The sequence below is a fragment of the Catharus ustulatus genome, chromosome 1, assembly GCF_009819885.2.
Source record: "Catharus ustulatus isolate bCatUst1 chromosome 1, bCatUst1.pri.v2, whole genome shotgun sequence".
Classification (NCBI taxonomy): Eukaryota; Metazoa; Chordata; class Aves; order Passeriformes; family Turdidae; genus Catharus; species Catharus ustulatus.
The window spans coordinates 127,420,464-127,492,552 of record NC_046221.1 but is presented as its reverse complement, the minus strand read 5'-3'; the positions used below and the strand labels follow the sequence as shown (position 1 = coordinate 127,492,552).

Below are 72,089 nucleotides of genomic sequence, written 5' to 3'. Positions count from 1 at the left end.
TTAAAGGGTGGCATCTTTTCACTGTGTTCCTTCCCCTACTAATGAAAGCTCTCTCTTGTTTCCACTCAAACTTGGATGAAGCAGTAGATCTCCTGCAAATGGGCTATGTCAAAACAGCTTAAAGTAAAAGGAGCAAAGGAACATTTACTGCCTTTCTTCTTCCACCTTAGCCAATTAGTGCATCATACCTGGCAGTAATGTAAATACTATAGTCTCACTGTATTTAAACAGACATTTAAAATGCAAATATAAGAAGAGAGAAAATACGTGAAGAGATGTTTAGAAACGTGACATCTTTCTCATTTAGAGGCTGACTATTAAACAACAGGTGTTTTCTTGTTTAGTTTTTTTGTTTGTTTTTGCTTTTGAGATATGTTGAAAACTCTCCAAATATATTAGGTTGCTAAGAAAATAACAGAGATTTTCTGAGCACTGGACTGAAATATAATACTGCAGTGAAACACTGTTTTTCCTTCCATGACCCTACTCAAGTTGTTTGACCTCTCTGCCCAGTCTAACAGGCAATCTGTAAAGCCAGCAGGAAGAATAACAGCTCCCTACCTCAGTATGATACTAAAGATCAGTCAAGCACGAATATAGCTCCCCATCAGGGGCAGAAGATAGTAGCCCTGCACTGCTGTAACGTCTGGTGGAACCTTTGTCCTGCTCCCATCTTGCCTATAACATAGTGATCGTTTTCTCTTTTCATCTGATCACGCCTGATTTTTTTTTGTTCAAGAAACAGTAACATTTCCTACAAATTTTTGTGTATCATCACCAAGGGAATGATGCATTCAGCTAGTTCAAACAAATTTTTTTCCAGTTCCATAAGGATTCTAGGATATTTTCTCTTTCCAGTTTGAAACAAAGAAGAAAAGGTAATAATTTTTGTGAACAGGTAGTTCAAGCCCAATTTTAATCTTACAATAGAAACTTTTTTTTTAACATTTTGCCCTCTACATTTACTGGGTTTTTTTTAATAATTAGAAATTTTAAAAAGCTGTATACAATGGCAAAATCTGGGAAATTTTTTTGGAAGATGAACATGGGATATTTTCCATTTTGAGGTGGGAGTGCTCTCCGCACTTGAATTGATTATTTCCTGGATTTCAACACTGATATGACATGGACTGAAGGAACTGAAGTATTCAAGGAGTGTTTTATTTGCTGAGTGAAAACCACAGCACCAGAGAGTTCTCCAATATCCTTGCTGGTTTTATATTTCCTGATGCAAATTTTCTCTGTAAGTACTGACATGAATTCTTGTGACCATAGAACAAACACTTCTGAGACTGAGGCGTGTCTTTGGAGGGCAACTGTTAGAAAACCAGGGACCAGAAGTTCTCTGCAGGCTGCTCAAGTGCCTGCAGCTACAATAGTACAGTGTCTTTCCCACAGAGGAGAAGAAGGTCAGGGTGTGATGATCTAGAGCTCCTCATACCTATGAAATTCCCTGCCAGTCAGTTATCCTCATGACAGGGCTTTGGTGCTGCTAACAGGGCTGCAGAGATAGCAAACCAGAGGAAACACTCCGGCTGTGTCAGTCACTGTGGAGTATATCAAAGCCAGAAAGCTTATCTGTTAGCTAGGTACATCACACCCTGTGATGGCAATGTCTGTATCACCAGACACTCTGACAAAGAGAAGAGAAGGACCCATGTGCAATCAGAACAAGACCAACTCCTCAGGAAACTCTACTGTCACTCAAAAGAGTCTGTCCCAGTACCAGACTGTTTTTTTCCCTCAACATCATGAATGTACAGTAATTTCACAATTATAAGCTGCATCATTTTGACTAAAATTTTGGTCTGAACCCAAAGTGCGGCTTATAATCAGACGCGGCTTATATATGGACAAAGAACAAAAAGTTGCTGTTTTAGTTTGGAGGACAGGTGTCTGCTGAGAGAGGCAGGAGCTTCTCTTTGAAATGGAGAACATAAACCCCCTCCCTCCAAATTATTATAGTTTTGAAATCAAGGGGCTTTCAGGCAAAGATATGGGAATTAGGAATAACAGTTCTTTTCTAGGGAAATTAAAATAGAAATACAGTACTACAAAGAAACAAACTCCAAACCCTGACAAAGTCAGAGTACAACCTGACACCCCGTCAGGCAGGGTGTTGGTAGCAGTCCCATTCAATGGTGGCTGCAGTCCTCCTGCAGTGACAGATGTGTTTCAGTTGAAGCAGTGCTCCTTTAGAAGGTGCAGTTTCCCTCCAGAGGTCCAGTGGTGATGTGGAGAAATACAGTTTCCCTCTGGAGTCCAGTGGAGAAAGTGTCCCTTAGTGTCCCAAAACCTCTGTTTTTATCTTGGTAAGAAGGGTTGGGCTCTTCCCCTTGGCTGGAGCAACTTCCAATGGGATGCAGTAATTTTATCAGTCACACAGTGGGACTCAATGGGCCATTAGCAGAAAATGACTCGCTGGAGGAAGGATGGGTTGTGAAAAGGTAAAGAACAATTCCCTGCCTGGTTTCAATGGATGGCCCATTAGCAGAATATCTCCCGTGGAGATAAGGATCACTGCCCCCACCCTCAACAGATGGTGATAGAATAGATACCTTTTACCACACTCTGTATTGTAACCCAAGACAGTTGCTGACACCCAGACGTGCGGCTTATAATCAGGTGCGGCTTATAATTGTGAAATTACTGTACTTATATATTTCTAGTGCCATGTGTTGAGTACCAACCTACTGTTGCCCAAATATGTATTTTTCATTAATTTTGATTCCTTTTAAACCTCAATTTTCCAAAAGGCTTAACTCTGCTTTTAGTTTGCACTTTGTTTATCCTGGGTCATAATATTGAACATCGAAGTATTTGTTACTTTTTGCTTTACATTAGAAAGTCAAATTCAGGGGGAAAAAAACCCCAAAATACTTTTTCAGAATATATAGAGAAAAAAACAGCACAGGCATGTTATTTCTAATATGACTCTATAAGAAATGCATGTAAGTATTTTCAGCCCAAATCATAAGACACCAGACAGTTTTGTGATGGTGGGTAAGGGGATAGTTGGTGACCATGGGGAACTTCAAGATTTCATAGTCATTGCCACTAAAACCTTTTCAGTTGCATTAATGTAGTTGTTCATGACAGTTACTTAAACATGGCAGCAGATTGCACAAATCCCTGGCCATCCTGGTTCCAAATTATGTTTGGTGTTTTTCCATCCAAAGTTTACATGAGTTCAGTCTCAACAATCACAGAGTAGCAGGATGAATAAGGTTAGAAGGGACCACAGAGGGTCACCTGGCCCAGCCTCCCTGCTCAAGCAGAGTCATCCTAGAGCACAGGGCACAGGATTGCATCCAGATGGTTCTTGAGTATCTCCAGTGAGAGTTCTGGATAAGGACATTCTGTTCTAAATCATAGAACATGCAGAAAAGATAACAAGCCACGGCATCCTATGTTGTGTTCAAATTTTCAATTATACAAGACTTAGTGGCTGGAGCTACTTCCAAGTCACTGCAGAGAGTATAATGAAAGTTACTTTTGCCCACATCAATGCCTCAGAATCAACATTCAAATTGCCAAAATTACTTAGTCTACCTCATGGGAAAAACATTGTAACATTGAACTAAATTCTCAACTATTTTGAAATGCAGAATAAAAAACCTGGAAGAAAAAGAACTAAGAATCTGTTCTGAATATGTGTTTCAAATGTTCCTTTCCAGACAATACACAAAAATTATTAAGAAAAGTTAATAGCTAAAGTTCTGTGGTTTATTCTTTATTATGTTGACTGAATAATGTATGAGACAAAGACCTAGCTGTACCAAATATTGGAAATCTAAATCCATTCCTAATTTCATTTCACTTTGAAGCCAGTGTGATGCTAATTACAAAGTGTCTTCATGGATTTGAGCTTCAAACTTTATGCTGCTTTTAAGTCATAAGCTGAATTTTTCAAGGGATGCAAAAAATAATGAAGCTTCCTATTGGTACATTGACCAGAAAATGAAGATTAAAGAAAACAAGACAGAAATTATGATGACCAACACGGAGGAATCTAACAAACTCAGCAATTTTTTTGCCTGTTTTTAATGGTAATCTTTCTTCCTGCTTGTTTCAAGACCCTGAACCTTAAGGCAGCAGCAGGGACAGCAAAGTCCCTCCTATTTTAGGATGAGACTGGCTTCAAGACCACCTGATGAACCTAAACATATATCACACCATGGGACCTGATGACTTGCATCCCAGAGACCTGAGATAATTGGTTGATGTTGCCAAACCACTCCCAAGGATATTTGAAAAGTCATGGCAGTCAGGTAAAGTCCTCAGTGACTGGGAAAAGGGAAACAGCAATCCCATTTTTAAAAAGGGTAGAAAGGTGACCCTGGAAACTACCCAGTAGTGAGTGACAGCTCAGTGCCTGGTAAGAGCATGGAATGGATCCCCCTGGGCATGTGAACAAGCATGTGTGATGGGGAACACCTATCAGATGAATAAGTGACTCCAGAGATGCCATGGATTTTAATGAATCCTTACATGGATTACATGAATCCTTACATGGATTACAGTAATTTCACGACCATAAGGCGCACCGGACTATAAGGCACACCTCCGGGAGTCGGCAAATTTAGCAACTTTGTACATTATATAAGGCGCACCGGGCTATAAGGTACACTTTTGGGTTCGGACCAAAATGTTAGTCAAAAGGGTGCACCTTATAGTCGTGAAATTACTGTACACGAATCCTTACATGAATCCTTTCTCATGGAGGCAGTGGTAATTACTCGCAGGCCAGCATGGCACAGTCAAAAAAAGTAGGGAAAGAAAAAAATGCTTGCAAAGTCTTCTGAAATCACTTGTTTTTGGTAAAAATGGCTGTCTGTCTATTTGACAGACTTATGTACTCAAGGGTGTTAATATTCCTCATCAAAATAACTACCAACCAAAATCATTATGTATCCAAGAGTCCCAACACACCCTCAGAAAAAGTATGCAGAAATATCAGCCAGCTGGGGACTTCAAACACAGATGAAAGATGTTTATAACTCCCTTGGGGTCAAGGATTTCAGGTCCAGGTGTCTTGGTGGATCTGGGCACACACCAGTGTCAGAGCCAGAGAAAATGTGAACAGTCTTAAAAGCCTTAATGGCTTGGAGACACTGATGACTTGTGTTTGTCACCCTAGGGAGTCACTGAAAGAGCAGATGACTAAATTTGAATCCTGTCAATGGCAGTCAGGTGTCCAAACCAACAGATCTATTTTGCTATCTTGAGTATTTTTGATTAAAGTTCTGATATTTAGAAGAGTTTAGGTTTTAATACACTGTCCAGGACACCCATGGAAAAGTTGGATACCTTTTGCTTTTTTGGGTTGGGGAAAAGTTGGAAACACAGGACTTTCATCAGCCTAAACCAACCACAGGTATGTAATACCCTGTGCAAAAATGTACTGTGGCTTTAGCTTGAAAACAAAAATACAACAATTTTAGATAGAAAAATTGGTTTATGGTGTAGCTAGAAGAAACACTTTTAGATAGAATAAGCTAGTAAAACCTTGCCTATTTTCCATTGCTATACTGCACACAGTGCACAAACTGAGTAAGGAATTTTCTGTTACTGCTGTAATTAGTGACTTTTAAAATTTCTATTAAAAGCCATTATACCTTAAAAATCTGTTTTTAGATTGTAATCTGAAAATACTGCTATGAGAAAGCAGTAAAAATCACTAACCCATAAAGACTCAGATTAACTATATTCTCTCTTTACTCCTACTGCCTGGTATATCCTACTTTGACCTGGATTGTAAGGCAGGTGAAGTGAGATCCCTGGGTTTGTACTGTGCATAGGGCCAGGAAACCATGATTATAACACCTGGATTCTGCCTCTGAACAAAGAGCAATTGCTTGTGGAATCTGCTTGCACATTAATTGAATATTGACTACAATGGATTGTGCTGTACTTGAATTGTCTGGTTTCAGGTTTCCCTGTGATCAAACATCAACTCTCCAATAGCCTAACCCAGTCAATTCACAATTCAGCAAGAATTACAGTAATTTCATGCCTATAAGGCGCACCCTTTTGACTAAATTTTGGCCCGAACCCAGAAGTGTGCCTTACAGACCAGTGCGCCTTATATATCGGCAAAAGTTCAGAAATTTGCCGATGCCCGGAAGTGCCCTTTATAATCCGGTGCGCCTTATGGTAGTGAAATTACTGTACTGCATTTTGTCTTGGTGGGTTTTTTTATGTTTGTTTGGTTGGTTTGGGGGTTTTTTAGGGTTTTTGTTGTTGTTGTTGTTGGGGGTTTTTTTGGGTTTTTTTTCTCACATATTGTGCTACCATCTTCCCTAATGCACAGCAACATCACTGATACGAAATTTCTCAGTGCAGTCCTTTCTGCAGCCACAGGCGTTGGTCAGCTGTTGGGCTATCAAGTCATAGCAATGTTTTAGCTGCAGTTTTCTGCTGCTTTCTTCTTACAAAATTAAATATTTGTCCATCTGGCTCATGTATTTGGCTTGTCTTACTAAGATTTTCTTCTGCCATTCTGAAGAACTTTAGGAATAACTTCTTTTTTCATGGAAGATTTCATCACACAGTTTGGAGTTGGTTACTGTCGGATATATACATCTGTAAAACATACTACACATCTTGACCCTATTTTTTAAAGCAACATATGTAGATAAATATAAATTTGTAAATGCATATATATATAAATATTTTCGTTTTGGTGCTAAATCTTGGGACATTTTAATCTCTGGTCAAAACACATATGTAAATACATTTTTTAAAAATACAATGGTGAATATAGTTCACATTATCTGCTGAGAATTTCAGCCACCAATTGTGAAAGTTTTGTTTCTCTTCTGAACAAGTAACAGCCACAAAATTCACATATTGAGTTCGTATTGTACAAAATCAAGATGTTTAAGATGGATTTAAAATGGAAACACTGAGTCCATTAGTACCGTGAGAGAATTTATTTGATCCACTTGGTTGTGGACAAGGGACAGTCATATGTGTTGGTCTTTCTAAGTGGATATTCCCCAACAATCAAGGTTTTACTCTTGAAACTGGACTGTATAACTGAGAGTTTTTACTTCTATTACTGCTATTACTTTCTAATTACATTGCTCTATTTCCTCTTTTCCCTTCAGTTTGTCAAATCCTGAAACACAGTCTATAATGATTATGCCGCTTTCACTAATAAGACATTCCACTGAACTGAGGTTCATTGCCTTTATTACCCCAAAGTTGATAATTGTTTTACATCAGTTCAGTGTAAGTGGCATAAGCAGGCTGATGGCTTTGTGCAATTGTATGTCAGGTTTTCTTTTCTGTCATTAGGGAAGTGCAGAAAGAAACTGTGTGTATATATTGAACACTTCATCAGCTGGGATTTGTTTCCTATTGTATTGTTTCCAACAATACAATTTTTAATTTAGACTGAATAAGGAAGTAAACAAAGTCAGTTTACTGTGTTTGTAAGACTACTATTAATATCCAAGCTAATATTTACAGTCCTGACACAATCCACGTAATAAAGTTTCTACTAACATTATAAACATTAACAGGGACCCAGTGTAAATATTTAAATCACAGAGATCCTCATTCAGCTTCAGATAGGGTATATGGAGGTGACAGATGCAGACAGTATTTCAAGTCTGATAGCCAGCTTCTGACAGAGGCAGAGCTAAGTGTGATGGAGAAGTCATAGAACCCATTTTTCCATCATCTGAAAACTCAGTTACTATGAGCCAGTTGAAAGACATGCAGCATTTGCAGACTTTCAGGTTGTATATCTGAAACTCTTTTAGACACAAACATCTTACAAATCTAACACATTCTTATTTTTTCATCAACTCTCACTTGTATTTTCCTTTTTTCATGGCAAGACATTCTCAACTGGAGTGACCAATTATCTTGGTGTAGTTTTAACATTACTTTCAGGGTAAAAAATAGTTTTAAAATGACTTATGACCTTCACTAAACAGAATGAGTCACACTAACAGATGTGGTAATGCCTGTAACCAGATGTAAACACGCTGGTGCCTTGTGACTTCCCGTGCAACCCAATTGACTGGCATATGGCTGTTGCCCTGTTTGTTGCTCTATTTATGCAATCACTATGGCCACTCCAAACACACGTCTGGGAGCTCAGTGCAGTGGGCAAAGCTGACAAGTAAAGCATCTCAGAGTGTCTAAAACAGTTGCAAACCTGATTTTAATGGAGTATTTATGATGCTTTGAGCAACCTGCTACAGTGGAAGGTGTCCCTGCCCATGGCAGGGGAGTTGGAACTGGGTGATCTTTAAGGCCCTTTCAATTCAAACCATTCTACCATTTACTCATGTGGGGATCTGGGGATCCATTAAATAAAGTAAATTGGCTCCTGTCATGGATACAAAAATACCATAAGAGTCTGGATTGCTGGGCTATTTATAACTGATAAGTAGATACCAATCATTTAATTAATTGCTAAAGAGGAAGAGACAGTGTAGAAGAAGTAGTGGCCAAGAATTCTCCTTTTCTTCCCCCTGACCTGCCTCCCTCTCCTTCCTGCCTTCTGCCAGCCTCACTCTCCCTTGGCCTTCCAGCTCTTCCTCCCTCTCTTTCTTTTCTTCCCGTCTTCCCTGATATAAGGTTTGGATTTTTCTTCACATTTTAGAAATATCTGCTATTATAACATACAACCTGAGGTTCTCTGTGTATGTATGAAAGACAGAAACTTAACATTCCACTAATTTTCTGTAATTCACGTGTCATTCCAAAGGGTTTCTGACAAAAAGAGAGATTTTTGCAGTTATTTCAGTACCTAAAAATCCAGCATCATTTCAGTGAAAATGACTGCTAGGATGCACAAGTATATAACAGTGCATATAGGATATAACAGCATCTACCATTTTCCAGCAACTAAAGAGTGACTGCTGGCAAAATCTGCAGTTTTAATACATAATTACTAAATAATTACTTAATACATGTTTTAACCATTATAAATACTCCCATAAAATCTACAGGTTTTGAAAACAGCAAATATTGGAACAATATTGGAAACAGTTAATTAACTGCTTTCTTGGTCCTGAGACAAAGTATAACTGAAGCTTTTCTGAAAGTCTGCTTCACATCATATTTTGTACAGATTAATGCAAACATATTTTGATGTAAGTTTCTTACATGAAATTGAGCAAATTTGGAAAGAAGACGTATAAACTATGCTGATTGCTACTTTTATTTCCTAAATAAAAATACAGAATCTCTCTGAGGGTCAATATAATATACTCAGGGAAATCATACAAGCTGATTAGGCATAAGAGGAGAAGAAATTCATAACAGTTCACACTTTTTAGCACTGAATGTAGACTTTCAGAAAAAAAGTCCAAGTATTTGTCAAGTACTAATAGCTACAGAATTGAAGAATGAGTCCCAGTTGCTTTGATCTCTGCAGTTTTGAAATCAAAGATTCAGTTTCCATTTCCATTGAAGGGATCTGTTTATGTTTTTCTGGGTTGGTGAAACTGCAAAAATTCAGTGGACAGAGGTTTGATGTGCCCAGTATTTGAGAATCCTGTGCTAGGAAAGGAGTGGCTTGATGCCATCCTGCTTTCCCAAGGCAGTTGCAGAGCATGCTAATGTTCTTGGTGCTGAATCAGTAACTCAAACACTGAAACAGCCATTACATTACTGGAACAATTTTGATGTTCTGATAAATGTCAGGAATCAAGAAGAAATGAAGGATTTTGATTTTTTTTTTTTAAATATATCTTCTGGTTTGTCAATAACAGATGGTGTGATTCACAATGATCTGTTATGAAGGAGTTCTGTCAAAATGTTAGAATTCTTTAAAATATGTGCTAATGCCTTAAATACACTGGATAACATATTTCACACTGCCATGCCATTGAAGTCACCTGCATTCACAGTTATTAGAATTTTCCCTAATTAAAAATAAATATGTATCCAAGAAGCAAGGGTATAAAACACTGTTTACAATGTGACATCAACTATTATAGTTTAATAAAATGAAGTGATAATTAACTTCTATATTTAAAAAATATGTCTTTTCATGAAAGTCACATATTCATTGAGAAGACAGGACAGTTCAAACAATTAGCTTCAACTTAATATGGGTTTTATCTGCATATACATTCTATGCAATTTTAGTAATAATTTTCTTTATTCTTCCTTTGAAATCTAGTACACTATCTCCATTCCAGAGAGCAGAAATGAAATCATTAGGAGAGCAAAAACATTGAAAATAAATGAGAAAATTTGCTAGGGTTTATTCAAATTGATTTACACAACATTTCTGATTAAAATCTTCTCATTGTGAACCTTCCAAATTGTTTCACCTTTTACGGTGCTAGTACCTAATGTGTTTTGTCATTGAGCATGACCTGTGAATAGGTTTCCTCATCTTCAGTTTATAATTAATCTCATTAAAGCAAAACTTGCCTTCAAGAAAGAAAACACTTGAATAGTATTTTATAACTTTCTTAACTCCTCTCAGCACCGCCTTCCTCACAGCACCACCATATGAAGACAGCCTCATAGCTCCCTTCATCCTGTTATTCACTTTTTAAAATGTTTATGTCATGAATCTATGAATCTCAGCTCCATACTCACTAGATGACATGTAAAATCTTTCCTTTGACTTTACCACTGCTAATCTGCTTTTGTTTCTGTAATAATACCCTGTAGTTTTGTCTGATCCAGAGTACCTTGCTGTGGTTTTCTGCTTCTCTCTGTATACGTTATCACCAGCTGACACATGACTTACAGAGCACTGCTGGCTCCATCCCAACCTCTTCCTTAACTCGTGTCACTTCTGCACCAAGCAAGTAAACTTTTCACAGGGACCCTTCCTTATCCTTTAGAGTCAGTTTTAAAAACTGAATTCTTAAAAGTGGTTAAAAAATATTTAAGCACATAATAACTGTTTATTTGAACAGGGCTTATCTTTAATGTAGCACTTATTGGCTTTTAAATTTGAAAGAATGCTTTTGATATTCATATGACAAAGTATATAAAAGATGTTGCAATATTTATTTCCACATGTGTGCAGCCTAGGTACTCCTCTAGCTGACACAGTTGCATCCTGGAGGTCTTCCCTCCTTAAGAGTGGTATCTAGGAATTAAGGGCCTAAATATCCTTGAAGTATGGGTCCCAGTTGTTCTCAGCACTCATGCCTGATTTGTAAAACCCTACCTCCAGAGGCACATGAGAACAACTGACCATCCATTTTACCCTAAGGAAAAGAGATGGGAGACCAGGGAGGCACCTTTGAAACACTCCTAGTCTGTGTCTGAGTAGTCAGAAGCATGACTACGCTCTTAGGACAGCAGAAAGGGTGCAATGAGTTCATTAGTCCCATTAAATGTCCTGACATTGTCCTAATGTACACTTGGAATTCTTGAACATGCTGTTACTAGTGTAGCTGCCTGTTTTAATACTCACAGAAGATAAACCCTACAAACTGCCAATTTGGAAACTGTAAGAACAAACAGGAGCAGCTCTCAAGAGGTCATTGGAATTTTTGAGAAGAAAATTAATGGTTTGAGTTGAGTCTGAAAAAATCATGGCTGTAAAGGATTGTATTTTCCTTTTCCAAGTAAATCAGAACATAGAGAGAGATATCAGAGTGAGGGAATGATAACTTAAAACAGCAGACCAAGAGGAAATTACCATCCCTAGATCATGAATAAATTTAATTTGGAAGTTACAGAAACATCCCTAACTATGAAAGAAGTAAGGTATTAGAGAAAAAATAGAAGCAAGAAACTTAACAGGTTTCAAGGTAGAAACTGTTCATCTGGTGAATGATATAGTGGGAACACTTGGGCTATCAGATGACTGAATTAAGTGAAAATGCCTTTTAAAATTTTTCATTTTGAAATTTTCTCAAAGAAAATGTAATGGTGATTTGGTTTTTTTATTTTGAGAAAATAAAGTTTTTCTGTGACAACCACTATTCAATATCCACAAAATTTCAACCATGTCCACATTAATAAAACTGTGCACTGTAATAGCTAGTTATCTGCTGTAACAACAGCCCATGAACGCAACAAATTTCGTGCTTCAAGCACTGGACAGCAGCACTGGAAAACAACTCAAACTGCACTGGTAAGTTCACAAAGTCTGTCAAAACCATTCTTTCTTGGTTCCATGTATTTGAAGATAATCATGTGGTTCTGTAAAGCTTCAACTAGCACTTAGACTATTTTTGTGTTCATATCTACTTTCTATTTACTGAGACAGAGACTTCATCTCCAAAGAGACACATAAATAGAATTACATAGTGATGCTAGACAACTTTTGTTGGGAGAAATGTCCATGTTGCTTGACTGGTGAGAAGTTAGCTTCATCTGTCTCCTCAAGTCACTAAGCAATCTGGTCAAAGCCAGTGCTAGCATGACTGAGTGACAATGCTGGGTGGGCTTCAGCAGGCTGGGCAAAGATGTGCAGCAGAATGAAGAGCTCCAGTCATCCTTTTCCAACGTCAATTTAGAAGACTTTTCTAAATTTATTTATCTAAAAATAAATTTAAATCAATCTTTATTTAAGTTTAGAGTATCTTATTCTAAAGATTTTGTTTCTTTCCAGTTTCTATGTTATCAAAATTATATAAAAGCTTGAAAATGTCACTTTCTGAACCACAACTCAATCCCTTGTTTGAGAATCAGCAAGGTTTATGGATTCTGAAAGAATATGAAATCACACAGAACTTAAATTTTTGATACTGCTTGAAGAATATGAGCTATTTTCCCCCGACTGCACAATTTTGCATTCTATGGGACAAGACAATGTAATTGATAGGTGCTAGTACAAGGAAACTTTGTTCTTTATCAAAATGCTGACCACTGTAACTATTCCAGCTTCAGGGAACTGTGCAATCTTGCTTTCAGTCTAATGTAGATGGGGCAAAGGAGTCTTCTGAGAATTAGTTCAAATGAACTGAGCAACATCGTGGCACTTTGAAAATAAAGTGCAGCAGACTAAGTAAGATTTATATTTCAAAGAGAAAGCATATGCAATTCTTACACTGTTCCATATTACATTAGGAATCGATCGCAGTCTGCTACTTTTTATAAGGTAATTCTAATTTTTGAAACATTTATTAGTAAAGAGAATTTCATAAGCAGGCAGTTTTCCTCTTCAGTGATGTTTGGATTTTCCATTAAAGGCAATTAGTTCACTGCAAATAGGTAAACAAGTACCCTCCAGTGACCACCTGACGCACTGAAACTACTCTGAGATACTGCATTAGAAAAATACTTCTTGTATGGAAGGTACATTTGTAGCCAGAATTGAAATGGGGTTGGATTAGAGGAATTAAAAAAAGAGAGCACCAAGGATCCCTTGATGAGCACCAACGCTCCTCCCACCCTGAGCAATGCACACCTGCCTCTTTTAAATAAGCATCTCCTCACACAAAGTGAGCCACCAGATGACACAAGTGGTGGCTTCACCTGCCACAAGAACTTGCTGACATAAACATCAGATAAGGATTCAAACAGTTATATCTTTGTGTTCTTTATATATGTGTTGCTTCAGAGAGAAACCATCTGCAAACTTCTTGAATGGTAAGCGTAACATAGTTTTCGCTCAAATTCTGTCACAATTTTTGTTGGGCCTATTATTCTTTTGCTTTTAGGGAGATTTTTTTTTTTGTTAAAAATACAGCAGATTTTTTTAAAATTCATATTGAAATGTATATTTGACATAATTTCAGCTAATTGGAAAAATGTATATACATATTTTAGTTGATTTTCATAAAATCTATTTTTACAGGCAGGAAAATACAAGTAATATACAAACAATATTGCATCCTTTCATTTTCAGTATGGACTTTACATTTCTTTTTATTGTCAAAAGTTTTTCACAATCTGTTTTCTCTTTTTGGCCACCAGACATTGTTTATTTTCCCTCGTATATCCATATGAAAAAGAACATTCTAAGTATTGTACCTACCTTAGTGGCAGATATTAGCTCTATTTCCAAGTGATGCTTGCAAAAAATGAAGTATTTAATTAGATATGCTTTAAATAGAATAAAATAGACTATTACTGATGGGAGTCCGGCCATAGTTTCATATCTACCAAATATGAAATAGAAAATATATTTCAAATAGCCATACCTACTCCATCTAATAAGCCTACATAACTTCATCTTAGGCACTGAGACACAATTTGTGACTGATTTTGACTCAGGTACCATCCCTCATTTAGGACAGAAATGGTCAGGGCTTGTAGAAACCAAGTTGATAGTCAACAAGTCTTAAAGAAGAGCTAAAATACTCAGTACCGTACTTATAGTAGTTTCATTGGTTTTGTCTATTTCTTCTTTCCTGAATTAAATTTGTTTAAACTGACTAATTTAAAAAAAGACTATATATTTTCAGTTTTTTTAGGCTCAGGCATGTGAGCATCATTTTTGCTTTATTATGTGTGTAACCATTTTCAAGATAATGTTTTCTCTTATTATAAAATTATATATATATATGTATATATATATATATAGCTTATGTGCACTATACAACATAACTTTTAATGAAGTTGATTTTCAACAAGTTTTTTTTCCTAACCTGATAGACATATAGTTTAATATACCAAAAGTCATCCTTCATGATTGCACAAATAAAAGTGATACAGAAAACTTGCAAAACATATTATTGATATTTGAAAGAAGTGAAGACCTAAGGTATAATCTGACAATGAAGTAAAAATTGCATTTTATTCTGAAGAAAGTAAGTATATATATGAATTTTGTTGCGGTTATAGCAGTCTATAATGATCCATAGAAAGCATTTACTGAAGATTTCCAGTGTTGCCTGTTTCTGCAAAATAGATTTAATTCATTATTCCCAGTCACTTAAACAAGAGGGTCAGTTTACCACTGTAAAGTTAGGATCCATACCTCTTTTGATATCAGAAACCATGGAAGTGCTTTCACTTAGTGTCCCTAAGAAAGTTAGAGAGTTAAGTGAATCCTCTTTGTTTAAAAAAGAGAAACTATGGTCAGGAGAAGTTAAGAGGAAGACAGACTTTAGATGGATAATATGTACAGAAAGAAAGTAATGTCAGGGAAGAGAAGAAAGAAGATTAAGCAGACTTGGAATATAAAGAGAGAAGCCAAGGAAAGAGAGATAGTAGGAAGGATACAGAAATGGTCAGAAAAATGAGTTTGAAATGCCAGGATGAAGACATTGGAGATCATGTGCACTAGTGCTTTACTAATGCTATTTTTCCATACTTGAGGTTGTCGCTCTTCATTTTCTGTATTTGCAAACTGGTGGCAGGGGAAACATCCATTACATTATCCAACACCAGTTCCCAACAACTGTAAGCATGAAAAGCTTTGAGCGCTCTGGTTTAACAGTGAAATGTACACTGCGCTCTGAGGAAATACACTACAAAATGGGGAAATTCCAAGTCAGTGAGCTTAAAATTTTCGTTAGAAGATAATGTATGCATGGAAAAATTCAACAGAATGATAAATAATGCAGTTTATATAATTGTGATAAGAAATTATTCCTACTTATTTTGTCCTTCCATTACTGCATATGGTAAAGACAAGTATATCCCAATGAGAGAGCTCTGAATTACTAGGACACGTTCCTTCCTACAGTAATTTTTAAGAACTCCCACCTTTAAGGATATTTATCAATAAGAACTCAGTATCAGTAACCACCAAAGACTATATCTTTGAAAGAACAAACATAATCTAAGGCTCTTGCCAGAGACAAAGAGAGAGAGAGTAGAAGTTGTGTGTTTAAAATGTCTTTGTAGAGGACAGATTTGGCTGGATAGGATGTCCACAGGAGAAAAGGATTTCTGAAAGGACAAACTAATGAATGAAAAGCACCATTGCAATGAAGATGTTGTGTTTCCTGACAGGCAGCAAATATACTAAGGAGGAAAGTTCTGTGGATGCATATTAGGACAGCAGTGCTGATGAATATTACACAGCTGCTGAGGAAAGACCAAGTAGCACTAAGAAATAAACCACTAAGAAAGAATGAATGTATTACTGGTCATCGAGAAAATGCTTTAATGAGATTGCAGGTGGGATTTGAGCTTCCAAAATCTAGGACTGTCTTGCCCCAAACAAACCCTTGTCTAACTCTCCCATGTGTAAGTGTCTTCAATCTGATCTCGTTGAAGATGTCTCTGCTCATTACAGAAGGGTTGCACTAGATGCCTTTAAAGGTCCCTTCCAATACAAACTAATATTTAGTTCTAGATATTTTATTATCAAGATTCTCCCTTTTTATTTTTCCAGATATGGCACAACTGAAGGTGTATCTACACAATCTCCAAAACCAAAATAAGATCATTCAAAATAAGCAGTGTAAAGCATACATCCCATGCCTTAGTCTCATTGGACTGAGGGATCAGGAAGTTTCTGAAGCCCGATAATTCAGCTTTTCCTAAATTTCATGGTTAGGGAAAGTCTAGGATGGAGTTCCCCAGCATCACAGATGGTTTCTGGGTCTGGTCAGTGGTAACTGAATGTGAACCCACAAAACCTGAAGGCAGGAACAAGACAAGTTTTCCAGGGTAGTGGAGAATCAAACATCAGCACTTTGTCCCAGTCTCTGGCTGTACATTGCCACAGCTCCAATAGGAGGAGGAGAGAACATCACTATCGGAAAGCAAGGTGCCCTTTGGTGACCATGATTGTTTTTATTATGAAGTAGAGAGAATGTTTCAATCTCTTTAATTTGAGGGAGACATGTCATGCCTGCCATGTATGATGCCCTTCACTTTTTTAAAAGATAGATTGCAAGAGATGGTTCAGCTCCCAGCTTCACAGGATTACTGTGGGTACTAAGTCACCCCTCACCTCTGCACATTCCACTCTGAAGCACCCATCCCTCCCAGGGACAAGGGCTTACATTCACTTTTGCTACCATAACCTTAAACTTCTTCTAGATCCAGCTTAATTTTTTTGTCTAGGAGCTAATTTGAAGCCAACAGTAGCTTCAGTTAATTGCTGGGCTGCACTGAATACCTTAGGAAGTTACCCTTACCAAGAATGTCCTCATGGAGTAACATCTGCTTATTACAATAAATATTAACCAATAAATCAATTTATACTTCCTTTCAAATCATAGATTTACTATGCAGGCCTCTTCGGACAAATTTGCTCTTGTCCAAAATAGGAAGAGTAGAACTCAAAATCTGTAAGATATTATTTCAGATCATATTTTGTCATTAGAGAAAAAAAGTCTCTGCAGTATAATAAAATGAATTATTGTTTTCTATATCCTCTTTTTGTTGTTTTTTTAATAACTAGGCATGTAATAAACCTGTCAATAACTTACTTAAATCCTTCTTATGAGCACTGCAGCATATTCCTTACAACAGCAAAATCTCAAAAATAAAAAATGCGTTGGAAAATCCATTAGACATAAGTGTGAAGTGTTAGTCAAGTTGATATTGTTTGTTTGACAATGACAGTAGCATTTTTTTCTCCATGGTAAATACAATATGTTTCAGAAAATTTTTCAGGAGACAATGCATTCTTGTTTGTTTAGGCAGTAACTCAGATTAATTTCTGAATGATTGTAATCAATATCTAAAGTAGCATCACGACTTCATTTGACTTACTGCATTAAGCTGATTCACGAAATCCTAATGATCCTTTTACACATCATAATTTATATAATACTGATGCCAAATAAATCATTTCCAGAGCAAAAAAACATACAGTACATCCTTTTCATTACTGCCACTTGCTTGAATTTATGGTTCCTGGGTCTGAAAAATTAACAAAATTGCAATACTGTGTTACTCCGGCGCCAGTATTCTAATGGCGCATATTTACTGTATATACGATTTAATTATTAAACAATCATATTTTTAATGAAATGCTGTGGTATGATTACCCTCAGTGAATTTTGCTTGTACTAATGGATCCACTTCTTCCATTAGCAAGATCATGTTTGAAATAAAATGGTATAAATGTATTTTAATCCACTCTAGGGAAAACCAGCTGTACGAAGGGTTACTCTTCGACTACTTCTGTGAATTAGCTCCTTATGTCAAATCATTATGCAGAAATAAAAGCTGTGGTCAGCCCACTTAAAATTCCATTTGAATCCTACTGGGAATGGAAAACCTTTGTACTATATTTCATACTCTGAACATTCTTCTGAACATTTACTAGAAGACTAAAATGTAACAGTAATAAAAGAAGGGAGCAGTATTATCAAATTTAAGAAAATTAGTAAAGCTATGGTTGGTCAAGGTTCATGACTTCTATTGTTTCACAGTATTTCTCTGGCTGCAATTTAGGGGATTTTAAGAAGAAATGAATGATAGGTTTACACTTCTATTTCCAGATAATGATTCCTACAGAAAATGACACTTATTTTCATTATAAAATACCCAGACGTTGAGTTTAATTTCTCATACAGAGGACTGTGAGCCACAGAAAAGTCAAGGCCAGACAGGGAATTCAAAGGGATATCACCACAGGAAGGTGAACAGTCTCACCAACTGGGGTTGTTTCTTATCGAGGCACCATGAAAACAGTGGGGAATACAGAGACCTCCTCCACCATCTTAATCCCAGGTCTCATAATTAAAATCTCTGCAGGCACTAATGACTAGCTTTCTTGAGTATAGTTTTCTTGCTATAGTATAAATATCCCTATTCCTTTCGGCCACCACAATTGATGATGATGTAGCAACAAAAACATATCTTAATGCACTGCAGTTGAACATTTTCAATACCTGTGGCTACAGCAGTGTGTGAGGGGAAGAAATTTTTTGTCCCATTTTTTAATGTTGTCTGATAATTGACAGGAATGAGGGTTTGTACCACAAGCACTTAAACCCACTCATTTAGTCTTAGAACTATTTAGCTTTATAGTCTTCATACTACTTAGATAAGGATTTGTAATTTCAGCAACTTACAACAAACAATTCTGGAGTTACAGGCTCAAAATAAAAGGATCAAAATAACAAACACAGTGTTTGCAGAGAGAAGTCTGGTGTTATGCACGCCTGTGAAACTCTCTGAAGGAAGCAGCAAGCAAAAAAGTACAAATGATGCCAGAGATAGTGGATTTGGGAAAGTTCCTCTAAAAGGTCCCTCCTTGTAGTCTTTTAATGAAACTAAACAGTCATAGGACAGGCAAGAAGGATTTTCTGAATTTGGTTAAGCATTCAAAAATATGGAGTAAGAATACAACTTTGTAAAGCAAGGAGGTTCCTTGAGACCCCTTAAAGTCAGTGATGATATAAAGGTGCAAAAAACATTCTGGTGACTTGGAAGGCACTACTGAATTTTCAGAAAGACCAAAAATGCAGATTATTGTGGCAGATCCCAAAAGATTGATGATACAGTAATGAAATGTCAGATGAAATTCAATGTTGATAAATTCTTACTAAATTCTTATCTGAGTACCCATAAGAAACATAACGCTAACTAGCTTCATGTGAGTGCGTACCTAAATGTTATTTATTGATACTATCACCAGTTAGAAAAGGGATTGTGGTGGAGAAAATTTCTGTGGAAACTTAGCTCAGTGGCATTCAAAAACCCCCAAATATATTTGTGAACATTTATGAGAGGAATGAAGAAAAAAAATCAAACAAACAATGAATACTACTGCTTGATTATACCTTGACCATGTAAGTATTCCCATTCCACTTCTGAGGGAACATGGCAAAGATTCAGAGTTGCAGAATGTGGCTATTCAGAGATAAAAACTGGCATCTGTAAGAAGGAAAACCACATCTACGAGGTCCCATCAATGAGCAAAGTGCTGGAAAAAACCTTGTAAAATAATGAGCACTAACAGGGATGAAAAGAAATGGGGGGAAATGCTCCATTTTTCAAAATAAAGACACTAGGGACCACTAAGTGAAGCCAGTGGTAAAAGAAAACTTTTTTTTCACAAATATATAATGAAATTATGGCACTTAGCGCAACAGGATGTTGTGGCACAGACAGTATAAAAAGGATTTTAAAAGGGAATGAGCAAAATAATGGAGATTTGCTTGCCGACAGCTATTAAATAAGCTATATGGGGTGTGTCACTTGGTTTTGGCAGTCCTTATGCTGCCGCTTGCCATAAACCATGAAAACACCGGCAAAAAAATCACCTCCTGTGGCTCCTACTGCTTTTCCTAGCCCTCTGCCCCTTCCACCACCTGACCTCTGGCAGGGCTACTCGTCTCACGTTAAGTAAAGTGTTTGTTCTCCGAGTTACACTTATTTCCGTAAAGACTGACTCAGTTACAGCCTCTTCAGCATTAACCCTCTGAAACAGCTCATGCTACTTCTTTCTGTACTCTTCTTACAGCTTTCCTTCACATCCCGAAATTGTCTGGTCAAACAAATTCTGCAAGAAAAACGTTACGGCTACACAGAGAAGCTAAAAGCAGGAAATTCTACTGTTAGAGCGGGGCGGGAGGGCAGTGTCGGGGTGGGTAGTAGGGGTGGTAGTAGGGGTGGCTCCCGGCGGGCACAGGCGCTGCGCTCCCGCGGGGCGCGCCCGGAGCTGCGGTGGGAGCCGCCGCCCGCCGGGATGCCCGCCCCGCCGGGATGTCCCCCGCCTGCTTTCCCTGCCTTCCCTGCCTTCCCTGCCTGCCGCGCTTTCCCCGCCCCGCCGGGGCCCGCCGTCAGTCGCTGTGTCGCCCGCAGGTCTCCGGAGCGGACGGGGCGGGCGCGGCGCGGAGCCGGGCGGGCGGGCATGAAGCGCTCTCTGCTGCGGCTCTGCCGGGCCAGGGACAAGGCGGCCGCCGCCAGCGCCTACCAGGGCGTCGTGTGCGAGGCGGATGCCGCCTCCGTGGCCTCGCAGGATGTCTTCAAGGTGCGTGGGAGACAGGGCTGAGGGTGGAGGGTGAGGGGTCTCTGGAGGCTGTGCGGGCTCGGCAGGGTTCTGTCCTGTCCCAGGGATCCATTCCTCCAGAACACCCTGTGCGCTCGCTCGGTGCGCCCGGGAGGGAGGATGGGTGCGGGATGGAGACAGGTTGGGAGCTGCCCTGGGAGGATGGGTGCGGGATGGAGACAGGCTGGGAGCTGCCCTGGGAGGATGGGTGCGGGATGGAGACAGGCTGGGAGCTGCCCTGGGAGGATGGGTGCGGGATGGAGACAGGCTGGGAGCTGCCCTGGGAGGATGGGTGCGGGATGGAGACAGGCTGGGAGCTGCCCTGGGTGTGGGGGCACAGGACACTGATGCTCTGTGGGCCAGGTAGGTGCAAGGCAGGGGAGCGGGCAAGGGAGGATGTGGGTGACAGGCTGCTGGCACAGAACTCACTCACCCCTGGGCACGTAAAGAGACTCCCTCTGAGAGGGAGGCCGAAGTCATGATAGAAATAGATGAATAGATCACCCCTTAACAAAAATGACCCGAAAGAGAAGTTTAGAAGCACTAGAACTATTAGGGAAAGGGAACCATCAGTGCAACCTACAAAAGTGATATTGTAACCACAGAAGACATAAGATCTTCCCATTTTTAATAGAGAATAGGATGAGAAATTATGTATTTGTATTGCTGCCAGGGAGACGTAGACCAAACTTTAGTGAAGCCTTTTTTAAGCATCAGAATAATTAAGCAAAGGAAGAGTTTGCTTACAGGATGGAGAACTTGGATAACTTTGGAGATTTTTAACAGTAGGCTAAACAAATTTGACAAAGTTTGTAAATGGGTTTAAATACCTCCTGAGGTCATTTCCATCCACATAAGTGTTCTGTGTGCTAGCTGTAGACCTGAGCACCACCTCTTCAGCATAATATGACTTGTCACTCTGATGGGTGATCTATCACTACAGAGCTGCTCAGGCACAGGGCAGAGGAGATGCTGTTGATTAAAATAGCTTGCTTTGCTGTTTTTAACCAACCCAAGTACTGAGAGCACCTGACTGACTTCTTTCTTCCTTATTTTTTTAGTGAAGCACTGCAGTATTGGCTGATAAATCTTACTTTTGTCAATAGAAATTATCATCATGCCACGTTTTGTCTTACACTGAGAAATAAATCCAGTGTTGAAAGTGGAAAAATGTGGTCAAGATCAATAGAAATAATAAAAGTAGAGTGTTAGAAAGAATAGAAAATACTGGCTCTCTAAAAAGCTTTTTGGTGTGTTTAAAATTTATAGATATTGTGTGTGTAATTGAACTGTTATTTTTGTGACAGCTGAATCATCTTAAATATTCTTTCCACAATTACATCACATGTTTTCAATTAGCTTTTTCTGTTTGCACTTTTGAAGCAGATACCAGCCCTGTATTTGGCCTCAGTCTTATAAATGTTTAAACACATTTGTAACATTATTGACATGAGTAACCTCGCTGAGGTCAGTGGGACTATTAAGCTGAATGAAGCTAAACAGATGCTCAAGCATCTGAATGAGCTGTCCTGTAATATATATTTACTTAAGGATGGCGAAAATTGTTGAGTCTTTGTGACCCAGGGGATCCTGGAGAGCAAAGTTTTCCTTTCCTTTTGCAGGTGTGAAGGGAGAAGTGATTTTAGGGAATTTCCTTTCTTTATTCTTTGCTTACACACCATTTGAAGGTTTGCATTACTTGATAAGCATTTTACTCCTTTTTTTCAACCAATGTAGTTGAACTGTTTTTCTTTTTTATTCTCTTTTCAGTATCTGTTTCTTAAATTCCTGCCCATTCTACCACAATCATGTTATATTCTATCACTTTTCTTTGCATAGAAATATGGATTTTGAGTAACTTTAACAAAAATATTTGGAGACTATCATAAAATAATAAACAGCAGAGTTTCCATAGTGGGCTTTGGTTGTAAAGCATGGTACCTGGAATGTATCAAGCTGTCAGTGGGCTCACTGGGAAGATACTGAGTTGTTTCAGGCTGAAATAATATTCTGATGTTCTAACCATGCTGCTGAAATTAAAAGATATATTGATTTCTCTGACACAGTGAGCATCACAGAAGCCCAATGGCTGAACTTGAAAGCCAAGGACACAGTATCAGTCCCTGTAAAAAGATCTAAAAAAATTAATTTATCAAGGTTATTTATTTTCCTCTCTGTTGGGTTCATTTTACATGGCCACTGCAAGAAAGAGTATAAAAACATAAGTGATGAATTATCTTGTTTGAGATTTTCCATGGTGAAGGAAGGATCTTGATCTCACTACAAAGAGAAAACAGTGTATTCAAGATGATTTTCAGTTTTGTTCATTTTGCACTGTTTCTCATCTGGATCTTATATTGCAGTCAGTTAAACCAATAACCAATCAGAGTTTCACTTTTGGCTCAATCTGATCAGGATTTGTGAACTTCTGTCTGAGCTCAAACAACTGGGCGGGAGTTATTGAGCAGTAACAGTCCCACAAAAACACATTATGGCATTGCTGACTTTCTGCCTTTCAGGAGAATGAGAAAATGAGAATGTTTTTACCCAACACAGGTTATTTCAGATGGAAGTGCCTGTAGGCTACGGAGCTTCATTAAGAAGAATCGTTCTGGGCTTGCAAAACTGGATGAGTTAAATGCCACCCCCCTGCATCACGCTGCGGAAGGGGGACAAATAGAACTAATGCAGTTGATCATAGATGATTCTTCCTGTGAAGGTAACATGCATTTTATGAACTACTTTATTTAGCACAATAAAAGAAATTCAAGAGTCAAGATGTCCATTACCCAACTGAAACAGGACTTTTATCTCCATTTATAGGTTCTAATATATTTCAAACTGTCTGCCACAGTTTGCACTGTCTCAGGTGTGGCTTGGGTCGCTCTTGTTGTGTAGGACTGTTTTCTCTCTACTGCAGTGAATCAATATGTCTTGCTTTGTTTGACACTCAGATATATGGTCCTCAGATGTAAAAAAGAAAACTGCAATGATTGAACAGAAGACTTGACTTTCTGTTCTTCCTTACTCATATTGTTTGTCTCTTATATAATAAGTATTGTGAACATATCAGACTGCACTGACAGACTGCATGCTACTGACTAAACCTACAATGGCCATGAAAAGCTTTTTTTTTTCACCTATTGATGGCAAATCTAATTTAGGTTATTCTGGCTGAAATTTATGGTTTTTATTTTCAGTCTTTCATTTTTGTCCTAATTTTTTAGGATAGTTGTAGAAGTTTATCTTCAATTTTCAAGCTCAAAATATATGGCTAGAAGAGACCATTTTTATAACTGGTGTGAATTTATTTATTTTTGTATTCTGAAGTGAAACAGAGTAGCTATGGTCTTTAATTTTCTTACTGTTTGCAAACACTTATTTGTTTCCTCTAATTTCCTTTCTTTGCACTCATTTTATTCCGTGCAGTCTCTAAAGAAATAGTTGCAAAGTCAAACAAAATAGGAAAAAGAAGAATCAAGGAGGGAAATCAAGTAACTCTTGGGTGAGGAAAAACATGTAAGATAATGAGCAAGAAATAGGTGTTTCACCACTCCCATTCCTCTCACCAATACTGTATATTCAGCACAATATTTAGTCAATTTAACACAATGCACTGCATCTCATGAAATCTTTTCCTTTCCTTTTTCAAGGAAATTTGGTATCACAGACCTAAACCTGACACTGAAAACACCTTTTTTTTTTACTGCAATCAGAACATTTGATAGTTTTGCTTTGTTTTTTGTTTTGTCTTGTTTTCTCTCCTTTGACCTAGTATTAAATGTGATGGATTCTTCTGGAAATACCCCACTGCATTGGGCCACAAAGAAAAACCAGGTTGAAAGCGTTCGTTTGCTTCTCAGCAGAGGAGCCAATCCAAACATTCTCAACTCCAATATGATGGCACCTTTGCATATGGCTGTTCAGTCCCTGCACAATGAAATTGTGAAGGTAAGCCTAAAGTCCATGCAAATATACACACTTGATAAGTAACTCAGGCAGCAGCCATGTGCAGAGCACCAAGGCCTTGTTGATATATTCCATATCTCCTCATATATTTCCTTTAGAGAGCTGGATGTGTAACATGATGCCTATAGAAATGTTGGTGTCCTCTCAACGCTGCCAGTAAAAAGTAACTTACTGATTTATAGAAATACAGATGTTTGTGCTATGATAGTGGTCCTTATGTTTCACAGAAAATGCTTTTTAATTTTCCAGACACAAGGAATTTTCTTTAAAAGTGTTCTTTTTAAAACAGGAACTTCACGTAGGCATTTCAAATTATAATATTCTGTTTCTTTTTTTTTTTTTTTGTGATTGTATAGGGAGTCTTAGAAGTATTAACATTCTTGAAACTAGTGTATTTTTAAAATAATGAACAGATTAAAGCTAATCAGAAAGCACAATTCTTAGAACCAACATTCTAATAAGCAATTGAATGGTAGCTGAACTAAATCTGAGATTAAAAATCACAAAAATATATTGTGAATAGATTACTAAAGTGTCCATATTGAATCTTGTAAAACAGCGATAGCTTTGAGATTTAAACAGCGTAGTTTTTAACCATTTGTCTAAGTGCAGTGAGAATGTTTTCACTTCCTATGCAGCATAGGGTTAGAAGTTTAAAATTTTTGAAGTTCTTTAATTTTTTAGATGAATACAACCTTAAAATTACAACATTTCCATTTCTCTTTAAATTTGTCTTTCTAGTTCATCCATGCAAAAGAAACATGTTATTTGTATTCAAGATTAAGAGTTCTTTAAAAATGTTTCAGTGTCCTCCAATCTTTTGCAAAATCTGTGTTTATTATAAATTAAGAACAATGAAATCTGAAATCAGTGACATTTTTAAATGGGCTTTTTATCAGTTTCTGTGCTTTGGTTCTTGACTAAATCTCATTTTTTCCCTTCACTCTGTTGTTTATTCAAACTAAATCTCTCTTGGTTTTCGTTGCCAAATTGCCTGAAAGTGATTAAATGTACCAGCTCCTCTAGTACAGAAAAAATAAATAACTGAAATTACTGAAAGACAATTAAATCAACATCTAGCTAGGGGAATAAATAAGCCAGGATGGTCATTATAATTTCCAGATCCTTTACTTCTCATAAAGTGCTGGAGGCAATGATAGAGATAATTGATGATACTGATAGTTCAGTGTCAGATGTTAAAATAGAGACTGGAGCAAGGACTGCAAGGTCCCAGTTTTCATCAAGACCCATCTCCCCTCATTTTACTGTTCAGTTGAGCAGATTCTGCAGCCTTGCCACTTGCCAGGGGATTTTCTGTTGGAAACTTCAGTTAAAAATCCCTATCTGCAATGTGCTAGAGAAAATACTTTCTTCCAGTATTGAGAAATTGTTAAATCAGACTTTAAAATACTTTGCAGCTATGAAGTTTAACTTAGTTACGTGGTTGCCTGCTGGAAAGAATTGTACTTCATATCTGTTCATATCTGCATTTCTCACCAGCATATTTTGGCATTCTGCATTTTCCCCCTCATGTCTCAATGCATTGTGGGTTTTTGGCATGCAAAATGAGTAAGTTGCAAGGGTGCTTTGGATTGTAAACAACAAAAATAATGGAATAGGCTTTTTTTTGTTGTGTTTGGCTTATGATTGACTGAATGTTTTCTTAAACATTTAGATTTTAGTCCAACATAGCAGTACAGATGTTAACTTGGAAGGTGAAGCAGGCAACACACCTATAATGGTAGCGTGTTACAAGGACAATCCTGAAGCACTGACACTCCTGGTAGGTATAATTATCCATCATCTTTTGACGTGATTCTCTCTACCCTGAGGCAGTGTTATTCTGAGTTCTGTCTTTGTGCAGTGCAGGAAGGTTAATCATGGACCTAGTGTTGAAACTGGCTTTGCATGGGTTACTAACAAACTTTAATCTTTTAAGAGGGTATATTATATCTGTAACTATCTGAGTGTCCAACTTTAGGGAAAAAACTGATTTTGAAGGTCATGACAACACAGAATGAAGCACATGCATTGAATGGCTATAACATGCAAAAGATACTTATAATGCATATGATACTAATACTGCACATGTAACGTTAAACAGAAGGAGACGGCTACCTAGGAGACTATATCTGTGATAGTACATGAGTTTTTCAGATTTTTCTGTATGTCATTAAGCTGTATTGAGACATTGTTTTTCAGATTGAAAATGGAGGAAAAATATGTAAATCAAACAAAACAGGATGTATGCCTATCCATGCAGCAGCATTTTCAGGTGCAAAAACATGTCTGGAAATTCTTTTGAAAAAAGGTAAATACAATGTCCTCAAGCAGTGAGTACCAATTTGCTGCTTTTAGTTTTCAAATAACTGTGAAAACAAGCAATTATAACTGCATTTAAACTTAAAAGAAATTATTACAGTTATTCCTATGGGTATTTAAGATAACAACGTCTGTATGATTGCAGCAGCTGCTTTGCTAAATGTATGTTCATCCATTGTTAAATGACAGGTGTGACAGGTTCATATTTTGAGAGGGGAGAATATTATTGTACACTTAACATGCTTGTTTTGAAAGCCTTTATATCTTCTGTTATCTCATTCTCCCTTAAAAGAAAATCCATTTATTTTCATCTCTCAGGTGAAGAATTGGGTCACTCTGCTAAAACCCACATCAATTTTACCAATAATGGAAAGTGCAGTCCACTTCATTTGGCAGTTCAGAGTGGCGACCTTGAAATGATTAAAATGTGCATTGAATTTGGAGCCCAAATTGATCTAAAACAGGTAAAATTCAGATTGGAGAAAAATGTATTTTTGATAAAATTATTGCTAAATAGGTATTGCTAAATGTCTGAGTGGTGTGGGAAAAAAAAAGACAAGAAGAAAATAATTGCTCATTTTCTCTTCCATCACAAAGCAGAGGGAGAAGCAAAGGAAAACAAGTCTGTGGTTCAAGTCAGGCAAAATGTGACGTTTCTTTACACAAGTTACACTGGGTCATCCCTTCCCAGAAGCAAGATCTTCAGTCTGACCCTTTCTGATCATTCTTGTCTAGCCACAGCCTTGCCTTGGCCTTTACAGTATCTTCTCTGTAAGCAAACACAAATTTGTGATACTGCTGCTGCTTCCATGATGTAGTACTGCAGGTGTAGGGGTCTGTGCCCAAATGCATTCATGAATAAACATTTTTTAAAATGTCTATCATGAATCAAAATGTTTGCAAGGATGAAATCAACTCATAAGAGCAAAACTATAGCTTTGCCTTTTCTACTGGTTTGATTCTCTGAACACACAGCTTTTGAATGAGGTGATTTATGCTGCTGATTTTGTGATGGGTAAAACTGTTTTGAGAATGCTTACGGCATTGTGGAAAAGCCCATTCCAATGCATTCACCAAAGTGGTCCTGCTCTAAAAGATGAGAAAGTCAAAACCCTCAGGCATATATCAAAGCTGCTTAGTCCCATTTAGCTAAACAAAGTCCCATTTTGGCAAATATTGTTCTATTCATCTGCATATTGCTTAATTATTTTATGAGTCTAGGTTATAATAGTTTTATAGCATAATGGACAAAGCTGTTTTATACCTGCAGAAAAACTGATTTAAAAATTACTTCTAAGGACTATTCCATTTTAGTAAGTAAGTGACATTTTAGAATAATGCATTTTCTGTATTATATACAACCATTTGTTTGCTTTTTTGTTTGTGTTGGTCTAGATATAATTTTCTGTAGGTTTCATTTGCTTCATTTCTTGTATTAAAGGGTGCTGCATGTTTCTGTTATTTAATTAAACTGCAAAAGGTTGTTAAGAGTATAATTATCTCAAATCTTAGGGACTTCGTATAGAGTGATAAGAATCTTTGTAGCAATCCTTCATCTCTTCAGTCTTTTTTGGTTTTGTCAATCTCTTTAGAATTCTACTACAGTTAAAGACTAAAGCTTTATTACTTGCATAGAAATTTAGGCATTTATGAATTACAAATCCTGGGCTGGTTCACCAGTTTGTTTAACAGATTGGAAGTTGGGTTTCTGAGGCTTAAATATTTGTATTTTGTCTTGTTTCCCCGTTTATAGAATGAAAAATGCACAGCACTTCATTTTGCTGCCACTCAAGGAGCGACAGAGATTGTAAAGTTAATGATGTCCTCCTATGCTGGTGAGGAATCCATAATTGATGCTGTAGATGGGAATAAGGAAACATTGCTTCACAGGTAGGAAGCTGCTGTGCCAGATTCCACTACAAATTGTGAACCATGATATTCTTAGTTATTCCTTGCGTTTGGAACACCATTCCACATAATTTGGAACTTCTCCATGGTATGGGAGATGGTTGTAGTGCAATATGAAAGAGTGAAAAATTTGGTCAGAATGTTAAAAATCTCGGTGCTGATACCAAAATGCAAAAAGTTCCAGTTACCTTGGAACCATGTCAAGGAATGGTCACTAACAGTTTGCACTGAAAATTTACTCCATTAAAGTTGTACAGGAACAAATTTATGGAATTCTTAATATCTTCTGACAATGTGGAAGAAATGCCCTTATATAATCACTTGATGTTCTCCAGAAAATGAATTAACAATAATATAAACTGTTTAAAAGAATATTTTCTTCTTTTTTTTTTTTTTTCCAAAAAACCCTTATACCTGATCAGGTGAAAGGAAATGGTTTTACACTTCCTTGAGACTTCAAAGTTGCAAGATGGTGTTTGTTTATGTAATAATCCTCAAGAGTTCTAGTCTTTCCCACTCCATTAAAAACTAGAGCTAGGCTGTGGAGAGGTTTCCCAAATCTTTTGTAGCAGAAAGGTACTTAGTTAAACATGCTGGCTCCCAACTCTATGGAATATAATGTATTTCCCCATCTATACATTTTTTGCAAGAAAGATACGTTTCGCTGCATGTAGCTGTAATTATTTGACAGTGTTATTCTACAAGAAATTTTACAGTATGAAATAAGTGGTAGAAGAAGTGGAGATGATTGTTCTTTGGACACAGTATAAAGTAGAATGATTCAAAGATAATTGGAGACATTAAAAGAGTTTGTTGTAAAATTAGGATAATGTTTGGGTACACTTAGAAATGTTACCATGGAAGAACATGATTGAAGATAAAGTGATGACAGAATGCCAAAGCAAATTGTGCAGACACATGTACTACTTAACAGATAACTGGCTGCCTTATCTGTGAAAATTATTGTCCTTGTAAAAAGCTTTGTAAAAAGGGCAACACTATTTTAGTCCCTGAGTTTGTGAAACAGTAAAAATTAAATTATTAAGAATCATCAGGAAGGTAGAAATACCCAAATTTCCAAATATCTCAGAATATAAAAAAACTGAGTAGGAACATTAACCTTTTGAGAAACAAAGCAGCAGATAAGCATAGTTATGACTTGATGCTTTTGCATTCCTACTGTCATGTTTCCATCTAAATATTTCATAAAATCACTGCTTTCTCTTCAGCCACCTTGAATTCATTTTAGCATTTGTGAAGCATTCAGTATTAATGTGTGGCTGGAAAGGTCTGCTATGGAGGCATCTCTATGTATTTGGAGCCATGACTTGGTTTTTAAAATGTCTTTTGAGCAATCAGTTCTAACTATAGTACACCCAATGTTTTATTACCTCTTATAATGCTAAGGCAACTGTTATCGTCTGAGATACAGTACAACCTTGGAACTGTCCTTCTGTGTTGCTTATTGAGCCAAAATATTTTGTAGAGGTCTGACTTGTGAAAACATTTGGTCTGTGTGTATTTGCTGGGCTATACTTTCATGCTTAGACCAGTTTTTTTCCTGTAATACATAATTCAATGCTTACTATGGTGTAAAACCTGAGAAGATTCCAAGTGTACAGACAGTTTTAAAATATTTTTCATAAATGACAACTTTTTATCAGTATATTTATCTAATGCTACTGACTATACTCCAAACAGTCCCAATCTACACCAATTAGTTTGTTGGGTTTTTTTTCAAGTAGACTTGCCTGCCACAGTCAGAATGCACATTTAGACATTGCCATTTTAACCTCATACTGGCATTATTGCACGAAATGCAACCAAATTATTTTTAAATAATGAAATTAATTTGAGGCTCTAGGCATGCTTGGAAAAAACTGCATATGAAATTTATGGAATCCTGTATTGACTTTGTGTGGCACAGGGAATGATCTGACATATGAAATTACTGGTTCTCATAAAAATCAGTGGTCAAAAAATCAGTGGTTCTCTTAAAAAATCAGTGCCAAGGGGGTCCTTGTTTCCTTCAGTGAGTTTTAAATGTAATAACTGAACTGAACTTAGTTTGAAAAGAGAATTCCATGCAAAAAAATAAAAACAGTTTATTAATATGAATTATGTAATAAGGGTGTATCTCTGTCTCTTTATTTTAAAATTTAGTTATTTGAAAATATTAGAAAATGGAAGACAATGCTATCCTTTGGCTTGAAATTTCTTTTTCCTTTCTAATATTGCTGTATTTTTGCATTTTTCTCCACAGAACGGCACTGTTTGATCATTACGAACTGGCGGAATATTTGATTTCAATGGTAAATATTTAATCAAGCAACATGTTTAGAGAGATTACTGCTGTCTATTGCTGCAGTTCTGCATAGAGAAATTCATAAAGTAGAATGTGTTCTCAGGTATAGGCTACTTAGATAGGTGGATATATACATTTCATAATGTATAATTGAGACTTACAGTACAGCAGTAGTTGTTGACCCATAATATCATCCCACAGTTACAGAGAATGAAGTCTTACATTTTTATTTCCATTTTACTTGCTCAGAAAAGTTTCATAAACAACTTTTACTAAATATGGTGAAGTGGTCTGGTCATCCTCTTCAAACATGAAATATAAAAAAAAATTATGAACATGCATTGAATTTTATCTGGTTTTTTTCAATAAATAAATAATTTCTTTAAAGAATGTAAATATTATTAATGTGGGATCACATAACCATATATCAAAGTTTGTGCATGATCAAGAAATATTTTTTATTCTATGTGATTTGGTTGTATTTCTTCAGTGAATAATTATGAAGAACAAAGAGAAGAAATGTAATCAGGGATGTTACTGGCTATGCTCCCAGTGTCCATTTGTGCCAATTAAACCAAGGCTCATAACCATTTTGTGCCCTACTGAGCTGAGGACATTTTCAGCAATCATCAGATTTCTTTTTTGTTTTATGTGTGTTTAGAGTCTTTATTTCATTTCATGGCAATTACACTAAAAGAAATTCTCTTCTACATACACTTTTGCTTTTCTCAGGAAGTCTGTTACACGGATTTGATTTAGTTAGAGCTAGATGTTGGGCTTACTTTTTATTCAAATATGAAATGGTGAGTTTGACTACTTAAATTTGCCTGACAAAACCAACTGTCAACAAAACTTAGTACCTGAGAAATACAAGTTTTTGTATGTGGAGGCTTGTGTGTACAAAACATTTTAACATAAATATCTTTTACACTGCATTTGCTAAGAACAAACTTTCATTCCTTGAGTGCCTTTGGCTAATTTGGCCTCTTCCATAGATTTGCTGAGGGTTTCTTTGGCTTTCCATATAAAGTACGTCAATTTTGATTTTTTAGGACTGTTTTAGTTTGCCCTCTCTGGGAATGGATCAAAATGTGTCAATTGGAGTTGGTGGAGTGTTATATGTACAACCTGTGCTGCCTCCTCACTTGGACTCCTGGCAAGATCACAGAGTTCTGCCTCTGCTGAGGTGTACATGAGGGTGAAAAAGAAAAGGTGCAGCAATGTTACTGCCTAAGGGAATAGCAAATTCCAGTTTCCATTTTTAATGAAGGACAACATATATTTATTTTAAGGATCAAATACTCACATTTTATTCTAAATAAATAAGCAGTAATTTTGCACATTTTCTTCCCGTTTTTTGGGCTCTTTCCCCCTTTTGCTTATTTTGTTTTCTCTAAAAAGAAAATGAAATATTAAATTGGTATAAATAATAATTCATATTTACAAAATTGGCATGCTTGTTTTTATATTAATATCTGTTTAATTCATTTATGTTAATGCATTTGGGGCAACAGAAATGGAAAATTAAATGGGGCTCAGAAAATAGTTTACAAACTCTTATTTCAGCTGGGTCATAACTGAGGTAAATTCATGTGGCAATATATAAGTTACTTCTTACTGTGATAAGTAATTATGAATGCTGCCAAATTCGTTTTACTGAAAGCTGAACAATTACATTAGCTGGCGTGAAGGTGATTAAATATTACATAAGGAACTGGAAATTGCTGCCCTGTATTCCTTGAAATAAGTGAGACACTTGGATAAAAAAAGGTCTGTTTCTTGATGAAAAAAAAAATTTTTAAGATGCTGTCTCACCTTGAAGAAAGGTAAATGGGGAAAAGATATTGCATGCATTACTCCCAAATATTTAATGAACATACATTGGCAGCTCCCTGTTTCCTGTAGTAAAGTAATTATTGCATATTTATTATGTGCTTCTTATTACTACCTTACAGGTGCTACCATCCTAGAAAGTAAATATTGCTCAGGATTGTGATTACTTCTCTCTTAAATTAGGACTGGACCCAAAGATGATTTAAGTTAATGGAAAAACTGCCATTGATTTTTTTTTTCAATCATCTTTGGATGTTATCTGAAATAAAACAGATTTTTTTTTGTGTACTTTGTTCAACTCATCAAGTTCTACTTGGTATCTATTAAAAATGATGCCTAAACCATCATAAAATATACATACATCTCATTGGTTCATTTGTGTGTATCTTCCTGCTCCCTTGGTGGGATTTTTTAGATAACCATGTTTATGCTAACAGTAGCGCTTTGCTGATATGGCCATAGTGATACTGTGACTATAGTGACTGGAATGTTCTGGCAATATGTGTCATAGCAAAAGTAGACAAAACAGAATAAAATATATCTCCTCTTAATACAGCTACTTTGGTATGAAAATGGACTTTCTATCCTTCACTTATGCTGAAGGATAGAAAACTAATACAGATTGAGCTAAGCAGATTGAACTATACTAATATCTGGATGCATTACTTCTTGAATTGTGTTCATATAGTATAGAGGTTTAGGAAGATCTTTTTCTGCTAATTCTTTGATAGGTAAGACCACCTCATTCAAACAGCTACAATTTTTGCATTTTTCCATAGTGTCAATCCTCGTATTTTCAAGTTAGAGTTTTATATTTAGAGTTTAAATACATGGAAAGATTCTCTGACAAAAGATCATAAGCTGTAAGTTCAGTATACCAAGAAATAGACCACTATTATTTTGGCATCTGAAATGTATACATGGGTGACTGGACTGTGGCTGATGGTGAGAAAACCTAGTAGTTTTATAGAGAGATGTAATGTGTTTATCTATCTATCTATCTATCTATCTATCTATCTATCTATCTATCTATCTATCTATCTATCTATCTATATAATATGAAATTACTTATCTGGACCATCTGGAATTACTAAGAATGCCTCTATTTCTGCTGTGCTTATAAAGGGCAGCACCATTTTAAACTTTCATTCATTCATTCATTGTTCACCATAAATTTGGAATTCTTTTTCTCAGGGGGCTAATATTGATAGTGTTGACATAGAAGGTCGATCCCCACTTCTGCTGGCCACTTCCTGTGCATCGTGGAAAATAGTGAATTTACTGCTTTCTAAAGGTAAAAAGGAATATACACATACTAGATAGATATACTTCCTTTGAGCAGGGTTCATTAATTTTAAAACTCTACATCCAGCTTCCCTCTCAATTCACTGATTCAGCATCCAGCCCAGGAGCAGCTGAGCTAAACAGCTGCACACTGCTGGTGTCCCCTGCAATAAAGGAAGAATTGGTGTGATGATTTGACCCCTTTCACTACAGACTGTATAAGAATGTGAATGCCATGTGCCAGGCTTCTCAAGGTGGAGGTGGCACTGGCACTTCATCCCTGCACTCGTTAGCAGCTCACAAAGTAAGCAGAACTGCAGAACAGATACACCACTTAAACAGAGCTGTGTTTCATACCAGCAGTCAGTCTTTAAATGTTAAAGCCCACCATTTAATCCTTACCTGTGGTTTTGTAAATTCCCAGTCACCTTTAAAACGTTTGAGCTATAACTCTTTCATTTGCTACATTTTGGTGCAAGTTAATGATTATTAGTGTATTTCTTCTTGTTAATAATATAAATTATTTTCTTTAAAAGCCTTATAGTAAGTTTTGAAATTGTAAAAAGTCACTGTACAGGCAACTATCTCCATCTTTAAATTTCCTCTTGATTTGTGGGTGATCAGCATCTATCAGCATCTTGGAATATAATGTCCCCATATAAAACTTAGTGCTGCAATTAAATACAAAATGCATACACACAAGAAAATGATGGGGGCTGAGTTTCGGTAGGGGTGATTTTTTTGGGAAGCAAAATTATACATTGCAAAGTTGAGTTGAAATAATTTATAAAAATTATTTTATAAAATTTTATTGATTAATAAACATTTGTTCAACAATTGTTCCTTTGTCTTAAACATCATTATGTAGTGCCAAGAACCAGCAGTTTTGAAGTTGCTGGTATTTATTTCCATATTTATTTAGGAGCAAATGTATCATTAAAAGATCATCTCGGTCGGAATTTCTTGCATTTGACCGTATTGCAGCCTGGAGGATTACAGCATCTGAATGAGAAGTATCTGCAGGTACAGTAAGCATCAGTTTATGTCTTTCTGTTACTCTTACTAGGAAAATGGCAACTACCATTTTATTTTGGTATGTTTGTAAAAATTTGTGATGCTTGTTAAACGGAGTGTCACAGAATTGGTTTGAAGAGGTACATATCACATATCTCTCATGAAAACATTTCAAGGCCAATAATACAGTTTTCTTATTGCCAGGCAAAGGAATAACATAATCCCATAAATTATTTTGCTGTTGGGGCATTGAATAGCTCAAGAGGTAGGCAATAAAATATAGAACTTTTCACTTCTATTTTCCCAGCTTGCATGCAGTAAAGGCAGGAGACATGCTCTTAAATCAGTCAAGATCTAGAAATTTATAAATAGTTTGCAGCATATTTAGCAGGAGATTTCTGTGGACTGAACAATAATAAAGTCTTGGATTCCGTTTTTAAAAATATTTCTAACATAAATTTGTATTTGCCTATGTTGAAATGTAACACTCATATTGATGGAGCCCAAACTTGCCTGAAAAAATTAAATTTTCTGGCCTCCAGAGCTCCAGAAACAACCTTTTACATGTGAATCAAATATAACTCATTTCACAACATGTGCTGAAATCTGTGGACAGTTTTGATTGTAATTCAGAATTGATTTAACCTCGCTTTTCAGCAGATGTAGTGAATCAGTTTTATCAGATCATAACTCAGTTCTCGGCATTGACTTTCTGATTATTGAGCATATTATTATTTTAGACAAGTTAGTGGATCAGACAGTAGGAGAAGTTTTGAGTTAGTTTAAAAATGGTTGTAAGATAGTGTTAGACAAGGAAAATGGGGAAATTAAGTTGAAAAAGAGAAACAGGAAATAAATTTACCTGGGTTTTGACAGTCAGAGTGAACTTATGGGTTTTGACAGTCAGAGGTTTTGCTACTGAATATAGACTCTAAAACTGCCTTTATGTTTGGTGCAAGCCTTCTGCTGCCAGCATTGAGCTGGAATGTTGGAATGGCAGCAAAGAAGAATTTCCTTTATTTTGCTGTGGGTGGGTTGCAGTTAGGATGCAGGATGGCAAACTCCTCTGTTCTTTGAAGAATAGGTGTTTAAAAAAAATGGCGACCCACAAATCAGGAGATTAAAAACTTTGCTTTCACTTTGTTCCTAACTTTACTTTTACTTAAGTTTATTTCTTATGTTTAGATACTGCTTTAGAGTATTAATGCTGTTGTTGCAAGCTTTTAGAAACTGTGAAGCAGGAGGGATACAGATGTAACCCTGTGTTTTTGGTTTTGGGTACTTCTTGGGGCATAACAGATGGAGCATATTAAAAATCTCGTCGTGGATGAAGATAATGAAGGATGCACTCCGTTGCATTATGCATGCAGACAAGGTGTGGCGCTCTCTGTAAATAATTTACTCAGCCTCAACGTTTCCATCTACTCTAAGAGCAGGGACAAGAAGTCGCCCTTACACTTTGCTGCCAGGTTAGTAGCACAGTCTAGACAATGGAATCCATGCCATGCCGTGGTTTTCATCCCTGTGTTTTTGACATTAGTTTCTGTATGTGTCTTGCAAAGCTATGGGCGCATCAATACCTGCCAGCGACTTATAAGAGATATGAAAGACACAAGACTTTTGAATGAAGGTGATAAGAAAGGAATGACTCCCCTTCATTTGGCAGCCCAGAATGGTCATGAGAAGGTAGTTCAGTTTCTTCTGAAGAGAGGAGCACTCTTCCTCTGGTAAGTATACAGATCTTCATTCATTAAGCCAAAAACACCTTATCCCCTTATGTTTTATGTTCATCTGCTGGGAAGTTAATGAATAAAAATACAGCAAATTAAAATAATTTTTATAATAATATATGCAAATACAAACATAGAGTATAAGAGCATGGTTATAAAATAATTGTAGAAACAGAGAATCATGGCTAGCTTTAAAACCAAGGCTTCTAATGCTGGAGGAACTGAGGTTTCTCTAAATCCAATGAAGAGAAGAATATTCAGCATTTTCATGAAAAAAAAAATTGGTTTGGAAACATTGCAATCATTTCAGCTTTACTTACGGGGTTGAGTAGGGTTTCTCGGCGCTGGAGGTTCACAGGCATTCTGCCTTGCGCTCTAAGTCCTGCTTTCAGGTCAAAGATCCTCAGATCTCAGAAGCAAATGAAAAGGGAGAGATCAAAGTACTGTTACTGAGTTGAACCTTTTACTTCTGAATGGCGCATTGATCATCACATAATAGTTGACAGAAAGTATGGGCATTTTTGCAGAAGCCACGCCAAAGAAAAGAGGTCTGAGTCAAAGGAGCAGGCATTTACATTCACTTTAAATTTATAAAAAACATTTTTATTAATAATTTCTAATTTTATACTATTGCATGTAAGTGATTACAAAGGCTGGACAGCCCTACACCATGCTGCCTTTGGAGGATATACTCGCACAATGCAGATCATTTTGGATACTAATGTGAAGTGCACTGACAAAGTGGATGAAGAAGGGGTATGTGATAACATTATTGTTCTTGTCTGCTGTTACTTCTGGATGAAATGTCAGGGCTAGGCTATTAGTAGTTTTCCACTGTGCATTACATGTGTAATATTTTATTTCCTGTGGCAGACTCAGTGATGTTATATTTCACCACTGTTAAATGATTTATTGGATAAATATATGATTACTTAAATTGTTACCCAGTTCTTTTAAGTGGGAGACAAAAAATCTTCAAATACCCTAATAGAAAACATGAAACACTGAATGTATTGGACATGTCCCTCTTGCCCCCTATACAAAGCAAGAATATTTTAGCAATGTAGTATAAACATTGGTAATGCAAATTTAAAGAATTTACACAGATCTGAAAAAATCTGGTCTCAACTATAGCTCATTAACATATTGTTTGAATTCCACTGCACAGTGATGTCCAACAAAAGCAACACCCATCTTGTTCTGGAGTTTGGGCAAATGAAGTGTGTATTAGGTCAAGACAGAATCCCTTTCTTGGATTGAAGGCCTCTTTTATGAACCTGTCCCATCAGAAATAAATGAACTGTTCAATTAGCTGTTACTAATTTCTCTAAGAATTGGTGTTGAAAACATTTAGAAATACTAGATTAGAAACAAATCTTGACTATAAATTTATGAGAAACCCTAATTTCAATTTATGGGAAGTCCTTAATTTCAATCAGAAAAATCTGTGTGCATTCAGAAGACTCTCAAAAGTCAGTTTCAGTGTAACTTGATTCCTAAACCACTGATTCCTTTGCTTTCATGAAAACACCAAAGAAAAAATAAATGTTCCACTTACAAAACTGCACCCTCAGATTTTCTTGCAGATTTTTTTGTATAAGCACATCTGGGTATAATTGGATGCTCCTCTTCTTGATTATCAAATGCAGGTGTTCTGTATATGTGGATACCATAATTTTTTACCTAATTTTGACTTACAGTTTGTTAACTGCAAAACTAAAAGACATTAAGAATTGGCTTTTCTTACCTACCATGAGTGTCCTCTTTAGATTTTGCCCTACTGTAGCTGTAGACATAAAGAACGTCTATAATCTCTGTCAGAATCTCTGACAGTATTCTAATGTTTTGTGTTGCTAATAAAAGCATTTGAGACTTGCAGTTGAGAAAAGCATGCGGCTTTTCAATGTGGGAAAGCACTGAAATGTACAGTAATGTCACAACTATAAGGCGCACCCTTTGGACTAAAATTTTGATCGAAACCCGGGAGTGCGCCTTTAATCTGGAGCGCCTTATATATGGACAAAGTTCAGAAATTTACCAACCCGGAAGTGCGAACTGCAAGCCGAGCCACGGCAGCCGCGAGCTGGCGCTGGGGGCGGGCGGGAGTGCCAGGGCCCACGGCACAGGGAGGGCGCCTGGGGCTGCGTTTAAAGGCTACACCAATCTGTGAAAATTGTTTGCAAATTGAGCCACTGCCAGTAAACCCCGCAATCGCATGATTCCATTACTAATTAGTTACTTTGTTGCGCGCAGATCCTCACTGCAAAAAGAAAGTGCGCCTTATAGTCCGGTGCGCCTTATATATGAACAAAGTTCGGAAATTTGCCGACACCCAGAAGTGCGCCTTATAATCCGGTGCACCTTAGAGTGGTGAAATTACTGTACTTTTTTTTAATTACTCATGCACTCCTATACTGCTTGTCTGCACAGAACACAGCTTTGCATTTGGCTGCACGAGAAGGACATGCAAAAGCAGTGAGGTTACTTCTTGACTATGGTGCGAAAATTCTGTTCAACAAAGCAGTAGCTTCTTTTTTCCATGAAGCAATACACAATAGGAGAAAAGATGTGGTCTCTGCTGTCATTTTGCACAAAAGGTAAAGTATACACCAAATTCTTATTGAATTTATTTGCCCATGTGTTTTGTTTTGGTTTTCTTAAATGAGATTGAGTTCTGAAAATCTGTAGTTTAATAAGTAAAACTGAGTACTTATTTTAAAATTGCAGAGGTAATGTCCTGTTCTAATAAGCACAAATAAAAAATGGCATAATTGTAATTGTCATCAGACATGTGGCGAGTTATTTTCTATATTACATTGAGTATTTGGACTTTGTGTGAAAAAAAAATGTAGAAACCATCAGAAATAATTTTGAACTTTTACATAATGCTTAAATGTCTGTAGAATTTTGATCAAAATGTGAATACAACTGAAATAAATCAAGAGATTTAAAATAATTATTTTAAATGTTACAAGTATTTTAAAATGTGGCATTTCAACTGCAGTTTAGAATATTTTAGGTTAAGGTATAGTGAAACCCCACTTTTGGAATAAAGCAATAAACCATTGCCTAATGATAATATCTTTTGGTAAGAGTTATAGGAATACTGACAGGATTTTACTGTATTTATTATTACTTGCCTAATTTTGTAACCCAAGATTTCAAAATTCATTCCAGTTTCATGTTTTTAGGAGGCTGTAGCATAGTTGAAACATTTCTGTTTAATTGATAACAGAATTTAACATGAATCATTCTTGCAGAAGTGTCCAAAATATTACTCAGATACTTCCCAAACAGCTTAGTTTCCATTTAATAGTGCATAAAATTGTTACACATAATGATTTTCAATATCTTACATAAAACTCAAATAATCTAAAAGTAGTTAATTTAAAACATAAGCAATTAATTAATTTTCCATTATCTGAAATAATTTTTTGCAGATGGGAAGAAGCTGTTGTGACTTTCTCTCACTATTCCACTGCCAATAAGTGTCCTTTGCTGGAAATGGTTGAGTATCTTCCTGATTCATTTAAAGTAAGTTTTCTGCACATGTTAAAGAAATGACATCACAAAATAACCTTAGTTGTGCTGCATTCATTTTTCTGCTTGCTGTGTTCACTAATACATACTATTATAAAATAGAAATAAGTTCACAAAATTCTTTAAATAGTATTTTAGTGATAGTTTGTGCAGTTTAAATTCTTCAGTATTAAAAAGGTTCTTAGCTTCTTGAGATCAAAGTAGTTATAAAAGTAATATAAAAATTATGCATAAATGTAATGAAAATAATAAGTGAATTGGGTTCAAAATCATCTGAGATATTTTCACTCTCTTAGCTAATTGCTAAATGACACAACAGAAATGTTTTTGGGGTTTTTTAAATAGCAAGTGAAACTATTCACTCTTCATACTTGTAAACTAGAATGTAGCCTTGTAAACAGCATTTGTATTTAACTCCTGCATGAAAACTCTGGAATTGTACGCCTTCAAAACGTGCATCATAAAATCTGAGTCATGACTTCTGTTAGTTGATTGTTGTATTTGTTGTATTTAACGGTCATTTTCTTCTGCTCTAAACACATTCTTTCTGTTGAACATTGTCTCTATTACCTTAATTCATTTTTCTGTTCATCTGCAAAGCTGGTGTTGGACAATTGCATAATTGAGTCTTCAGAGGAAAAGACAAGTCGAGACTTCTATGTAAGTAAATTAAAAAGTCTGGGAAAGTACACAACACATAAATTTTAATGTGCATGTCAAACTCATATATGTAAGGTACAGCTGTAGATTAATGTCAGATCTTAACACAGAACATAGGAGACAGATCTTATTTTATCATTTGGACTGCAAATGCTTTGAAGTTCCGTTTTTGTAATCTTCATAATAAATGTGACATAAAACTTCTACAATCCATAAACTGTATCTTTGCTGCGTTAATTTTTGCAATCAAGGTGGGTGTCTGAGGTTATGGGTATTTCAAAATGGCAGTGAGAGAAGGTACATAATATCTATTTATGCATATCAAAAGTATGCTTGTAATAAATAGTGCAATTGTCATCAACAATTTAGAGTTCAACATGTTTGTTTGTTTTGTAAATACTTGTCCAAAATCTTAAGCAGTTGATTGCTTTTAATGCTAGGGTGACATGAATGTTTTCCAGTTACCTTTCAAACCCTGTTGAAAACTACCCTATCAACGATTATATTGGATTGTGTCCACATCTTTAACAAAAAACTTGCAAATTTTTTACTAATGCGCATTTTCTTTAAATTCTATTCTCAAAGCCATATAGCTTTTAAAGACAAGCTTTTTTTTAAAGCCAGTATTAAAACAAATCACAGTTATGAAAATTACCTTTCTTATTAGTAACATTTTAGGAAGAAATGTGCACTTATTTTACAAAAAATGGCTGCTTGTTTAACATCTTGCAGTCACAAATGTGCATCTTGATGGCATGCGTTCAGCAAACAATGAATATACATCTTGATCCTGACTACCTTGACACAATATGCTTTTTGTTTTCTCTAAAGGATAGCCTTTTTTGCATTAAGAACATAATCTAAGAATGAGATAATCATTTGCATTATATTTAAATTCTGGTGTATGTGTGTTTTATAGATTGAATATAACTTCAGATATCTTCAGTGTCCCTTGACACTTAACAAGAAAGTAAAGGATGGTGAAGAAATTTTCTATGAACCACTTACCACTTTAAATGTAAGTTCTGGTTTGACATCATTGCCTGCTATCTCGGTTTAGATAAAATCAAGAGGTTTGAATTTTCATCATATTTCTTCTCCAAAGCCCATAACTCTGTATATTAAAAGTATATTGAAATTAATTTGGGGCTAAAGTTCAAAGTAATAAATAAAATTTCTTTTAGGTTTAGATAAAACTATGAATGCTCAAGATATTGTGCTGCTCGTGCAGGTAGTACATCAAAGAAAACCACACTCCAGTCATTGCAGTGACCATGCACTGAAAACCTGACAAGCTGATTTGTTTCATATGCTAATTGCAAAATACTTATGATGCCTGAAACAAATTTGCTGGGTTTTGCATTGTCAATCGGTTCTCTCATTCTTTGTCAGAAAATGATTATACAACAAACTTCCTGGCTTAATATGCTTACTTTTCGGGATTCCTCTTGGCAATTAGTTACTATGCTGTCTAATAAAAAATAAATAGATATTTTTCTCATTAAATGTAAAAGCATGGTCTCACAGGTAAAGTTAAAAATAGTCAGTATAATTTTTGAAGCTTGAAATAGAATAACAGAGCCCCAGCAGAGAAGCTGAATGCCTTAGCAGGCAGAGAGGGCAAGATAGTGATGGGTTTGGGCCAGCGTGCTTAATCACAAGAACTTTGCAATATCTTACACACATTTTACTTTTCATTAGGCTAATAGTCAGGTAAAAAAGGTGGCCTAGCCAGTTTTGCAAGCACTTTGCTTGCCTATGTGAATCAAGTTTGACCCTTCTATATTTGTGTTTTGCAGGCCATGGTGCGCCACAATCGCATGGAGCTGCTCAGTCATCCTGTGTGTAAAGAATATTTGCTTATGAAATGGTTGGTCTATTTTAATGGATATGAAATGTAATACTGCATGTCGAGATAAAGACTATTGTGCCTGAAAGTTGTTTATTAAAACGTGTATTTGTAGAGTCCACTGAGCAAATGTCTTTTCCATAAAGTGCAACTTAGTATTTAGTAAAGATTTTTTGATATTTACAACAAAGACAACTACTGTCGTTGTTTCCACTTTATTGCAAAAATATGTAATAAGGTTGCCAAGTTAAAAATGAAAGGACCTTTATTTCAGGGTGGCAAATACACCTTTGTCCACGTAAGTGATGAATACATTCATCACAAAGGGACATTTCAAGAAATGTTAATTTATTTCCTCATCTCCAAGACATTATTGACTGTTAAATTTGAATGCATGCTCTTCTAAATTTGAAAAGTGTTGTAACTTTAACATTTTCACTTCCAAGGATGGCCTATGGGTTTCGAGCACATCTAATGAATTTAGGCATATATTCTCTTGGTCTCATTCCACTGACTCTTCTGGTCACCCACATACAACCAGGAAGACATTTGAATGGAACAGAGACCTATGAAGCAAGACCATTAGAATATGAGGTACTTTTATTAGTAGTCACAGTATATTTAGGATTTTCATAGCAAAAAGGTATGATTATTTAATCATTTCTAGATTAATTTATAATATAGCAACTCTAAGGAATAAAATTGAAGTGTGTATTTCTAAGCATTCAGCAGCAACCTCTTCAGATAATTTTCAGTTCTCATTTCTTATTTTTATTTTTTGTCTGAGAAATTTGTATTTAGTACATAGTTGCTTCAGTTTTTTCCCTGAAGAGAACAATATTTGTTTAATATTGGAGAAAAAAAAATTAACATGAAAGAAAAGGCATAGAACTGAAACAGGAACTCAGAAAGGATATGCTAGTAGAAATATGAAATAAAATAAATTCAAGGGATATAAAAGGTTCATGAAGATATCCTGATATATGAAAAAGTCATGAGAATCACATATACAGCCCAACCCAGTCCATGGATTTCACAATAAATATTAGTAAAACAGAATTTAGACAGTCATAAGTATATGGCACAAGCTAACAGGGTTACTTAACTTGGTAGTATAATGTATATATAATAGGTAGAGATGAAGTGAACATTCCTTTAATCATTTCTATTTTCTTTTGTGTTCTGATTTTTGTTTCAGGACTCATACTTCACAAGGGTGTGTATGTGTTTAGTTTTAATTATGAGTTTACTGGGCATCTGCAAAGAAATATTTCAGCTGGTTCAGCAGGTAAGTACATAGAGAAATAACATTGATCAGACAGTGTGCTTGCATGGCAGTTTGCATGATATTGAAATTAATGTAGTTTTTTCCTGTTAGAAGGGAAATTTGAATTTATACTTTTTAATTTATATATATAAAGATTAAAATTGAGAAGAAAATTTAAATAGTGTATTGAATTCAGTGTTTAATGATGGATGACTTGTAAATATGAACCTTTCTCTTTTAAATCCTAGAAATTGAAATATTTGTTGGATTACTCCAATCTACTGGACTGGACCATTTATACTACAAGCATAATTTTTGTGTCTTCTTTATTTATTAATACACCAGCTCATTTGCAGTGGGAATGTGGAGCAATTGCTGTATACTTGTCCTGGATGAACTTCTTGCTTTATCTTCAACGGTAAAAATTTTTTATGGACTGTACAATAAATATTTTAATATTTTACATATCCTAAACTGTGACTGATCAAGTTTAAAAGTCCCATTTTGTATTTTTATTTTTTTCAAACTATACAAGTTTCCAGATAAGGACAATAGGAACTTTTTATCTCTGATGAACTGTAAAGTCATTTTCAATGTTTTTCTTGTAGAGCATCAAAACATATGTTATAGCAACTATAGAAATAACAATATTTATTTTAATGATAATTAAGCATAGCCAGGCTTAATTTTATCTTTTTTAAATCATCTTTCATTAAAATGTATAGAATTTTACTTTAAAAGAGCCCAGATGGATATGAATTATGATATGCATAAGGTAGTCAGGTTTTATGAGTAATATCAGGAGAAGGTAAATTCTTTTATCATTTCCCACATTAAATAGCACATCTCACATCTTTATACCACAATATCTTGTAAAATAATTACAATGGATGATGTTATTTCTTCAGTTGACATTATGTATGTTTATTGCCCTTAATTATCTTTAATCTTGTCCCTGGTACAATAGCATCCAAGAGTTATGACCTGCAGGAGAGCTGGGTGGAGTTAATAATAGTGTGGGTGTAGTGTTTAAGAATAATAAATTAAACATATTTGTGCCTGAGCATTACTACATGTGGTAACACTGCATAGATGTTCTTCCTATTCTTATTTTTATATATATGTACTTATCACCCCCCTGAAGTCTTGCAGGCAGACAAACACAACATTTACTGGTTAATGTCAGGGTTGTTTTACTGCAGCAAGGATGTTTAAGGACACGGTTTGTAAACAGAGTTAATGTCAAAGAGAGCACCTTTATGGTCTTGCTGCAAACCCTGTCCTCCCTGTGTCTGATCTTGGATGAGTAATGAATGGGTGTATCCTGTCTGCTCTGGGCGAAATGGGGCTTGAACCTAAACAGTAAAAAGTAAACAGATGATTTCACAACCTTTCTTCTGCTGTTGGAGGAAATGCCTTCCTGGCATGACTTTTTTCAAGTGTCTAGCAGTAGAACACCACGCATGATTTTTCTAACTCATTCAGGCTGTCTTTTCCCAAAGCAGCCTGTGATTCCATTGACTTCAACTGAATTTTGCCTAATAAATGGCTAATAAGTAAGAGAAGATCAGGTTTGCTTCATTTCCAGCTTGACCTTTTCAGTCTTGCACATAATGTTTCAGAGTGAAAGACAGGCATAGGGATTTTCACAGTTGCTACTGTAGCAGGATAAAAAATCTCTTTGTTCCTGGATTTGAGAGTGGACATAAATTCCCAAGTTCAGGTTTGAGAGAAAAAGTAATTTAATCTGCTTTATGGTAATTCCTGTTCTGAAATTTAGTTTTTATGTCAACCAAGAATAGGAGAGGCTTGCCAACAACAGACTATTGTTGGAAACACAGCTGTCATAAAAAGATGCTATTCTCCTTCTCCTCCTGAGCAGTGTGTTTCTTTTTATTTGTTTGTTTTCCATTCGTTGTATTACACAAAAAATACATAACATCATTTGTTTCACACCTTGTAAAAAGTGAAATCTTTTAAAACAGGTGTGTGGCTGCTACATGGATTTGGGGGCCAGTTGTCCTTTGTTCTGGTTGCTACTTTGCTTTCATAAGCAGAAAAAAGTTGGATAATTTACTAATATTTTTGTTCTGAATGCAGCAGTGATGCAATACTGTACTGCCTATGCCTATGGAGAGAATAAAGGATATCCATGAAAATATCTTGAATTTTTTTCTTGTGCATTAAAATATAAGGTTATGCAGTTTAATTTGCTGTGAATAGGATTACTTGCACTCTTTGGATGTGAAAGTAGAACAGGTTTGTTGCCATCACAGAATCTCTCAGAGAGGCAGTGTCTCTTCCCACAGATGAAAATCAACATTGCTTACTGCTTTACATAAATAACTGCAAGAGACTCTAACTTCAGTATTTAATGGTTTAGGCGTAGACTTGGCAGTGCTAGATTAATGGTTGGAGTTGATTATCTTAAAAGTTTTCTCCAAACTAAGTGATTCTATGACTGATTCTATATCTTTTTTGTTTACTTATTGCCTAGATTTGAGAACTATGGAATCTATGTTGTGATGTTCTGGGAAATTTTGAGGACTTTGATTCGGATTGCTGTGGTTTTCTTTTTCCTGATACTGGCCTTTGGGCTGAGTTTCTTTGTCCTTTTGGGTTCACAGGTCAGTTCAATTATATATTTCATTTTTTATTATTTTAAATATTACCTTTGACTAAAGCATCTCAAGGCTTTATTTGCAAATTTCATCAGTTGTGTTTTTTCTTTATTTTGATGTTTCTTTTTGCAGCAAACATACAGCACACCTTTGCTCTCCGTAATGAAGACGTTTGCAATGATGCTGGGAGACATTAATTACCATGATGCATTCCTTGATCCTTTACTAAGCAGTGAATTGCCATATCCATTCCTGAGTTACACAGTTCTCATTATATTTACCTTGCTTATTCCAATCCTTCTTATGAACTTGCTAGTAAGTAAGCTATTTATTAATACACAAAAGTGGTTAAACACTATTTTATATAGAGAGTTCTAGCATATGGAATTACTTCAGTAACTGACAGCCATTCATTACTTAACATTACTTAACATTCAGTAACATATTAAAATGTTCCCATTCTTTGCACTTGATTTTCATCCATTTTACTGCTCTGAGTATTTTCCCACAGCTCACTTCTGCAGGAGTATCTTGTATATTTTTAGGTGATAGCTGTCATGGAATTTGAGTTAGAGCTGCAACATATTATTCTGAGGTCTTGATAAAGAAAATTGGGGAGCAATGATTTTTGTTCAATCCCTTGTTGTATCATACGCTAACAATAATTTAAATTTTTTAAAAAATGAAGCCCAAAACGCCCAAACTCAAAACTTCTTTGCACACAAAACAGCAATCGGAAGTAGTGTTAGAACTAACAAACCTGACCTAAATGTTAAGAATCAGAAAACATGATAATGGTGAAAAGGGGGGAAAATATGTGATGTATCTTCAGCCATGTTTCATTGAATACATTTTTATTTAGGAAATCACATTTTCACATGAGCTGAGCAATAAAAATCAAACAGCTCGTGTTTTTTAAAGTTATTGTTTGCTGCCATCATCTTAATCAATAGATCAGTTGGTTTCTTATCATTATAGCAGTATCAAAGAATAAAAAAGAAGGGATCTTATTCTTGACAAAAGTAGCTTGTTAGGGCCTTACCAACAGATTTTTGTCAGGAAAAACACTCTCTAAATTTATTGATATGTATTTTCCAAATATGCAAAAAATGTTTCCAAATTCAAGTGAAGAAATAATTTAACTCTAGAATATTTTTTTTTTAATTTAAATGTAAATAAGAAATATAATTGAAATCACAGACTACAAAAAAATAGAAAATGAAATATTTCTATTTTTCTAGATTGGTTTGGCTGTTGGTGATATCGCTGAAGTACAAAAATATGCTGCACTGAAAAGGATTGCAATGCAGGTGAGTAATACACCATGAAAGCATCAAATGTTGCAAGTACATATCAGTGCTAGAAGACCATTTAGATAATTAGTTGATTTGCCATCACATTCCTAACTATTTTAGGATATCTGTAAAGCAAATTGGTGAACATGGCATCTTATTCTGAATCTCATTTTCACTCATATGAGTCATTGCCAAGGAAGCGTACAAGCAAATACATTTTACAGGAATTTTTCAACCATCAGTTCAAACAATTCTGACTTTTTCCAAAACCAGAATCTCAAAATCAAGTCACTGCAATGCTTGAAATCGCAGTTGTCTTTTAGTAGAGAGCCTATGCAGTGGAAAGAAGGTACACAAAAATCAAAAGGATACCAAATTCATTCTGCCATACTAAATTCTGGTTAGCATTAGATTATTTGATAATCTAATAGATATCTAATAGATAATCTATTCTATTAGATCGGAAAAAAGTGCACATCTATGTAGAATAATTAATTAATTTTTCCGAGATATTCAGTATGGGTATGACTGTGTAGTTTTAGTGTCTGAGCTGGACTATTCAAATATTATACCACTGTTTGCAGTGTGGGGTAGTACTAGTGAATTGAATATAATGAAATTATGGTTATTTTCACATACAATGTGTATTCTAAATGTATTCTCAATGCAAAACTACATTTAGGTTAATCTCCACACCAACTTAGAGAAGAAGCTGCCATTTTGGTTCTTGAGTCGGGTGGACCAGGAATCAATCACTGTGTATCCCAACAGGCCAAGATACTGTGGATTTATGGTAAGATGGTGAATATTAAATAGAAGGATTCTTATCAAAAAGCGATATGATTGACTTTGTACACATGTTGCTAAGACTCAATCATTAACTGACATCAAGGGAATTGTGTTGTTGGCTAAGGTCAGTGAAATTGATAAATCAGTTTCAGTGCAGCTGTATTCAAATAAAATTACTGTTTAAATACTCAGTGAACTGTAACTTTATGAAGTGAGACAAGCTACAAAAAATTTTCAGGTAAAAGGTGGAATTACTTCCTTTGGGTTTATCTTTGTTTCTTTCCTTTCCATTTCAGCTGTTGTTGATACACTGAATTTTCTTACAAAACAAATTTTGCAAAACAACTGTTTTAATGTAGAAAAAAATAGCATCATAACAAAAAGTCTTGTGAGTCTTAGCACTGTGAGAAGACTTACCATTCATATATTTAATGTGTTGTCAGACTGTGGGATCTGTTTAAGTTTCATTCCATGTTTTGTTTAGAGTGTGTTCCAGTACTGCTTTGGGTGTGAGGACTCTACCACGTATGCACAGAGCCCTGATACAACACTAGAACTGGAAGTTCTGAAGCAGAAATACAGGTATTTTCTGTTGTAAAAATAAGTAGAACCAGTGTTACAAACGTACTCCTGTATTTAAAAGCATTTTAAAGCTCCATACTGTATCTAAAAAGCAAAATTCAGTGTCCCCAGCCCAAACCAACACAGCCTGTTGCTCATTGAAGTAATCTGAAGTAATGGGGAAGATGCATTTTCATTTTAGAGATTTGCAAGTGGAGTTATTTGGAACTCCCAAGTGATGTAATGCCAGTTGATCTGCAAGCATACACAGTCTCTTACTGACTTTTCCCTGGTCTGATGGTAAATCAGTCAGATTCAGATTGTTTCCCCAAAAATGGATTGGTGTCGATTCTCCCTTAACAAATTATGTTTCCCAAAGCCTTGGAAGCAATTCTGTGTACTAGATTTACTGGTCATAGCAACATATCCATAAGAATGGTTTCAAAAAAGCTGTCTGTGAATGTACAGCTAGAAAAATGGATTGTTTCTCACTCAGTCTCACTTTCCCCTGCACTTTCTTCCCTCCATTTTTTTCTTTCCCTTTTTTTAAAATCTACCAACATTTTTTCTTCCTGCATAGATTCAGATTGAGTATTTTTTCGAGAGAAAAGACTCAGCAAGAGTTGAAGGAGGGTGAGACTGCACCCTACAGATACAGTCAAATCGTGGATTTTACCAAGTTTTTCTTCAAATGCATACTACATACTGCATCAGTATATTATAAAATATAAAACAGCCTCTTCCTTGGTTGGGATTGTTTTCCTACTGAGAAGAAAGGAAACTATAATTTTATAAAATTATTTGCAATAGAATAACTTGTGAGCATATAATTATGGAAAGTAATTTTTCCTACTCTGAAAATATTGACTGAAAACTCCTACTATGTTGCCAGTGTGTTTTTATTATCAAAGTTCAAAACAGATTTTGGTTACTACTGGAGCTAATGTCAGTGCTGGGTGTATGTATTTTTGTGTTTTGGTTTGGGGCTAGGATTTCTTTTACTTTACATTTTAATTCTTGTGGTTTTCATATATTTTAAGACGTATTACCATTTCTAGTAAAAACTAAAATTCAAATGAAAAACCTAACTACAGCTAAAGCCCCCCAACTGTTCTTCATAAAGAACCTTTTCAGTCCCACTGGATTTCATGTTGTAATTTTGTGAGTCTAGATGTTCAGAAAAGTAGATTTTCAAAATGCTTGTTTGGTAGTTGTATAAAGACAGTTTCTAGTCACATTTTCCATTTCTTTCGCTGTTTCTTTAAAGATAACAGATATTGTGTTCACTATGTGTGATACTAGCTTAGTTTAACTACTTAATTGCATCAATTACACTTTGAGTAGCACTTTCAGAAAGTTCAGTAAGTGCCTCATCAGTATTTCTCGTATTCTGTAAAAGCAGTTGTGAATTTTCACCAAATGTTTTTGGTTGCATCATTGCCGTTGCAGCTCTGGCCTTTTTCTTGCCACACAAGGAAATAGGTCAGTAGGAAAAACTTTTGATACAGCAGTCAACAACTTTATTTTGAGAATGAAGTTGCTTCTACCTTAACTATATATTAAGTTGATTTTCACAAGAACCACGGATTTGTTCTTTAATCCTATTTCCTGTAACATGGAGAAGTACTTCATCTTGAAGAATTAAATGCATTCTAGATAAGTCTTTGTTAGTAGAAAGGTTTAGTTAAGTACTGTTAATTTTTACATCTGTAATTTTAATGACTTAAATGTCTTTTGAAATCAAATTACATAGCCTGATGTGTATTTGTTTGTTTGCTTTTTAGGCTCAAGGATATATCAACACTGTTGGAAAAGCAACATGACCTCATTAAACTGATTATCCAAAAAATGGAGATAGTGTCAGAGGCTGAGGATGAAGACAGCAATGATTTATTTCAGCACAAATTTAGGAAAAGGCAGTTAGAGCACAAGAATAGTAAATGGGATACAGTGTTAAAAGCTGTTAAAACAAATGTGCCTAACCCAAGCACAGAAAAGAACAATAGCTTCTTCTAGACTTGGCTGTGATATCATGCTGTATTATCATTTTGTTCTACTTTAGGGTCACTTCTCTTATTGTCTTTGCATAATGTTAATGTGATACATCATGTACTCAAGTATAAAAAAAGGCCAGATCCAAAACCAGGATGCAGGTGCTCAAAACAGTATTTAAGGAGATTCGAAATATCTACATCCAAAACTGTGATCCTAAAAGTGACTGGCTAATCAGGAAAGTGCCTAACTCAACAGAGGCCAACCTTGCTGTCCTGGCAGTTCCCAAGGCTTCTGCCTAGATCTGTTCCTGGATTTGGCCCTAGTACACTTAGGTCTGTATGTAATTACATTATTTTCTGTTACGAATATTTTTAAAATTTCTAAATTTTTGGAAATTAGATTCTAGTCATTTACTATTCAGATGTTTGGAGAGAGCCAATGGGCTTTATGTAGCTTAAAGAAAACGTATAAAACTAATCTGACAGAGTGCATTGGAAGTTTTGCTGAGTAGGGACTGCAGGATCAGGCCTGAAAGGTAGGAAATAAAGGATCATGAAGTTGTAATGTAAAGGAAGAAATACTTTCTTTTCTAGATAAATGGAAGCAATTTACAGTGGGATCATTTGTACTAGCATGCATATAGCAATGATAGAATGACATGTTTAATATTAGTCATTTAAAACTTCAATGCTGTCCTTATACTATTAGTGTGATTTTGGCTTTCCTGATAACCTAAAACTGACCTTGCTACTTTAATTTTGCACTTTGGTTTTATTATTCATTTACTGAATATTCAGTGCATTATGTAATATATGGTAATATATTAAATTTAGAAATAAACATGTGCTTAAGTACCCAAATATATTTGTTTCAAAACCAGTGCTAATAAACCAGTTATGACTATGCATGGTGGTAAGGCTCTGTGGTCTGCTTTTGAATTCAGACATTTTCTTTAAGAACTTGGTATACATTAGTTCTTCTCATAAAATCAATTATGATTCCTGTTTATTTAAAAGGTAACCACCAGAAAGTAATTCACACTGTACAGAACTTTTCCAGTCTTCAGAAAACACTGGAAGATGCACTGTAAATTAGTGTGACTTGTGCCTTAAAATTGCCACAAATGTTCAGTAGGCAAGATTCTTTCTCACCCAACTGTTCTATCCCAGCTTTGAGACTTTAAATCCTTGACAGGTAAAACAGAGAAGGGAGGAGGCTGCTGGAGGTGCAGCTTTGCTCCAGGGCCAAGCCTGGTATGACACAGTGAAACAGGGAGAGAACATGTAAGCAGAAAAAGCAAATATATAACTATAGTCTCTGAAATTGTTGTGGCCCCTAAAGTCAGATCTGTTCCTGTGAATAAACTGGTTTTTCTGCACTGCTGTGCATCTGCAGCTCCCTCTGTCAGTAGAAAGAATGGCCAGGTTCTCAGGATAGGGCCAAACTTGAAAAATTTAATAAAAATAGTAATTTTAAATTTCTGGCAGTCTGTGCCATTAACACTAGATGGCAGTGAGTGATAGCATTTTTGGGTAAGTAAATGGGACCTAAATGCATTGTTTTGAGTAAAGAACAGTAGTATGGTTACAGCAGGAACAAAGCAGTCAGCACTCATAGTTTTATAATCTGAGCCTTTCAACCCTCTTTAAATAGAACTCTGAGACCTTTATATGCAGCTGCCTCTCAGCTTTTCTGAGTGTTCACAATTTGAGAAAAGTTTTCCTTCCTAATTTTGTACAGAAAGACAGAAATAAGTTATTGTATAATTAGCTAAGATTACAACATTGAATCAATGATTTAGCTTTCTGTGGAAATCACCAGACTAAGATTATTTAATTGTCATGTGGTAGAACTATCTAATAGAGCCTAAGTACAAAAGATGTAGAGTTTAAGGAAAAGTACAACTGGAATATAAATCACAGTTAAAAATTTGTGTAGACTGAGCTGAAGATTCTGGGCCATTTGAGCAATCTCTAGAAGCAATCCTGTAAGAATCATTATGGCTGGAAAAGACCTCTAAGTAAGGCAAAGTAAGAGACCATTGAGTGCAGCCATTAACACTGCCAGGTCCACCACTAAATCATGTCTCTAAGAGCCATATCTACATGTTTTTTTAACTCTCCCACAGACACTGATTTCATTTTCCTGGACAGCCTGTTGCAATGCTTGACCACCCTTTCAGTGAAGGAATTCTTCCTAATATCCAATGTAAACCTCTACTGGTTCAAGTTGAGCCAATTCCTCTTGTCCAATTGCTTGCTACATGGGAGAGGAGACCAATCTTCACCTGTCTAGATATGCTTCATGTTAGGTACAGTCAAATATAGGCTAACCTAAAAGGTTACAATATGAATTTTTGAATTCACACTTAGGAATAGATATGTAATGGAAATGTATCCTCTGGGTGTGAATATAGTATCTACAAACTGTGATGGGGGTGTATCTGTGTCCAATATTTACCCACTTCCCTTCAGTCTGTATGGAAGTAACACCTTTTCAGTTGGGGTACTGACAGTTCTGCAGGCATACGTAGTCATGATTTGTCTCTCTCAGGACTGTATATCAAATATTGCTGATAGTGAGGGTAAATATTCCATTTCATTTCCTACTGCTCAGCAGGGCCGTCACTGTTTTCTCCTCAAGATGAATGGCACTATGGTTCAGGCACCATCTTCTCCCACCAAAACCAGATCATTCCCATGAGTTCCTGTTGGGAAGACTGATCTGTGCCTCATCTTGTGACACACAGGAGGGTTGCAATTTTGGACAAGAAATGACGTTTCTGCATGAGTTCATAGTCTGAAACAAGATGGCAATCCTTTGCTGAAACCAAAGATCCAGTTGCCTGCCTTTCTAGCATCAGACTCTTGCTGATAAGGATGGACCAGCAAAACCCTTTGCCCATGTAAATTAAAATTAGCTAGAGCAATAAAATACATCCTTAGCAGAAAATCTGAAGCGCCCAGATTTGAAGTGGATTGGAGTGAGACGGCGGCAGGCAATGCCCCGGCCCTGGGGAGGTGGCCCCAAGCTGGGCTTGCCTAGCCCCGAGCCAGTAAAGCCCACGATCCCGCGATTCTGTTACTAATTGGCAACTTTGTGAAAGTTGCACGCGGATCCTCGCTGCAAACAAAAGTGCGGCTAGTAATCCGGTGCGGCTTATATATGGACAAAGAACGAAAAGTTGCCAACACCCAGAAGTGCAGCTTATACTCAGTGCGGTTTATAATTGTGAAATTACTGTAACTTACTTCAAACTGTCTAGTGTGCATATTGGTGTTCTGCATTATATGCTGCTGGAACAAATACAAAGCCACACTATAAGTAAGTCTCCGCCATTTTTTAATCACACTTTTTTCCTTCAAAGAAATAGCCTTGCATTCTCCTTAAGAAAGAAAAGGAATCTATATGAACAAATGAGGGTCCTTCTCACCAGCTAGATTTTTGTTTTATAAGATAAAATGCCTGTAAGCAGAGCATTTAGCAAGAAAAAGAAAGATGAGAAAATAGCCTTAATCTGTAGAGGAGGACAAAGACAAGAAACCAGAGGCAGATTTTCCCTCAGGTTAATGCTCTTTTACCCTGCCCTGCAGGTGTAAGGAATCACTTCAGCTACAACATGGTATGCATCATGTAAGCTGTCTTTACCTTGACTGTCTGACAAGGGGTCTCACTGTGGGCAGGAATTATGCCCATGTAATGAACAGACAGTTTAGGAGTGTAACAAACCTCACCCTGGAGTTACAGGCAGCAGGAGAGTTTTTTGAATGATTAAGAAGATTCAAAGAATGACACAGGCGCTGTGAAAATCTCTGATACCAAAAGCATCATTGCTTAAAGGCAGCATTTTCTGAGCAGTAAAAAGATTCTGGGTAGTGCCAAGGTGAATATTCGTACTGAACAGGCACTGCAAGAGGTATTTGTGTGAGCCAGGGCATGGGTTGGTCCAGGCACAGGCCACTAAGGCACACCTGAACCTCTTAGGTAAAGATATTCACACCCTTCTAGAGACAATGTCACAGTAATCACGAGAGAAGATGTTTCAGATGATTGAATGCACCAGTGTTGTAGAGATTAACTCTATCCCAGCTGAAACCAGGACACTCAGGCAAGGAAAAATCTCAGCAATGGTAAGATTTGGTTTAGAAGTCAAGACAAGAAGTAATGAAGGTGATGAGAAGTGATGCATTTTGTTGTTTCATAATTGGGGATCACTGTTTAAAAGCAGAGCAAATTTAAAGCTATTCATTTCAGAAATTTTTAGTAATGTCATTAGCACTTATTTATCCAGAGAGGTGACCGCAGTCTAAAAATTGACCAGCAGCAGAGAACAGGACTGGGGAAATTAGAAGGTTCAAATAGGCCAGTAACTTGGAGTAAAAAATAAAGGGAAAGGAACTGGGACTAACATTTGCATTAGTGCAATTAAAAAAGACAGAAAGCCCCAAGATACCACTTGCCCATCTGCATACAGCAGTGCTGCTCACAGCAAGGTCAAATTCAGCTGCATTCAGCCACATGGGATCAGGGATAGGGAGAGTTAAGAACATTTAAACTTTTAAAAGCAGAAAGTGTGCCTCTCAGCTCAGTCCTGATGATAATCCCTGGAGCTGGCAATGTCCATGGGAATGATTCAGCAAGGCAGCATGGAAGTGATGCTGTGAGAGATAGCCATAATGGACCTCAGAGTCATTTCTCACCGCCTGAGCTGACTCACTTCCTGCGGATTCAGATTTTAACATTTCTTGGCTCATCTGCCTAGTCTGTGAGATAATGACAATTGTGTTAAATGGCTGAAAGTAATAATGGTTAAATGCTGGCAATGTGACTCCTACCCCAGGCAGAGCAGTCCATGGGCAGAGGGGCACCTCTTCCCTGGGCTGTGTGGAGCAGGCTGCAGTCTGGCACTCAAAGACCACCTGAGAGAGACGTCTCCTCTTGCTGGATTTTGGTTGTGGTGGTGTCAACATGCGGCAAAAGGAAAAGCGACAGCTTGGATCTCAGATGGCTCCACTGAGTCTGTAGGGTGCTCTGAATGTGCTTACCTCATTTAGTTTAGAGGAGATGTAGGATTAGTGTAGGATCTGTATCTGGTCTAAGTTTGGGCCCTGGCTGTTTCTCCCTTAAGAAAGCTGGCTGATAGCCTTGTGAAATGGTTTGTGGACAAGTTTCACGCACAAAGGAAGAGTTAGGGAGTCGCATCACTTCAGCCTTTAACCTTAACCCAAAAAAAAATGATAATTAATGGAGCTGGACAGATTTAATTTAATTTAGATTTTATTCCCTTGTTAGTTAAAGTCTTTCTCCCTGAATATGTTAAAAAAACCCAAAAAACCCTCTCTTAGTTTGTGTTTCTTCATAAATTTATAAAATTAGCACAAAGATTTCTCTATTCTCTTAATTCCTTCATCTGACTCAAATAAATGATATTTTTCTTTGAAAAGTTCTCTTAATAATTTGACACATAAGCAAATGAGTACTGGGGATTAAAAAAAAAATTCATGCTACAATTACGTTAGATAAAGCAGAAACAGATGACCACAATCAGAAGTGTGCACAAGACACATCAGACAAGGGGGGGTCTTGTGGAAGGACAGAAGGGAAAAAGTGAGGCTGGTATGATCACAAAAAACATTTGAAAAAGTGAAAGGATGTGTTTTCCACTTCCAAGAATAAACTTCTTACAGGAAGGTAAAGCAGAAATAAGCTGTAAAAAGAGCTGTAAAAGGAGCTTAGAAAGTGAGGGTGACTGCTGAAATCCACCCCTGCTTCCTCCAAGCCACAACATCAGCTGTGGCCTGAAGCTGGGAAGTCTCCCATGACCTGGGAGATTATCCTAATTGTTTTTTACAGCAGCTGAGGTGAATCTATGATGTCTCCTTTGCCTGAGATCAGTTGTGTGCTAGATGCTGTCACACAGAGAGGTCAGACATAGGTGGCACAGAGGGTGCCACATCTGTGTCCCTTGCCATGGCACACCTGAGGCACACCCTGAGGTACACAAACTCACTTTCTCCAGAAAGCATGATCAACTCAACACCCACTGTTAAAATAGCTGTTTTCTTAATTGTGAAATCTACAGCTATGAACAGAGAGGCTAAGAAAAACCAGTGTGGAACAGTGAGTGTCAGATGAGAAGGAGGAGCTGCAGATAAAAAGCATATCTGACCCAACCAGGGGGCAGCAGGCAATTATGGCAGATCTTAAAGGAGGGGAGAACATGTGGGAGGTGCTCTATTGACACTAGCTCAGAGGTCACCTGGGACCTCTGGGTTTGGGACAGCAAAGTTATCAGTACCATAAAGCTTCTTAAATTTCACTGGTGAAAGAAAAGGCAAGGGGTGCTGGGGGAATTGAGGATGGAGCCAAGAGTCCACAGCAAGGGCCGTGAGTCACAAGGGAGTTTTGCTTGTTTTCCAGAAGAGATAAAAGCATCGTCCACTTATCTGAACAAACACAACAATGCATCAATTATTCCTGAGGAACTCATAAAACATGTATTAATGACTCTCAAGTGGAACAACGGAATACAAGTTCCAGTATGCATATTTTCTGATGTAAAAGCCTGTTCTTTAATGTCTAAAATCCTAACTTACAAATAAAGAGTGAATAATCAGTAAAGAGCTTACTGTTGAATTTTGAAACAAAGCAATAATACATATCTAGGCCTGTGGACTTTTTCCTTCTAGACTTTAAGAAAAATTAAAATCTCTAATAAGAGAGGCTGAAGAAAATAAAAATTAACATCATAGGATCACAGAGCAGCTGGGTGTAGGAAGGTGCCTCTGGAAATCATCCAGCCCAATCCCCTGCTAAAATAGGTTCACCTGGAGCAGGTTGCACACAATCTCATCCAGACAGCTTTTTAATATCTCCACAAAAGGAAAGCCCACAACCTCTACACAGTGTGTTCCAGTGCTCTGTCACCCTCAGAACAACAAAGGTTTTCCTCATATTGAGATAGAGCTTACTACATTTTAGTTTGGGCCTGTTGCCCCTTGTCCTGGCCCTGGGCACCACTGAAGAGTCTGGCCATTAATATAAATATTTGTATGCATTAATAAGATCCCCTCTCCATCTTCTTTCTCCAGGCTAAACAGAACCAGCTCCCTCAGCCTTGTCTTCAGAGAGATGTTCCCTGATCATCTTTGTAATGTTCTGCTGAACCTGCTCTGCCAGTTCCTTGTCTTTCCTGTACTGGGGAGCCCAGAGTTGGACACAGTACCCCAGATGCAGCCTGAAGCCACCCCAGTGTGATGGGACTTGAGCCCTCACCCTGCTCTGAGCCCTGTCCCATGCCTTCCAGGTCCGTTTGTTTACTGCACCACAAGAGAGTGGAACATGTTAATGATATTTTACTCAAATGGAACCAAGAGCCTTAGAGTAGTTTACTTCAGATACCCCATTTTTATTTGTAAGAGTTGTTTTTTGCAGTGAGTCTTCCCTACTCTACTGCCGCATTTACCCTTCACATTACCTAGGAATTTAGGAAATGCTTGAAGTTCCTGCTGATGGCAGGTGGCAATCCTGGTCCCTGCCAGGGGACACACACTGGTACTGGCACCTTAGTTAAGGTATGGCATTCCGAGCCTGAAAAACTTCAGAAATGCTGGAGAAGTTCATGCAAACTTTCTAGCAAGTTATGCCAGAGCAAATTATTTCAGAGCATTTGTGGGATGTCTGAATACATTCAGAGGAGAACCATTGCTGTGATTTTGCCCTGTGCTACACAATCCCTGACCAAGACCATTCTAACATGCAGAAGCAGCAAACCTGTACTGCTGTCAAAGCATGAGTAGAGTAAGTGGTTCTTTGCTGCTCAAAATGCACCAAGCTGCTGTTCACTGCCACTAGCTCCATGCTAGCACAGCACTTGCCCCTGGGCTTCCATCAGCAAGATCAGGTCAGCCAGTGCAAGCAGAAGTCAGGGGATGTGAAACACAAGCAGTGATGCATTGGGCACCCCCCAGACCTCCCATCTCCATTTGTGGGGTGTACTTAGCAACCAGCAGCCAGGAAAACCAAACAACAGGTGCTGTAGCATGAGGTATATATTCCAGGGCAAAAATAACCTCCCAAAGCAGTGGTGGCCCTGGTGGCCACCCTCATCAATTAGAACCTTCTAATCTTCTATAGAAACTGAGCTTCTGCCATTTGCCTTTCACTGGTTCAGTGGCCTGCACTCTTCCTACAATGCAACCTCACAATGTTTATAAGAATATATATTACTGAGGAAATGTTATAAAAATAAGAAGATTTTTTTTCAAGATCACCTTCTATATCAGAACCAGTAAGGCAAGGCAGTGACTGGCAAGACATGTGTCACAAGTACTATAACCTGTGTGGTCTTTCCCAAATTGAAGCCATATGATGTTTTCTGAGAGGCTTTCAGGGTTGCAGAGCCTTTTGGATGCCTCTTCTGTGATGCCACAGCTTGCCAACATTTGTAACACAGCTTGCAGCCATGGAAATGGAGGAATGGTGTGGCTGCCTCAAACCCACCAGTGATTCTTCATTCCCCCATTCATATTTTGCTGTTAGGCTAATAACTGCACAGAAGTGACAACATAATAATGACCATGGCAGAAGGTCCCACAGATCATTGAAAAAAAAAAGTTCTATTTTTACTTCAGAGAGCTTGAAATCAGCTTCCAGGGGGGCTCAATGTAGGCAGCAACCTGAAGATGATTCTTCAAGCATAGTCAATAAAATGAGCCAATTAAAGGAAAGCAAGTCCAAATGGAGAAGGAGAGAAAAATAGAAAACACTAGAAACCTCTTCTTCGTAATTCCTAAGTTAATTCAGTTGTCATTGCAGACTGATTTGCCTTGACTTCTTTCTCTGCTATTCTGACCCTGGACAAGACTCCAGGTTATCCAGTTTTGCTTGTCCCTGCACAGAGCAGTGACACCCATCACAGAGCCTTGCTCTGCTCACAGGGAGTTTCAGGCAGCAATGTTCACCCACAGAAGGTTAAAGCAAGCTCCATGGAACCCAGTTTAGCCTTTGTGCAGGTGCAGCAGGGCTGGGTAAGCAATCAGCTGATTGAGGACTGAGCTGGTGACTGGGCTGGCAGGCCTCTTCCCAGCCCTGCTGCATCAGCCTGCTGCATGCTGGAGAGCCCTCACTAGCTCGTAGGAACTGACCCTTAAGAAATTGTCCTCTCTTTTGTACATTTATCCTGATCACAGACTTGCCTGCTGGGGTTGTGCATGACCTGGCCAAAAGCAAGCTGTCTGTAGCTAGGTGTTCTCCCCCAAACCAGTTTGGTGTGGCAATCTCTGCAAGCAGTTAAAAGCAATTTAATTATTTCTCTGTTGCTGTGGCTGACAACATAGTCATTTTTTAATTTTCTAGCAGTGGTAGAATTTGTGTTTGCTATTTTTTCCCCTTTTTCCCATTAAAAAAACCCCTCTGGTCTTCTCTTTATATAAAGATTTCACCAAATGCAATAAAATATCCCCGTATTAAAACTTGCATAAGACAATACCACTAACCCTGGGATGATCATCTCATCTCAATATTCAGTAGAAATGTAAACTGGATCTCTGATAGACAAGACAGTAGGATCAGACTCTTAGTTCCTGTGCAAAATGAAGAATTAAATCTGGGGTATGGTTAATAAGGACACATAGATTGTACTGGTGGCTCTAACAAGTGACAATTTAGCAGCCTGAAAGATGCCTCTCTGTACAGCCTGAGGAAGGTGGCATTGCTCAGCTTGTACTCTCCTCCCCAAAAAATGAGTGAAGATCCAAAGATAGGGCACAAGGCCAGCTCTCTGGAGTGCTGTCTTAAGCCTTTGCTGCTCCAGCCAATGTTTTAGCATGATGGTATCAGGGAAACCAGATCGAGAAAACTCTTTTGTTCTTTCTGCCAGCTCTCGGTTAACCTCTGAGCCCTTTGGATTAGCAATATAGTGAGGATATGTGCCTTGTACGTTTTTTGCTGACTTCCAAGTTGCTCTGTAATGCTTCTTTCTGGGAAAGTGAGCAGTGAGGACTGACTTTAGGGGAATTGTAGTTTGATGGATGTGGGAGGTTTACATGTTTGGAAAGAAACGTCCTAATTTTCTTGTGATTACTCTTTGTATACATGCCCAAAGATGTGGCTGTGAGCCCACTTAGAGCTAATGAATGAATACATTTGAAGCAGTGGGTGTTTTTAAGGCAAATTTAACCCACTCAAACACGCACTACAGAGTTGCAGCACCAAAAAGTTTGCTAGAAACACTTTTTGTAGTAAAAGCGATGTGGATGGGGTAGAGTTTCCCCTCTTCATTACCAGCTCCAAGTCCTGTCCCTGACATTCATGTTAGATTCAGAGTGTCAGCATTAACAAACCAGCCGCCAGGAGCCATCAGTGGCTCTGCCTGGCATCCTTTCCTTCTTTCCTCGTGGGCCTCTCCAGCTGCCCTCTGAGTGATGCTCACTCACTGCTGGACATCATTCCTGCTCTCCCCTCTCCCCCTGCCCCGAAGGACACTGCTCCAAGGTGTGACACCCTGCCCTCTTCTGTCTTCATCAGAGAGCCCAGGGAGCAATTAAAATGATGTTATAAATCATAGTTATTAGCCAAGTGACTCATCTTACAGCACTGAGAAGGAATCTCCAATCTCATGAGTGCTGGGTGTCTCTTACAGAGAGGGTTGGGGTGTTGATGAGCCTTTATGGTATCCTTATCTTGCATTTCCAACAGCAAAATCCAACCTGTGTTTTAGTTGTGCTGTTTATATATCTAATCAAAGTGGGTCAGGAAACGTGGAAGACAGCACCAGGGCTGCCTGAGAAACATAATATTTGTCAGAGAGCATTAACTCAGCCTCCCTCTTTCAGGGAATGATAGATGAAGTGTGCCTGAAACTCTGTTTAGATTATGTGAAGTAATGCACTGGTGGTTACATTCATCCCAAGCAAATCATTTTCACTCACTTGAGCTGCCTTACAGAATTTTCCAATAACACTTTAAGCAGCCTTAAACAAAATGAAGTCCTCACGGGTCACTCACGTGGGAGTTCCTCCTGGAGCCCACTTGCACACAGACAGGTTCAGAGGGCTCTACACCTAAAACAGAAGTGGGTCCCAGGCTAAAGCCTGCATCAGCATCAGTGCCAAAGTTTGAGAGGTGCCAGGGCTGGTGTCCACTGTGCAGTATTTGATCAGGTTCAAGCAACAGAAAGCCTGACATTAAAGAAACCACAGCAGCTCTTTATGAAAGGGTAGGGTGCCCTTCATGAAGGCTCTGGAAACTTTCTGAATGCCTGTGGTCTCCCAGGGCAGTCACCCTCTCCCTGCTGGGAGCAGCTCCTTCCTGAGTGGCATCATCCTCAGGTGATATTCAGTGTGGGGGCATTTCCTGGGCCCTCTGTTCAGGGACCATGCCTTCATGTAGCCCTGCCATCCCTCAGCTCCATCAGCTCCTGGGAAAGAGGAACGAGCCAACATGATAGCACAGGGAGCCCATGATGCCAGGTCACACACCAGCAAACCTGCTTCTGGAGGGACCAGAGCCAGCTTTGAGATTCATTCCTGTTTCTCCTCATGAGTCAGTGAAAGGGTTGTTCTAAAGCTCAACACATCTCTTACTGAAGCCCAGGGAATCTTACTAGAGGTAATTATTAGAGTGTTTAATAGTCAGAGGCTTGCTCAATTTAACAATTACGCAGGGATAGATTTCATTTGCACTCAGTGCCAGTTCTAAGAGGAAGTGAATATACTTGCTTAAGTTTAATTTTTTAGGGGGGAGTGCTATGATTTTCAGGGGAGGAATGCAATTAGATGAAGCCTAACAATGTTTCTTCTAGCCTGCATATTTTTAAAGTGTTTTGCCTTCATCTTTTTTTAAAAGGAGCCTTTGTCAGTATCAGCTCCTGCTTTCATATGTGGCGTGGCCCCTGCAATTAAGAGTTCTGGGGATTAACTAAAAAGTCCCATTTAAGACTTTTCAGAAAATACTTTGAACGAGAGGGGGAAACCACTTAAGTCAGCTGCTTCTGTGCATGTCTTTTTGTGCTATGAAATATGACTTCAAAGAAAACCCTTCTGTTTCCATTTCAAGGTCTTTTTGTAAGGCAAGGAAGATAGGCAACCAGCACTGGAATGCTGCTGCAGGGAGATTTATTGGAAGTCTTGAAGGGCTCAGTAGACTGGGAGGGTAATTTTTGTATCCTACTGCACTCAAGACTGATTTAATTTTGTGTCAGTTCTGGAACTGCAACCAGAATATGAGCTGTGAGTTTATAAATTGCTCCTCCGAGTGCCTGACCTTGCAGGGGAGGAGAATCTAGAAGGAGTTAGAAGATAAAGAGATCTTACACAGCCAATCAAACACATGTCACTGGGTTAGTGGACCTCTTGCTTGTGCCTCATTTCACCCTCAAGCGCTCTGGCTTTGACATGATGCCAATCTCCCCAACAGTATCCGTGCTGCAAGGGTTCCGCTGCCCATCATGGTACATCTGACACATGGATCAGATTTTTTTGAATAGAAAGCACTACAACTGCAACAAACAATGCATATAACAATCATTATTAGAGTATTTTTTTTATCTTATTATTATAATACGTATAAATCTTTAACTGAAGTGGAATTTCAAAGAAAATATTTAAGGACAGCAAATTTCATTCAAATAGGAGGGAAAAAAAAGATGTTAATTGGTTGATTAGATTTGGGAATATTGTCTAAAGAAGAATGTTACAAGTTCCACTATATGAGCGATTCAAAAATATATTAGACAAAGATTTTGAGAATGCATTTCAAAAACAGTGTTCTTTTGGCCAAAATTAAAGAGAAAATTACCTAATAGCACTGTCAGATTTTTCATTGTTCAGTTCCAACTCAAAAATCTATGATTCAACTTGTAAAAAGTGTAAAATCTATGAAGTCCCACTGGAAGCTGAGTTTCATTTCCAAAGAAACTTTTATTAGAATAAATTGTGCTTTCTTGACATTAAGTCATTGCTGTTCATAAGATATGAAGCACAGGGTGGCTGCCTTTGAAACTTCAATAACTTGGGATTCATATAAATTCTACACTATAGTTGCCACAAGTTTTTATTTTTCTACAACTGATCTTCTCTGAAACAAGCAGAGTGGGGTTTAAATGACACCCCACATACCAAAATAACATAGTCCTATTGTAGAGGGTGTTAGCACCATGGCATGGCAGATCCTCCATGTGGTGGGTGTGACACAGGACAGGGACTATCAGCTGGCAGCCCCTGGCCTGTGGCTGGCTAAGTGGTCACATGCCATGGAATCCTATCATGGTTTCCATCTGGTATTTTTGCCAAAAGAAAGCTGAATTATGCTACAAACATTGCCTGAATATCAACTTACCATGTAAGCACTCCTTGCTGCACCGGGAGTGCTGTGCAATCAGTAATGGAAAGCCAAGTGGTCTATAAACTACATCGGTGAGATAGAAAAAGAAACAAAATCCCCCTGCTACATATCAAATCAACAAAGCCTTTCTGTATTATATACAGTTCATTTATAAATGTCACGTGTGATTAGCAGTGGTGGAGCTGTCAGGGAAATACATTTTCTGCCTTTATATTTGCTGCCTTATCCATTTCAACGCTCACTTCGCAGTTTTATCTTTTGAAGGAGTTATCTGAACACCAAGGTAGGAGGGAGACCTTGTACTGCCTTCTGATTCCTCCATATCTTGTTCCTTTACCACTGTGAATCAGAGGCAAAGAACAATTGGCCCAAAGTTTTCCAGGGAGAAGTGTCTCCAGCATTGAGATACATCACTGAAACGGGAAATTCCCTAGAGAAGTGACAGAAAATGCAATACACTGTGTATATTCTACATCTTTATGGGATCACCAGACACTGTACATCTGTGACTATAGAAATGTGCTAGTCTGCCATACTCTCCTTCCTCTTTCTGTTCTCCTTTTTTTATTATTATTATTATTTTTGTCATCTCTTAGTGTTCCATCATTTTTGGGTGCAGGGACAGATGGGTTATTCATTGTAACTGATCTATTGCAGCACTAGTTCAAGATCTGTTGCTGTCCAGAATACTGTGAAAATTTTCAGTGTGAAAATCCCATGTGAGATAGCTTATCTGATATAATCTGGGAATCATTTAAATTAATTTACTGTATTCCCACTGCACTGAGGAGTCCAGGTCATGCATGCAACGTGCTGTAGAAAACACAGTGGTTGGTTGACTTCAGCTGTAACTAGCAGTGGAAACATCAAATGGAGATTAGACATTTTTTGCCTCAGATGGGGCTGGGTGCCATGCCTCTTACATGATATGATCATACCCTCTGCACTTGATTGTGATGACATTTTCTATTCCATATTCGGAAGACTGTGGAAGACAGTAGAACTCAAAATATCACTATTTATTCCCCTTTAAATTGGAAGCTGATCTTTCAGGTATTCAATAGACTAATTGAACCTCCAACTGAAAAACACACTCGAAAAAGAATATACTGCCAACAAGAATCCATAAATAAAGTTTTTGTTATGTGCATGCTTGTGTTTGCTAAACATACCTATTCTAGCTAAGAGCTGCAAAGAGAGGCCACTGAGAACTCTGTAGGGACTAAGGTAAAAGAAATGACACAAAGCCTAAATCTTTATTGTTACAGTTGAGATGTTGATGCCATTTTGCTGGGCTGGAGACAAGCTCTCTTCCTGACCAAGTTGAACAGAATCAGTCACATCTCCACAGAGGACTGAGATCCAGTCCCATCTAAGATCCAGGCTTCTGTTTCCATAGCAAGTAGTTAATTTCAAGCGCTGACTTTGCAGCTGTCTTCTCATTTGAGAGGGTTATGTGGTCATGTTAAAACATAATAACATTAAAAATATAATCACAAAAGAAATATCAGAGAAAGAAACATGACATCACCTGATGCATGTTTAGCCATTCCCCCCATACTCCACCCCATTTGCATCATCTATAAGAGATCAAGAGATGCAAGCTCTGAAAGGTCATGTGTGTCCAGGCCGAGGTTACCTCCATTAGGACCCTTCATTACACAGTTGTAAGTCACCTTCAGAGGACACCAAAGGACCAGGCCATAAGCACACATGGTTCTGGTGAGATGGAGCTACATCTCTAAGGCTTCAAGTGTTGATTGTCCTTGCTGAGAACCCCTGTCACCCCCCCCCAAAAAAAAAAACCCCACTGCCCTATTCCTTTGGGAGAAAGGTGAGGGGCAGAGAGGAAAAACAGTACTGCCAAGCTCAGTCTCCCCTTCAAGGGGTTTATCAATACATGAGAAAATCCCATTTAAAAGCTGTTACATTGCTGCTTTAAGGATATTTTTGTGGATGCTCGGTGTTCGGATAGTTCCTTTTGGTGACATTATTAATGACATGTTCTAAATGAAACTGCCAGGCATAAATTTAGCTTGGAAAAATGTTGTCTTTGGTAGGTGTGTAGAGCTCTGAACCATTGCAGTAAATTGTCTACAGCTGGCAGCCAAATGAAATCTCCAGCCTGTGTCTGTACTGGCTGTCTGTGCATGACACTGATGTCTCCTTTCTGCTGCCCATACTCAGGCTTATTCCACAAAACTGAAATATTTTTCCACTGTCTACCTACAGCTTCTGCTACTGGCACATTGTCAAAGTAGTAGCTGCTGCATACTCAGCTCTGCAAATATGTGTCTCTTCTGAAAAAGGCTTTTGCAATTGCAATATTAGCTGTACTGTCGACATGAAAGCTGAATTAACACTTCCATTAATGTTTAGACCTGTCATGCTCAAGAGAACATTCTGAGATAACATGCTTTTGTATGCAGCAAAATTAAAATCATGATATTTAAACAGAGATATAGCTTGATGTTAAGTAAGCATCATCTCCCATCATGGTTTTTTGCCCCAATGGAAGCTGAGTGAACAGAAAACCTGTGTAGAGTTGGTTCTGATGGGTATCATTAGACATTGACTGGCACTGATTTTACTCATCTTGCATATGTGCACTTTATTTTCAGGTGTGTTTTTTGGAGAAATATGCCTCTTGGGATATTATGTGCTTATAATAGGTAGCAGCATTGAGAAATGCTCTATGCACTGACAACTCAGCAAGGCCTATGCGGAGATAAACATATTGAAATAAAATTACTTCTTTGGCCACAGATTGGAAGATCTTTTCCATTTTTATTTTTACTTTTCACTGTATATGTTATGCTTCTTTCATGAACAATTTGCAATGTGGAGCTACACATGCAAAGGAGAAGAAATCTGTCTTACAGCCTTTATGGAAGAGCAAAACAACTTGGCATTTTGTTATTACAGGTCTTCCAATTCACCAGATACTTAATGTTTCTCTTTTGCCCCCCCAGTCTAATTTCTCAGGTGTAACCTAGGATGTTTGACAAAAAATATGTTCTGGGAAAAAAAAGGAAAAAAAGACTCACACTATTAAGTCCTTGAAAGGTCTTTCTTTTGGCTCTGTGCTATTACTATTTCAGTTTTCACATATATATTTTTCTTCCCAAAATGAGCAAAAATGTTACATGATATTCCGCTTCGTTTTTCCTCTTGGCAGCTACAAGGACCTTTCACAAGTGGTTCTGATAAGTATTAAGCATTTTTGTTAAAATGAATCATGTCAACTATCAAAAGAATGAAAAACCAAACTTAAATAAATATTTTGGGTGAAGGAGAGGAAACATTTTGAAAATCCTCCTTGTATTTTCCTGGTATCTGATCTTTTATGATTTGTCTGTGAGCAAGCTGAAAATCTTTTAGTTGTTCCTAGCTGAATCCTATTTTTCTTTACCACTCTTCCCAGCTGTTTATTCAAAACTCTAAGTGATCCTTGGATATTTTGCTAAACTGTTATTCAGTCAGAGGATGAAAAGTCCGAGGAATGCCATGGGATTATTATAACAATATAATTAGCTGCAGACAGCTCTCTTCTCAACAGCTTTGAAAAGCTCTTCTATCCATCTCACTTACCCAAGTAATTAATTAAACACAGCTGCATAGTAGAACAACTGCTGCAAACAAAAAAAGAAGTGTTTTCCATTTGCTTTTCCTGCTCACTTCTAGGCAGTAGTAGAAGAGGAAGCCATGTAGGAGCAGTTAGGACAATTAGGGACCGTCTGCTTTGCTCCATTGCCTGAAGTTCTGCTACAGAGGAGAGAGGGGTAAAAGCATCTGTGGAGCACAGCTGTTGCTGTGGCCAATTCATGCCTGAAGCAGGGAAAAATCTTTCAAAATCACGTGACTATGTCCTGGAAATGACCCAAGGAGGAAAAGCCCTGAGCATCCTTGCCAAAACTCCCATGTCATGTCTTTTTTTACACAGTATTAGAAATAAAGCACATCAGTGAGAAAAATGGAATAACTGAAGCAGTCTGAGTTTGGAAAAGAACTGGCAGAAACCTGGAGCAGGTGATTTGAGTACTTTCAAATGTTCCTGGAAGCCAGTGGTGCTAAAAAAAAAATACTGGAAAGGGTTGTCTTCTCAGCTGCTATAAGTGGCAAGCTGGAAGGTGCAGGGGTCTTACAAGGAAAGCTTTTGGGATAACTAAAGTAATCGACGGAAGAAAGTGACTTCTGAAAGGTGTGTTCTGTCCAAGTAGTGATCTCAGGCCAAATGACTGAACATTGTTTGTCAGAGTTATGCAATAAAGGTATCATGAAATGTGAACAGTAAAGCTGAGCTAACAGGCAAGCTGAGCAACACTGGGCAGCCCTTTTATCCTTTCCCTTTAATGGCATCTACCTGCCAAACACAGCAAAGACTGCAGAGAGAACTTAACTGTGCCACCGACAGCAGCCAGTGTTACCTGGTTCCTGGAACAAGAATAAGCTATGGATGTAAAAACATGAGAGTGAATGTGGTTTTTTCATGGATTAGGTGCTTTCCTAACAGAAAATTTAGAGAAGCAAAAGAAGCAAGGGTTGGTTTTTCCAACAGTGTCTGGGGATGCCCATGTGGTGTCACAGCCTTCGCTATTTCACAATTACAAACAGCCTACTACAGCACAAAGTTTTTTATGACCCATTTGATTGCTTTTCCACAAAATGCCAACACTGTCAAGGACTAAGGAAGCCCTATATCCAGGGGTTAGCTTTTTATTTTTATTTGCAGTGTATTCAATGGCAGTCATTCTAGTTTAAAATGAAAAAGGGATTTGTCCTGGAAGAGGAAACCATTTATCCTGACGAGGCACAGGTTTTGCAATGTGTGGAATTTCATCATCCATGTACCATCCAGCTTTCATCACACTCTCCATGATGGTGGCAGTCCTGCCTGCTTGCCCTGAATGAGTCAGGGATTATAATGAGATTTCCAGAGCCATGGCTAGAGCCTACAGCTCTTTCCAGACACTTCTGAAGATATTTTAAGGGTGTTCTAGACACAAATATACTTGTCATGAGTTCCTGTGCAGACATGAGGATGAGAGATGCAATTTAAAACATCAGTATTTGAAAGCAGATGTGTACACTCTAAATAAGTACTTCAGAGGCTTTTGTAAAATTTTATTTGAGAATCATAGAATGGATTGGGTTGGAAGGGACCTTGATGATCATCAGTTCCAGCCTTGCTGCCATAGGCATGGGCCTACATTTCATTAAACCAGGTTGCTCAAGTCCCATACAGGTTGGCCTTGGCCACTTCCAGGAATGGAGGACCCACAACTTCTCTGTTTCCTCTGTGTGAGGCCGTATGAAAAGACTTGCGTCTCTTCTCCTTTGAGAAAAGAAACTTTGAGAAACCACAGTGTTTTCCCCTGGTGAACTAAAGATACTGTAAATGAGGTATTTGAGAGGCAATGCTGGAAACAAAGTGTGGGACTGGCTGCCCATGTATTGCATATTACTAGTGGTACTGAGTTGCATTGTCTTACAGGAGAGGCTCAGAAAACCCAAAATTAACTAATAAAGAGGTTTAAATGCAAAAATGGGCCAAACCCCAAGTGGCAGCCCATAGCATGCTTCTTCAGGAGAGGAGGCATTCTTCAAATAATGTGTTATATATAGGTAGCTGGTATTCAAATTATACAGTTCTGGATTTCACACAGGCAGCAGGAGGGAAGAATGCACTGCAGGAAACCTTCACCCTTCCCAAGGGCCTGCAGTGGTGTAGCCAACAGGACTCCAAGGTTCTACTCTTTCCAGCCCTTGAGCTCTGACAAACATGGGGGTAGAATAGTTTCCATATTCCTCAGAGCACACATTCTGCATTTTTTTCAGACCTTTCTTTAGTCAATGTCAATGGTTTATTCTATACCTTCTTACTCTAAGTTAAAAAGCAGGGTATATCTGATCTTCAGTGATTTCCACTGTTACAATGTCATTTATGGGCTCTCTATACATTTAATGTGCACGGTGACTTCCTTACAGGATGTGGTAATAGAGACTTAGCTATTTTCTTACAGTGTTCCTCTTCAGGCTACTTTATAGAGTCATGCCCTGGAGGTTTAGGATAGGAACTCCACTTCTCTTTGTCCAGCATCCCTCATGTTCCTCCTTCGTAGATATTTAACTGCACCATGTTTAAATGAAGGACTCTATTCCATTTATTTCCTCAAAGGCTGTACATTAGTAGCCAGTATTTATATTCCAGTATCCCACACATGATGCTTGGTTGGCTGTGCCTCTGACAGGGACTCTCATTGCACCTTTGTAATGCACCAGCAGGTTGCTGGTGGCATCCTTCATTGTCATTCTCACCACGTGGCAGGGGAAATGTCATTCCCACTGCATGCTGGGCTCCCATGTTTGTCCTGGGTCAGGCTGAGTGCAATGACAGGCAATTGTCGCAGTGCACAGCCATGGCACACCTCCTCAGGAAAACTGCTCTGTTATCTCTTCCTGCTTCAGTCTCTGCTGCCAGGCAGAGAGCAAATGGAAGGTAAATAATCCGCGTGTCACACATTTACAGGTGAAGTGGTGATAAATGTGTCACTGCCAGTGCTTCCCCACTTCCTCCCACAGAAATCAGGTAATCAGATCTGAAACTCTACAAAGAGAAAAACCCAAAGGACTGAAATCCAAGTATTTACTTGGCAAATGGATATGCCAGCATCAGTGCAAGGTCCTGTTGGTGCTGATGTTGCTCTGTTTTCCCGAGCAGACCTTTGGGGATCTCTGACTCTGCAGCAGTGACTGGGGCATGTGCTGGCCTTGACTGTCCTGCTGAGGCTGCAGACAGAACAGAGGCTACAGCAGGTTTCCTAAGCTGAAGGGTGTCTCAGATCATCCACCTTGCTCAACAGGCTGTAAAATGTGAGTTGCAAACAGTTCTCAATATAGCTCGATCCTAAAGTCAAAGGAAGGAAAGGGCTTAGACCTGGAATCAGCACTGCATGATGACTGCTTTCATTTTTATAAACACATAGAGAATTTAGTTAATTCAGAA

The 72,089-nt window shown here is 37.5% G+C and overlaps 1 protein-coding gene across 1 annotated transcript; it reads left to right on the top strand.

Annotated features, from left to right (window-relative positions):
* The first annotated feature begins 20,659 nt into the window (after positions 1–20,659).
* On the top strand, positions 20,660–52,466 carry TRPA1 (transient receptor potential cation channel subfamily A member 1). The gene is made up of 27 exons (XM_033065817.1): positions 20,660–20,779; positions 23,354–23,516; positions 24,573–24,748; positions 26,442–26,549; positions 26,969–27,077; positions 27,407–27,552; positions 28,842–28,978; positions 31,260–31,308; positions 34,329–34,428; positions 35,341–35,441; positions 36,732–36,901; positions 36,995–37,159; positions 37,804–37,918; positions 39,593–39,759; positions 40,603–40,696; positions 41,303–41,362; positions 42,282–42,380; positions 43,162–43,232; positions 43,658–43,805; positions 44,410–44,499; positions 44,727–44,896; positions 46,976–47,105; positions 47,232–47,414; positions 48,341–48,409; positions 49,077–49,187; positions 49,668–49,765; positions 51,529–52,466. Exons 1-27 carry the CDS (start codon positions 20,660–20,662, stop codon positions 51,758–51,760), a joined length of 3,381 nt encoding a protein of 1,126 aa, XP_032921708.1. The 3' UTR covers positions 51,761–52,466.
* Positions 52,467–72,089: the final 19,623 nt, after the last annotated feature.

What these genes read in the sequence shown, in the direction of transcription:
- TRPA1 (XM_033065817.1), top strand. Translation starts at nt 20,660, where the DNA reads ATGAAGCGCTCTCTGCTGCGGCTCTGCCGGGCCAGGGACAAGGCGGCC. An exon ending in TGCACAATGAAATTGTGAAG is followed by an intron (nt 24,749 to 26,441) that starts GTAAGCCTAAAG and finishes TTAAACATTTAG; the next exon opens with ATTTTAGTCCAACATAGCAG. An exon ending in CCCTTACACTTTGCTGCCAG is followed by an intron (nt 36,902 to 36,994) that starts GTTAGTAGCACA and finishes TGTCTTGCAAAG; the next exon opens with CTATGGGCGCATCAATACCT.